The sequence below is a fragment of the Homalodisca vitripennis genome, chromosome 8 (assembly GCF_021130785.1).
Source record: "Homalodisca vitripennis isolate AUS2020 chromosome 8, UT_GWSS_2.1, whole genome shotgun sequence".
In the NCBI taxonomy this organism is placed as follows: Eukaryota; Metazoa; Arthropoda; class Insecta; order Hemiptera; family Cicadellidae; genus Homalodisca; species Homalodisca vitripennis.
In genome coordinates this window covers 58464855-58536943 of record NC_060214.1, presented here as the reverse complement: position 1 = coordinate 58536943, position 72089 = coordinate 58464855, and the positions used below count along the sequence as shown (strand labels likewise).

Genomic DNA, 72089 nt, shown 5'->3' with positions numbered 1-72089 from the left:
AGACCAACCTCCTCGTCACCCCGGCTCTGGAACCGCGAATACAACAGCGCAGGAAGTGCGTCACAACATGTGTTGACCACATATGCTAGTAGAGGCGCCGTTCTGCCACGTATCCCGCTCTCAGTACTGAGTTCGGCTCCGTGCAGAGTGCTACCAATTATTCTTGGTGCGTATCACCTATACTCGTTTCTCGTTGATACGTTTTTAATAATACCACTATCACGATCATCCTCTGCGTCATCCGTGGTCTCCAGTGCTAGTGATTAGTAGTTTTTTGCGGAATTCGCAATCAGGATATTCGGGTGAGGAAGATGAAGAACCAGAATATTTCCGGTGTCGTGGTGATGGTGGATGGAGTACGACTAAAGGGAATACAGTACAGAGGTAAATTTATTCATTATTTTCTCATTTTCGCTCCAAACTCAATTCGACTGTGACAATAGACTCATTACTTGTTAACATAATTCTGTATTGTCAGCATAAGGTACCATCTAACTGGTTTTTGACATTTTACAATAACCATAAGGCAGGGTTCCATACTCACCTTCGCGTCTGCGTTTTGGACCTGTAATTTTGAAAACCTTTGTCTCTTTGACAGTAACTATTTGCCTGGACTTTGTTCTCCTAATTCTGTTTTCTTCAATATCGAGTGTTACCCAGGTTTCACTAAGAACCATTTCTTTAAGTTTTTCAAAATTTAGATTTTTTGAAGTTTTTAGGTTAAGAGTGAGACCCTTGATTTTGCAGACAGATACAAAATCGTTTTTGTTTGTGGAAAAAACGCGATAAGCATACGTCTTTGGACCACCGGAAACAAATTCTACAATATGAGATCCGGGACCGTAGTCTTTAGCCAGCTCGTCTGTCATCTGCCCTAGGTAGTCGCCGGTATTTACTCTGTACAAGCCATTTTTGTATACGTACACAACACTGTCTGTATCGTAGTACAATACTTGTTTAACCAGTGCCTCCAGATGATCATAAAGCTTTAAACGGGCTTGACTTGTAGTGTAGGCAGCTAGGACAACGTTTACAGTGGCTAATGACTCGCCCACTTCTTCTAAATGTTGCCAGCTTACCAGGACAACGTCATCGTTGATTTCCTGTATTCTGTTTACGGCAACGCTAGAATCCATACACAGCTTAAACAGTTCCTCAGGGTCTCTGGTGATGAGCGTTTTTGTCTGGTTTTCTCTCTGCCCAAACTTACCCCAGAACGAGTTAAGCATTAACTTTGCTAGAGAGCGGAGGCCTTCGTTTTTCTCTATCTTTGACGGATCGAGCTTTACTCCCTCGTGGTCGTAATAATCCTGCACATATTTTTCCTTTTCCTCGTCTGACCGACACCATGATGGATAGCCGGACGCCTCTTGTTTTATCTTTAGAAATTTGTCGATAAAGTCTGTAAACAATCCGCCCGTTTCGAAAGTGGCTACGTTGTACTCCCACAGCTCGTACATTTCAACAACTCTATAGCCTTTTTCAACTGCCTTCCGTACTTCATCCATCGTCCATGTGCCAATCAACGCCCTTTCCTCGTCACTGTGTTGACAGTCATCGTTGTTGAGCTCTTCGCCACAGACATTGCACAGTACAAACATTAATTTGTCATTCATTCTAGCTGGAAGCACTGGATGATAAAGATCTTTTGGAGGTAGCATTTTGCACTTTAGCAAGCCCTCAACCTGCATTCCCCTCTCTCTGCACTCTTTGTCACCAATATAGATGGTAGGATGGGATATCGGATATTTACCGTGTTTACAAACGTAGGGATATAGGGAGCATACGTCCACATACTGTATTGTCTCATCTTCCGTACACTTGTAATACGTCATGGCATTTCCGGTTCTTCCTCCGAAAAATGCGTCTCGTGGATTGAGCGGTAAGGTGTTCAACACGGGATGGTTTTCCAAATATGTTAGCTCCTTTTCTGATTTTAGTTTATTAAAGTCACACTGCCACATCTCTACCACCTCATAAGGTGTACGTGACAGCTTCTCGATTTTGGCTCTTGTCCTCTCGTATCTGAGTTCGAGGGTGTCAGAAGGATCTTCTTTCAACGGTTCACCTCTTTTGTACGGGAAACACTTTGGACATCCGTGATAGTAACAACCTTGAAATTCATATATTCTGTCTCCATCAAATCCATCCACCTTCATTCCCTCAATGTTGACCTCTCGCTCTCTTCCTGCGTGCTGTATTCTAACACCTCGCCGCTCTTCTTCCCACGTCAACCATTGTAAAGAAATGCCAGAATGATTGTCCACTAATCTGTATCCTTTCTTTGGCAATATTCCGATTGTTTCAGGCTTTAAGAAATTACGTCTAAACGCTAGGTTACATGCGCTAGCTATGGTGACAGCTTCCAGAAACGGGTCGACATTGCATTCGGCTAAAAATAGGGATCTAAATTTAATACACGCCTTTGCCAGTATGTCAACGTCAGAGATGCAATATTCTATCAATTCCTTCTGAAAGTCAAACACATAGTTATTGCATACCTGTTCATTGTGCCATTTCTCGAAGTCTTTGTAGTTCTTTTCAAACATTGACTCTGGGCAATAGAATACTTTTGCTGGTATCGGTCCCACGTAGTTTTGGTTTGCGATCGTGTTGAACAGATGAGGGAAGTAGCCTTTCTTCATTTCGGGACCAAGATCAAAGGCTTTAGGAAGAGCGGACAGTGACATGGGAAAGTAGTTGAGAGAGTCAATGAAACGTACGTTGTCAAACTCCAGCAAAATTACTTTTGTCCCACGAGTAATGACTTCCGGTGTGAATTTGGTCTCTTCCAGAATATATCTCAAGATGAATTGGAAGTCGAATCCTTGTCCGTTATGAGCTATGACGCACACGTCTTTGTATGGTTTGCGAATTTCCATTACATAGTTCATAAAACTGGATATTGGGTCTTCCTGAAAGATTTTTCTGCGTTGGAGGCAGTTTTCACAAAACTCGTTATTATTTATACATTGGCTACAGAACTGTTCTGAGACGCACAAGTTAGCTTTGTGAACCTTGATGTCAGGCTCGTTCTCTAAACATTCGTCCTGACGAGTCTCCAGGTCAAAGAATATGTACAGAAAGTTATCATTCTTAGTGGGTACTTTGTTTTGGCGCATGTAACATTGATGATTAGCGGGTTTAAATTCTGCGCAAGTGCTACAATATACTTCACCGCATTCATGTTGTGTTTTTCTATGTTTCTTGTATATGTTTTTCTCACAGTCGAGACACTTCTGTACGTTTTTGCAGAGATCACCTTGGTGAGCAGCAAAGCAGCGCTGGTTTTTAAAGTGACGATTACACTCAGGGCAAGTTATTCCTGAATGCTCGAGCTTGCAGGGAGGTGAGATTGTGCTACAAGCAGAGCAGACATTAGAACATCGGTGATCACCTCTGTGGTCATACGGCACATGACAAGCTTCACAATAGAAATGGCAAGCGAAAGCTGCTGTCAAATTAGTTATCACGTTGAAGTGACCTTTGTGAAACAACAAGTTTATTTTGTATGAGGCTTCCGTATTGTTACCACTGAAGTATACGTCCCGCCCTTTTGCATTATAGCTGAATACTGTTATGTTATATTTCTTCAAGTGGTCTTGAAACTTTTCAAGTTCAGCTATACCAGCCCCCTCTTCTGAAATATTAACTCTTGCCTTTGCCATTAGTTTCTGTGCTCTAAATGTTTGTCTCTTAGCCATGTCCTGCCTTATTGCTTTAAGTTGAGGATCTTTTTTGGCATAGGCTTTTGCTACCACTATAGCTCGGGGCAGACACAGATTATCGCTATTCTTAATGACTACGATACCTTTTCGTCCTTTGCACTCTTCGCTGAAGCTATTGTATTTACCGGGCCTATTTCTACCTCTACCTACGGGCAGATTGACAACCGTACAAGACACTTGAAACGTATCACTAGAAGTGACAGATTCAGCGTTACTCTGTACAATACCTCCAAAGATTTTCCATAACACGTCAAGGTTAACTTCATCAGCTGGTCTAAAGGCTACGTATCCCGGATCTTTATTCTTGAAATTTAAACTGTTCAAAGTGAAACCTAGGTAATCTGTATCTGAAGCTTTAGCTTTCATTTGCTCTACAACTTCTCCGAACCCCCGCTTAATCCAATCCAGTTCAGATATTCCTTCAGGAGGACTGTTGAATTTAAACGTTGTCCTCATACCGTAAAGTCTAAACTTTTTGACATACGTTTCACTGGTGTTTACTAAATATACAGGCTCTAGCATATTTACCGACATGATATATGGCTTATTGAGAAATGTAGTTGAGGTTTATGTTAAACAAATATGACAATGTTATTTTAAATTTGTTTAAATGAACGGCTATCGTTGAGATGGTACAATGTAGCTATACACAATGACAATGACAGAATAGTGTTAAGTGAACAAGTAAGAAGCAGGCTTACCACAGTGAAGAGCAGCACGGTTAATGACTGGCCATCGGTCGGCCGCTCTATTTATATAGCGCTCCGGTAATGTTCGGTAACCTGAGCACCTATAAATAGCTGACTCACCGGTATGGACTGAAGACTAATGATCTGCACGTGGCTCACGTAGCTCCCAGGCTGACGCAATATGATTTAATGTTTCATGTTGGTTACTGTGGAATGCACATCTGTGTAGTTATTATTGGAGTCGTTGGAATGTGCACCTGCATCCGTCACCGAGAGAGGGAGAAGAGCCGTTGGAATGCACATCTGTGTAGTTATTATTGGACTCGTTGATCGCCGGGCGCCCCGCGCCGCACGTACAGCCATATCGCGCCGCCACGCACAACTCGTCTCCGTGGTCCAGTGGTCAGCGCGACAGTCTCGCATTCGTAGGGGTCCGGGTTCGGATACCGGCCGCCGGAGACACAAATTTTTGTTCATCCGCCATGACACCGTCCGCCATCGCTCGTCCGCCATCGCTCTCGTAAGGTGGGGGGCTTGCTGCTCTCCCATTGGCTGGGGGGTCGTCGCAGGGGGTCTAGGAGGGGGCGGGGGGTGTGGGAGGGGGGAGGGGAGGGGGGCAGGGGGCGTGGCCTAGCCGCCATTGCTGCTTTCTCATTGGTCCAGAATAACTCCATAAGAGCCCATGTTACGGCCAAAGTGGCGCCCGTTCTACTAATACGTAACAGAAATAAACATCTAACTTACTGTTCAAAAGACAATTAGGTTCATATTAGAGGTTTTAAATATAAAATATTGAAAAAACCACTTTAATTTCCAATTTTATTCACACTTACTTTAAATTTTGAGTATTTCTACCATTCATCAGAAGAATTTATTTTTAATTTTCTCTCACTACAATACAAAAACCATTACATATACAAACAATAAATAGAAAATAACAAACGATAAAGTATTAATGAACTACATAATAATGGACGATATTCAATAAAAGTCCAAGGAGAATATTCGATTCCATGTAAAGTATATTATGTGTATATGTATGTATTTACGTGTGCGTATATATACACCATTTTATATATATATATATATATATGTATTCCTTGGTCACCATTTTTTACACACACACACACACACACACACACACACACACACACACACACACACACACACACATATATATATATATATATATATATATATATATATATATATATATATATATATAATTATCCGTTACAAATTGCAAAAACTCCAGTTTGTCACGTATTGATGGATGGGCTCGTAAAATTAAGTGGTCACGTTTCTGAAGCGATTGAGTTGTTCTACTTAATTTTTACGTGATCACAGAGATGTATGAGATGAATAAAAATTTTACGGAGAATTTGAAACAATTGTAGGCAATTTGAAATTTTCGTAAAACGTGTAACAGATCGTGTTATGACAAAGTATCTATTTTAGTTTGACTTGCAATTTTAGTAATACAACTTCCTCGATTCGGTTAAATTTTAATGTACTTAAATTGTCGAAAAATGTATTAAAGAAATTCAATGTTTCAAAGTTTGTCCATTTCTGAAACTGATAGTTAGGGTATTCAGGGTTTCTAACAGATTCCAGATTCCATGGTTGAAACATGCGTGTACTGCAATACCTCATAAAGCAATCTGCGTGTTTGTTTGAAGTGCCAAGTAAATTTGCTCCTATAACGCTCAATTTATATTTAATTGTTTTTGTCAACCTTGCCAGTCCTTACACTATTTCTGATTTCGGTTCAGAATAGATTTTCTAAGTCATTACGCATATGAAATCATTTCACATGTGTATTAACTTCTACAGGCCTTATTATTTAAGCAATACAATTCAGTTATCAATGCAACTTAATTTTTTTACAAGTAAACTTTATATTTTCATTTCAATATCTGCAAAGATGTAATTAAAAATTGTCTTTACTTTTAAACCATTTCCCAAAACAATACAAAATCAAAGTACTTAGCAGCTGGTGCAACGAACATGATAAAAAATACTTATTTAAAGGTTCATGGAGAATTTGAAATATTTAAGTTAATAAGAAAAGTAAATAATCACACATTTCCTATTTTGGGAAATGTTTAATAATTTACTATTGGTATAAATAATATTTATTTGTTCATTCAAACATGATCTTTAAAATGATTACATAGACCATCTAGTGCACACAAAATTTTCCACAATATCTTAAAAACATTTACACTAATAATACATGTTTGTAAGTATTCAGCTGTTTTAAAACCAGCTGTAAACCATGACCAGACCAATAAAGAAACTAGTAGTATTTTCTAACCCATAAAATTTACACTTATATCTTTCAATTGATATCTGTTCGTGTATAAAATATTATTTTCATATAATTAAAACGACCATAAATAAATAATTCTTTTAACAATATTTGTGACATAAAAAGACCTTAAGTTTTGAAGTGATATTTCATTTTTCTATTTCTTAAACTAATAGTTTATGTAAATATTTTGAGCAATGTAAAGCTCTTAGACTCTAGATTTTGTGCAATGTGTATATTAAATTATCACACCTATATCATACTAACTCTCGGTCTTCCACAGTTCCTATGTTATTCAAAATAAATGTTTTGCTATTTAAAATACCTGATTTCTAGAACAAAAAGTCTCAGACACTCAGAGAATTGCCCTCGATTTATTAAATAAATCAAAAACCTCTGAATTCTTAAAAATCCAAAAGTAAACATAGTTTTGGTTATTTCTTAATAATAGTTTTAAATGCGTATATATTAATGATCACTTGAGGTTAATGATTGCAGGTTGAGGTTGCAATTTTTCAAAAGGTTCTTAAAGCGTGCTATTAGAAAATGTTTAGTGACGTACTATTTAATCTAAACACCGTTTGAGAAATATCTTTCGTAATTTTATAATTTATAACTCCAAGGGATTGGTTAGTGAGGTAAGGTAATGATTGAGTACCTTTACAAAGAAGTTCTACGATGAGACAACTATAGCTGTCACCCATAGAAAATTCTGGAAATTGTGCGAAATATAAAATATTCTGCGATCCAATACTGAACCGTAATATCGAAGCCAGTATAGAGCCATAATGTAAACAGCGGACAGACAGACAGACAGAGGGACGAGGCTTGATATCGTTGATGAGCAAACACACCGTCACACCTGTGGTTCTCTTTATCTCCTTTCTCTCACATATGCGATTGTGGCAATTTAAATACATATTCGTACAGTCAGTTTTAGCTTTTGTTGAAATATTTCAATTCAGCTATGGTTACAAAATATGGTTATTCTATTAAAACGTGACCTGTTAGTACAAAGCAGATCCATAATAACTGTATACATCAGTTAGTGCTTATGTAGGTAAAGTCATTCTTTTCGTAAAGAAGATTATTAAATTAAAAGACATAAAAATAATACTCTAGGATTTACGACCTAATGTGCATTCAATAAGCACAAGAAATTAGATTCCTTGCAATAGGTCTTTTGTTTTCAAAACACCAACACAAGCTTCGGGGTTAACAATATAAATATATTTTTTGCAACTTATTTTTTATATTTTAAAACAATTAAATCAAACAATTTAATACATAAATAATTATATTACCACTAGACAACTAGGAAATAAAACATAAAATCATAAATGTCAGGACTTATAGATGGTTAGATAGATTCTGATTTGATATTTACTTACGTGATTCAATGGATTTACGACCTAATGTGCATTCAGTAAGCACAAGAAATTAGTTTCTTTGCAATAGGTCTTTTGTTTTCAAAGATAGATCTCAAACACCAACACTAGCTTCGGGGTTAGCAATATAAATATATTTTTTGCAACTTATTTTTCATATTTTAAAACAATTGAATCAAACAATTTAATACATAAATAGTTATATTATCACTAGACAACTAGGAAATGAAACAGAAAAATCATAAATTTCAGGACTTATAGATGGTTAGATAGATTCTGATTTTGCATTTACTTACGTGATTCAATGTTGTTTTAATAATGTTAAGGTATAATAACTATAATCTTAATAAATAAAAAAATACCTTTATATTTTTGATTCATTTACTGACCTCAAATTTTAAATTACACAAAAAGAATATCGTGCTTGGTTTACCTGTGAAAAGAAATTTTTCCATCGATATTAAGATATGAAATTATTTGCATTTACACAATGCAAGTTGTTTTAGCTTCTGGGCTGTAAGTATAATTACGTTCGAATTAGGGAAAAATTCTACTTTAATTGCAATAGGTATTGTTCTATAACAAGTAAATCTATGTTATTATACATAGCTAACACTTAAAAAGGTTTTTACATTTTTAAATGCAAAGCAGTTTCAAAAGTGTTGTGAGACCTCATTCTGGACTATTAATTTTATATTTATTTGTTAAAAAGTCCATGTTTTGTTCTGTAATTATAAGTGATAATAGTAGACGTTAGACAAATAGAGTTACACCTAACTAATCACAATATAAAGTTGGAGATTTCTGTATAAACTACTTTAAAAATTAATATAAAGTTTAAATATAATACATTGCTTAGGTCCAGGAAAATATGTACTGCAATGAGTACTGAGTGAATACGTTCTAATTGTAACACAAGTGTTTGTTAATTATGTAAAATATTACATCAGCCATAAATTCAACGTTTTTATCAATGTGCTTAAAAGTTCTACCATATCTGAAATTACAAGGTTTGTGATTCAAAGGTGTGACCCAAAGGAATGCCTTTCAATCCTTTTCTAGACGTAAACAATTTTTCTCTAAATACTATTCAAATATTCCGATCAGTGCTGATAACTTTTGAATATCAGTTTTGCTTTTGTAAGTCTTTACCTACATTATTGGAAATAAGCTATCGGATTCAGTTTAAAGATCAAAGAGATACATTGAAGAGCGCCAAGTGTATTTATAAGCTAAAATTAAGCAATAAAATGTCGTCATTAAGAAACAAATTAATACCATCAATTCGTTTCCATCAGGATAGGACAGAAAATAGGGTTATTTAATTAGGTAACGTAAATGACAATGACGAATTCCTTAAAAACATGGTAGGTTAGAAGAGGTTTAATGTGTAAGGTGCTAGTACGGCAATACAGAAACATCATGAAACATACTTTCCACGTAATTATCTCAGCCGTAGGGAAAAAAGGTTTTACTGTCTACGAGTGTCCGTCTGCCTGCCTTCTCTGTCCATTTTTATAATAACACGAAAGCTAACTGACCTACTAGACTTGCATTCTGCATGAAGCTTCATTTTCATTTCAGGAAAACGGATGTCAGTAATGGTGCAAGTCACTTCATAGAATTTTGCTGATTGTTAGTAAATACATTAGTATTACGGGTCACCATGATTTCAACGGTAAAATACCAGAACAAACTAATTTGTGAACAAGCTAAATACACCTATAAGAAATTTAAACATGTGAAATATGAACATATGTTGCTTAACCATTTCATCATTGCCTAATGACTATATAGAATTTTATTATTTAAACTCTTACATGAAACCCACTTTCGATAACAAAAATGTTTCATGTGGCAAGACATGTCGAAGAATTTTTCATACGTAGTTATAAATTTTACATTACACTTCAATTCTACAGGAACGGGTTACTTTTGCCTATTATTATTATTATTCTATTGCAGAATATCTCAAGAATGAAATGAGTTACATTTGAAAATCTGCGTGCATCCTGAGAGAAGACGGCAGGTGGCGTGGATCACTTTTACTCAAGCATAATGTATAATTTTATTGCTAATATTATTCCCATCAAGAAAATTTTTTAAAATATTGTTTGAAACTGCTTCAAAGTTTGCACATATGTTATTTGTACATATAAATATATCCAAAAAATTAGTAGGAGCTTTAAAAAAGTGTATTGATAATTTTATTGTTGCATAGTTTCGTATTTGTAAACTAGTAGTTACAAATCAATAAACCATTATTTCAGGGCCTAGATATAACCGTAATTTTAGTTAATACTCTATTATTAAATTTTTGTCCTATATTTTGGCGATAGTAATTTTGTGGTATAAAACTACAGCAGAGTATATGTGTTAAAACTTCTACCATGTAAACAGTATTAGGATATACTTGTTTGCTATATTAAATACATCATTTATTACTAATTTTCAATGACCTAGAAACTTTAACCTTGTATCACCTAAAAAAAATACATACAATTTTGTAGAAATGTGTTTGAATCCATTTTTTTTTGTTTTTGTTTTTTTTTTGAGATTGTTGCTATAAAATGAAACTGAGAGGAAGAATTGGTGAATTCTTTGTATTATTAGGTTAGATATACCTCTTATTGTTATAAAAGTTGGATTGTAAGCATAGAAACAATTCATAAGTATTTTTATACAGTTCTTTGGAGTGAAATACTTGATTCTTTATGCATTAACCTATTTATATTACTTCAATATTTTAAGTCAAAACCGGATGGTAAAATTACTAATGGCTCCTCATATAACCGTAGTTAAACGGCTTGTTCCCGATTGTAGTATCCACTGTAACAATCGTAGGTACAATTTCTACCTACGATTCTAGGTAATCGTTTCTGTTGAACCGTTGATTTAGCTAGCCAGCATAGTGTTATAACATTTATGAACTAGTTTATGTAATATTGCAATTAACCGTATATTGCTAACACAATAACGCGATACATTCCAGAAAAACTGTTATTTAATTTAAAAAACACTTAATTTTAAAATATTTATATCTTCAGATAATACTAGAGACAACTAACGCAATTAGACAAGAATATCCTAAATACATTTAGTTTTTTGACGTAATTGTATATATTTTGCCTTGTTCTGAGATTCTACAAAACCTTTCATTCTATATGTCATGAACGGGCTATCACTTTTATTTGAGTATAAAACGTAAATATGACTTTGAAAATAAGCACAAATAAAATAAATATTTAAATGAATACTCCAAAGTAATACACATCAGAAGTTGCACGGAGATGCGATTTTTGTTGTAAAAGGCTAAAGCAGATTTGTGAGGAGTAATAAAGCATAGTTTTGTAATAACATTTCAAAGTAGTCTACATTATTAGTATCTGCTCATACCTAAATTAAATTAGGCATTAAGCCACGTTCTATGGAAAATAACTCTTGTAAACCATCACAAACACTGTACTCATTGCAGGATCGTTTTAAATTTTTCATTTAGGTAATAATATATTTTAACATTAAAGAATATGCCAAAGATATTATTGTGTGGTCTTTATTTCATTTTCACTAGCAGGCAATGAATTTAAATTGTTTTTAGAAAGTTTCTTCTTTCTTTACCATTGTCAGCTACTAAATTAAATGTTGGTTGTGTTGTTATTTTTTATTTAGTTTTAACATTCATCATAACTGGTGTAGAAATTGGACAGACATAGTTGTTGTTAGACAAAAATTACGAGTGATGGAAATGTGGAAGATTAATTATTTCCCGTGCTCAAATCATTTGCCGACTAACGTTATGATCGTGGGAGAAATCATTTATCTTGGAGATAAAAGTTATTTGGCTTATATTAAAATTATTCGGATGACTCATTAATTACCAAGTAATTTTGTGTGCACTGAATTTCATTTTTGTGTAGAGTAAATTGTATCGAAAAAGGGGTGTCTAAGTAAATTTACAATAAAATCACAATAAACAACACTCATTTTATGATAAATTTTTAGATATATGCATGGATGTTTTTATTTAAAACAAAGTTACATATATTAGGTAAAGTATGTTAAAGTGAATTAGAAAGAAACTGAAATAATAGAAAAATTAAATAAGATATATACATTAACCTCTATAAATACTGAAATATGGTTTCCTATTGGTATATATATATACTGGGAATAGATTGGTAAAATAATATATTGATTTATTATTAGTTTAAAATAATTTATTTTTTTACATTTTTATTTACTATTAATTAATTATTTTCCTAAAATACTTTACTCTAAGTATTACCTTTCTGCCAAAACTAATGGTTGCTGCTGGTACTGCACATGACTCAATAAATACTTCTTCAATAATTAGGTCTAAACTGTCTAGTATTTAAATTTTTAAATATCAACATCCGTGCCGGCATATTGAAACATCAGTATTTACAGTTTATGTACTATACTGCAGCCCACTTACTTTAAAATCTGTGAAGGGTTAGATTCTCTGTTGATACATCATTAGTTCTTTAACATTATAATGTACAGTATAAAACAGTTCTTTTTCTAAATATATATCATCAATTAAGAAGGATTCATTTTCATGTGAGAAAATGGTGTTGTTAAGTATTTATTGCATTAAATAACTTGTTTTTTATTGCCTAATATGAAAAGGCTACTTTTATTGAATAATAATTATGTAAATATTTTTTGTGCAACTTATACTCTATATTTGCCTTTATTTACTAAACTGTATATACTACATTCATTCTATATCTCTTTCTACGGCCTAGTGCCTACAATACCATTCCTTACTGGATTGAAATATTCACGTACAGTGACAGACCAATGAACCATTGTTTCACGAATCAGCTGTTTACTGTACACTCACCAACCAATCACAACGGTTGACTTATCAATTGCCTACCTTGCAAGCGTAGGCACGCTTGCTCGTTATACTCTCGGTCCCGCCTGGGGCACTTATGTACTCTCTAGCCACTGCTTACCATACTTACTCTCTCCCCCATGTGTTACTCTCTCATTTAAATACTAGTTTATCTCTATTTGTTGTACATTTACATTAACATTAAAGTCAGTGCTCTGGATTGGCAATCTCTACCAGAACGTCTCTTCTCCCGGACACCCGCGTCTACCGTGCTCTACAGGACTGGCCACAGTGTTATAAACTATTCGTTTGCGGTCGTATTGTGCGTGAGTGAATCCGTGAAGGACATCTTCCGTCTTCACGCCTGTCTACAAGACAGCAGCCTATTTCCACACTTACTGATCACAACCTGGCCCTCCACAACAGCAGACTACGGTTAGGTATCTCTCATGAAAATAAAGGTAACTGTTTATTTTATACACTTTATTTGAATATGCACTGTTCATAAACTCATTATGTGTAACCTAGTGAACGCTTGTTAAAATCAGTGTGTTCGGCGTCTTCACTGCCTAGTGTGAAGTGGTCCTTCTTAATCGAGCCTCTAAAATATTATTTCACGGTTCTATAACCAAAATTTATTCTTTTCATGGTCCTTAGCGAGCCGGATAATAAGAACTTTAGTCCATTGGTGAATATCAGTGCAATCTCAACTCTTATAAGCTATATACAGTGCATATTTCAAAGTGTGGTTTCAGGTTCTTTCACGATTGCAAAGTCCGTGCATATCGATTTTCCAATCCCCTCTCCAGTCATATCAGCTGTGATCATATCAGCTGTGACGTCTGATCATATCAGCTGTGGTGCTCTGTCGACTGCATTGTTTTGTTGACAAAACAAGCTTTCAGACTGTTACAGCACAGGTGAACTGTTTACTGTGTTTAATGGTTACCGCTTCTCAATACTTGTTGGTTATTAGCCCTACTTGTAACACGCATTATTCTAAGCAGGTTAAATATAAACAATCTTGGTTATTGACACTTTACCTTGAGCAGGACTTGCGCCCTTATTGCAAAATTAAATGTTTATTTTGTCAACACTATATTCTAGTCTCAGCTTAAAAAGAAAAAAAAACCTACTTACTGCTCACAATTGTTTATTATAATTTCTATTTGAACATAGCTCACGCATATGTATGCATGGTTTATGGTTACTGTCACAACACTACCATACTTTACCACTGACAGTTTACATGTAGTACGTGCTCATAATGTTTCCAGAGCCTCTGCTACATTATAGCTGAATTTAGCTCAACAATAACCTTAATTGTTGTTTATTATTTAGTAAAAACTTGTCTTGTTTACGTTTTGCCATAATAACAGTGTATTTTATTTTCTCAAAACAAAACTATATTATAGGCCTATACGAGCCTACTCTACTTATTGCATTATTATTGAGTTTTTACCTCAAAAACTAAACAATATTTTTTAAAGTATATTTCATTGTATTATATTGTTTAGATACTTCTTATTTCTTGGGGAAAATACTTCAGAGGAAAATAATTTAGTTTCTATTTTTTATCACTGTCTCAGTTCAAGAGGACAATATTTTGTTTAAATTTCACCTTTGAAGTTTTACTCAAATTGATTAATTTTCTACAAACACTTTCAACATGGCGATGTCTCTTAAAGTGGCCAATGCAAAGCGAGAACACCTCTTTTCTCAGATACAAAGTATCTATGATTTAACTAAGAAGACTTCCGATCCAAATATAATTCAGCAGTTGCTTGTCAGAGCTAAATCTATTCAGAGACTTAGACAGGAATTTTCAGCGATATTAGACTTGTGCCACGAGTTGGAATTAAAAGTGGATGCCGACTATACACCTAACTATTCCGCATTAGCGAGCGTGGACGAGTTAGTTGATTACATTTCTGCTAACGTGCTTATGATTGAGACCAAGAGACAAGCTAAAGCTAATAAAAGCGAAACTATTCCGCCTGCCTCCCCTCAAGTCAACGTCCGGCTACCGAAATTGGAATTAAAAACTTTCGACGGAGCTGCTTTGGACTTCTGTACGTTCATCAACGTTTATGAACAAGCCGTACACAACAATGCGCACTTAAGCGATGTAATGAAATTTCAATATCTCTTGAGCGTGCTTTCAGGCGAACCACTCTCTCTGATAAAGTCGCTAAATATAACTGAGCAAAATTATGCAATCGCTTATCAGCTGCTAAAGGATCGCTACCATAATACTAGGCGTCTACTCACACTACATTTAAATCAAATACTAGACCTTCCTGTCATCTCCAGCACATCTGTGAAGAATATCCGTGCTTTCCTTAATCTTTTTCACGAACATACGCAATCACTTAAAGCATTAAACAATGACATCACCAGTAACAACCCACTTCTCTCAGCCTTGTTATTACGCAAGATTGATAATCGGATGGTCACCCGCCTAGAACAGTTTCGAAAAAAGGAAGAGCTTCATACTTTGCCTCGGTTGAACAAATAATTGAGTTTCTCAACCTGGAATGCAGCCACATTGAGGACAGTAGTCTACATGACAATATTGTGGACCCCAAGAACGCTTCAAGTTCTTATCTTGGGTCAAAACCCAGATTTGATAAGCCCAAATCGTCTCTTAAAAACGTGAGCTTGTTAGCGGCTTCCTCTCCACCCTCCTCGGCCTATAAACAAGGCCCATCATGTTTTTATTGCCATCAGAGCGGTCATAAAATTTATGGCTGTCCCAGCTTCGGCCAAAAGACACCTCAAGAACGGCACGGGATTATTAAACAGCATAACCGCTGTTCTTCTTGTTTGGGGACGCACAGATTAAGTGAATGTCAGTCTAAATTCACGTGTCGAACATGTCGTGGTCGTCATCATACCTTGCTACACTTCACTGATCGGCCAACACGGTCCAGTGTTAGTACGACGGACCGCGTTCGTCCCGTTGTGGAGAACGGCCGTGACGGCGGCCGGCCTGCAACACCTACACCTGCTGTCCGCCCTCCGCCTGCGACCACAGCGCTCTCACCTCCTAGCCCGGCCGAACACACCACACTACACGCTCATGGCACACTGCATCAAGACCTCGCCCCTAGTACCACGGTTTTTCTGGGTACTTCTCTTGTCAAGCTCACCGCCTCTAACGGACAAGCTTATGTCTTTCGTGCCTTAATTGATTCAGGAAGCATGCTAAATTTTATTAGCGAGAAAGCCTCCCAACTGTTGGGTACACAGCGCCGTCCGGCCACTATTAATTTCGCCGGCCTTTCTCAAACCTCTGCTCACACACGCGGATTTTTTAACTCTGGGCGTGGAAACTATTGCTGGCCACCCAGTTGCCGCCCCGCACTTGTTCCACATATTGCCACAAATCACTGTAGACCTCCCACGAGTGCAAATATCTCAGGAGGTCATGAATAAGGTTACAAATATTACACTGGCTGATCCAACCTTCCACCTCCCTGGTGGCATTGACGTGCTTATTGGTGGAGCGCTATTTCCACATATTCTTACTCACGAGACCTACTCTTTGGTCTCAATTTACCTCACGCCCTGGGTACCTGTTTTGGTTTCGTGCTGATGGGGACGGCTCCCTGCACACCACTGACGCAGTCTGTCTCTACTATGGCTGTCTCTTTTCTCTCGACTGCTGAGGTGGACCTCCACGCCTCTCTGCAGCGTTTCTGGACACAAGAGGAACTGCCTGCTCCCAGTAAAAGGTCTGCAGAGGAAACTCAATGCGATGAATATTTTTCTACCACGCACTCCAGGGACCGTGAGGGTCGATATATGGTCCGCCTCCCTTTCAAGAACACCAGTACTCATCTGGGAAGTTCCAAAGTTCATGCTGAAAGTAGACTCTATTCACTCGAGCGCAAGCTCCACGCTCCCACTAATGTGGAGTATTATAATCTATATTCTGATTTTATACATGAATATCTCTCTCTAGGCCATATGCACGGCTGCCCTACTCCTGACTTAAGCACTCCCCACTACTTTCTGCCACACCACGGTGTTTTTAAGGCACAAAGTAGCACCACCAAACTACGCGTCGTTTTTGACGCCAGTGCCAAAACCAGTTCCGGACTCTCTCTCAACGACACTCTGTTGACCGGACCTAAACTGCAAAATAATATTTGTGACATTCTCCTGCGCTTCCGCCTTCAGAACGTAGTGTTCTCTTGTGACATCAGACAGATGTACCGCCAAATCAAGGTGCATCCTGACGATCAACATTTCCAACTGATCTTATGGCGTGATCACCCCACCGACTTGATGTCCACGTTCAAGCGCACGACAGTTACCTACGGCCTGAACTGTTCACCCTACTTGGCCATCAAAACGCTACATCAATTGGCAGAAGACGAAGGTCACCGCTACCCCCCTGCTGCTGAGATTCTCAAGCACCAGAGCTACGTCGACCACCTGATCTGCGGAGCTGAGACTGAAGAACTCGCCGCTGAACTTCAAGATCAACTCATCAAACTCCTTCGGCTGGGTGGCTTTGAGCTCCGGAAGTGGGTCTCGAACTCTCCGAGACTTCTGCAACACCTTCCTGAAGATCATCGGGAAATCCCAGTTTTTCTGCAACCCTCTCAGGAGCCTCATTTCTCTATTTTGGGCCTTAAATGGACCCCTCTGACTGACACTTTTACGTTTAATTTTAATTTTTCTTGTGAAAACCCCACTAAGCGTAAAGTTTTAAGTCTCATTTCTCAAGTCTATGACCCCTGTGGTTTTTTGGCGCCTTGTATAATGCTCGCAAAAAATATCATGCAACTCGTATGGATTTCTGGCATAGATTGGGATGATCCGCTCCCTCCAGAAATATACCAAAAATGGCACGCCTTTTTATTTGAACTTAAGCACGTTGCCACTATTACAATTCCTCGTGCTATCCCCTACTCTGCTGCTACTCACTGGGACTTGCACGGTTTCTCTGACGCCTTAGAACTAGGCTATGCTGCTGTAGTCTACATCCGCTCTACCTCCAATGACATGGTGCACGTAAGCCAAGTTATGGCTAAAACTCGCGTCGCTCCTCTCAAAAGAGTGACGCTGCCCCGACTGGAGCTATGCGCAGCTCATCTCCTGGCCCAACTTGTGAAATATTGTGTTACTCAATTGGCTCCCACCCGCAAGTTTGGTTCTATTGTTTGCTGGTGCGACTCTACTGTGACCCTCGCGTGGATCAAAACACCTTCTTATCGCCTCAAAACCTATGTGGCTAATCGTGTGGCGCAAACTCAAGAGCTTGTGGCTGTGGAGTGCTGGCGCTACATACCCAGTGCTTCCAATCCTGCTGACTGCGCCTCCCGTGGGATCCTTCCCTCTCAATTGGTGGATCATCCCCTTTGGTGGCATGGACCCGACTGGTTACGTCTCCCCTCCTCGGCCTGGCCAGATACTGATTCCAGCCTGGAGCTGAAGCATTCCACTCCTGTCATTGCCTTGGCCACAGCACCGCCTACGTAAGACCTCCTTATCCAGTACTCTTCCTGGAGGAAATTGGTGCACGTGATGGCCTACGTCTTGCGTTTTATCCACAACTGTCGTTCACCAAACCGCCACTTCGGACCTCTCTCCAAGACAGAACGGGACTCCGCCCAGCTGCGAATTTTCAAGACCGTGCAAGAGGAAGCTTTCACTGAAGATCTGGCTCTACTGCGGGACCGAAAGACGTGTTCTACCAGACTTCAACGCCTCGCCCCATTCCAGGGTCCAGATGGACTTCTCCGCGTCGGCGGCAGACTGCGCCACGCTGACCTCCCGCCAAACATGTCTCACCCGTTGTATCCTGCCCAAGAAGCACCCTGTCGTGGACCTCCTCATTGACCATGTCCATGTCAAACATCTCCACGCTGGCGCGCAGCTTACTCTCTCTCTCTGCTCTCCCAGCAAGTCTGGATCCTCTCTGCACGCAGCGTGGTGAGATCTCGCATTTTTAGATGCCTCACATGTTTTAAGAATCGGCCTAAAAATAACGCCCCTCTCATGGGCGACCTCCCCAAAGCTCGCATTACTCCAGCCCGAGCTTTTCTCTCCACCGGCATGGACTATGGTGGCCCCTTTTCGCTCAAGGTCCATAATTTACGCTCTGTCCGCATTATTAAGGCCTATATTTGTATTTTCGTTTGTATGGTTACGAAGGCCGTTCACATTGAGGTGATGACGGACCTATCCACCGAAGCTTTCCTTGGTGCTCTCACTCGCTTCGTTTCTCGTCGTGGCCTGTGCACAGACCTTTATAGTGACTGTGGCACAAAACTTCGTAGGTGATAAAAATGCCCTACACAAAATCCTCACGGCTGACCACCGCAAAGTCCAAGACTTTGCTGCTGACCGTTCAATGCGATTCCACTTCAACCCTCCTGCTTCCCCATCAAGGTGGAATTTGGGAAAGTGCCATCAAGAGTGCTAAACACCATTTAAAACGTGTCATGGGACTCCACATACTAACTTTGTCTCAATTCATGACGCTCACAAGTCAGGTTGAAGCGATGCTAAACTCCCGCCCGCTCACCGCTCTCTTCAGTGATCTCAACGACCTTATCCCACTGACGCCTGGACACTTCTTGATCGGCTCTCCTCTGGTTTCCGTGCCTGAAGAGAACTTACTGGACATACCCACGAACCGCCTTTCTCACTGGCAGCTGGTTCAAGCGCTACACCAACGTATCTGGAAGCGTTGGCAGCGAGAATATCTCCAGACTCTTCAGCAGCGCCTCAAGTGGAGCACTCCTTCCCGCAACCTCCAACCTGTTGGGGGGGGGGGGGGGTGGGGGGGGGGGGGGGTGGGGGGGGGGGGGGGTGGGGGGGGGGGGGGGTGGGGGGGGGGGGGGGTGGGGGGGGGGGGGGGTGGATTAAGATCGATTAATTTCGGATTAACCGTATTCTTAACATAAGTAATAGTTAACTGATTATCAAGTTTTTAAGCCCTAAATAAATTTACACTCGATATCTTTACATTGTCATCCCTTGCGGATGAATTACGAAAACGAACTATGGTAAGTTTGTAATTTTTGCAAATTAAGAACAAAATAAACGAGGACTACAAAACAGCAGCATGGTGTATGGCTTGGAAAGAGCGGGTAAATAATAACAGGCAGGCAAAGTCTTCATAAAAACACTTTTTAGAAACCGTGAACAATGAATCTTGAGTTTAAGTAAGTCCAGGTCATAGCTACACATAAAAATACAATTCCCATGACAATGCTAAATATTTAAAGTGAATTTAATTTAAGTTGTTTTCTGTTATTTTCTTTCCTAGTGTTATATTGGACAATGAAGTTTTAATTAGAATAAAAACTAATCATAAACTTCAGTTTTCCTACTTCCAATCCAGTATCCCACTGTTGCCTGTGCTAGTGTGATGTGAGATTGTGATTCTCGCACTTGCGATTTGTGCTCGGGACTTGCATCCTATGCAGTGACAACGCCTGGACTAGGCTCCAAGGAGGTTTGACCCACTTTCTTTCCCTTTCTTTTCTTCTTTTTTATATCTTCTTTTTTTTTCTTTATTTTTGTGTGTATCAATACTTCCCCCACCTGACGAAGAGAAATTATTGCAATCCTTGAAACGCTTTGTTATATCTTTTGAAAAATATGACCAAAGTCCTGTTATCCTTTTAAACTTTAGTTATTTATACTTTTCAATTGGGTATTGGTTGGAAAAACTATCTCGGTATATTAGGAAACATTTAATTTCAGCTCTTAAATAATTTAAAATAAACCTCTAGTCCTATTATTTTTATTTTTATTCTGTTTAAAGTTCCAGGCTATAAATTGTGTATTTGCCTATATTACTAGAAACCACAGAACAGTAGGCCCACTGGCATTACAAGCCCCTTGACATTAAATCAGCTGACAACCAATTTGACCCTGACAAGGGAGAGACAAAGAATGACAGTAAAAGGTCTTATATTATATTGAATGTTGGAGAGAAAGAGGTTGTATCGCTATAAGAGACAATTGTAACTATATAAGAAAGAAACTGTGTTATTATATTTTTCAAATAATTATTTGTTCTATTATTGCTGATTCCAAAGAGATTTTGCTTTTTAACAACCTAACAACTAAACCAATCATGTTAGAAAACTAGAACTTCATATGTTTTTTTTATTATACGTTACCATAGTTCTGTGTATTTAACACAGACAAGAATGGTTCAAATTACTTGATTTTTTAATTCCGCTCGGGACCTTGCTCTAACCACAGTTCCACCTATCCTTAAAATTGACAGACTTCTGGGATCTGAAGCTACCCATAAGATTCTAGTTAATTACATGTGCTATATTTGACTGGCTGATTTTTTAATGAAAGTTTTGTAATTAATTCGTTATAGACGAAGCTTACTTAAGAACAAATAGTTAGCTAGTAGTTAAGTAGTTAATAGTTACGTAAATATATTGCTATTACAGATCATCTCGGAACTGTAACGACTACTGCTATAGTATTTCCATAACCTATACATAACGGGAAATGTGGTTGTTTCCGTACAATATTGTTACATGGGGTGACCTGTAACAGTGCCAACGTGTATTATAGCGTCTAGCCAAACTGTAATTATCATAACAGTGTTTCCATTTTAATACCTAATTGTTTATTATTTATGTTTTTACGCTGAAAGTTATCTGGAGCAAACAAATACTCGTCAACAAACCAAAAATGAAATAATTATAATAAATTATTATTATAGCATACTTATTGAATTCTATTACTATGCATTAAATCTACAATATTGTGACACAGGTAAACACAATTCCTTTGAAATCTTTATTTAAATTTCAATTAATTACTAGATTTAAAATAAAATACATGTATGAATAGCTAGTTCATTGAAACAAGAGAACTGGGTTTAGCAATCTTTCGCTTATGTATATTTATAAATATATAAGGCCCTCTAGGTGTTTACACAAAACGAGGAAATGTTTTATGCCATAATAGTCATAAGGATAAAGTTAAGTCTTATATTGTAAATAAAACATATTCTTCCAACCTTATATTGTTCCATTATTGTTTAAATGAGCATAATCATTACATCCGAACGAATGTTAATATTTACAGGTATATTTATTAAATAATTTTTTTTACTGTTTTATAAATAAAGAGAGGTCGATCCAAGTATGTTATAGTACTATTAAAACAGTACTGTTAAAGAGTGCAGCGGGTACAGACAAGATTCAAACCTGCGCTATCTCTTATCTCGTGAATCGAAAGCGTAAGCAATCTTTTACACAAATCATTTGAAACTGTTAAGCATGCAAGAATCTACCGCAATGGCAGTAACGTACATTCTTACTGCCATGTACGTTAAGTCCGTACAGGGATAGTTAAGTCCGAAAGAATTGTGGCAACACTTCTGGTAATGTACCATTATTAACACAAATATTACAATAACTTTTATTAAAGGTCAGCATCATAATTAAGTTAAATTCAGTTGTCCCTGAATGGTTTTTTTGACGTAATGATCAAATGGACTTTGATCCTTATTTCAGTATGTCACTAATATTAGTTGCTATAAGTACATGTTTTATAGTAGTGATATAGATATTAGTGAAGAAAAGATTAGGATACACGTTTAATATAGTTACAATATATCCAGTACAGTTTTAGTTGTTAATAATCAGTAGAAGACTCCTTGTTATCTTTAAAACTCATTCCTATGCCAAAATCAGTACTGGTGAGCTTATTTAAGTAACCGATGTACCTATCGTCCGATTTGACGGCCGTTACTCATTAGGGAACACATCGCGTGGTCTGTCTGTCTGTCTGCAGTTCAGGACCGTCCTTTAGACGATTGAACATTGAGTTCTACCTTCAGAACAGTATTGGAGACATGGTCCGGTTGCGGTCGTTCACCCCGTTTGTTCTTGTGATCGTTCCTCTCTAAACTCTAAACCTATTCCTAATTTTAAGAGAACCTATCCTCATCCATGAAAATATATTTTTAGATTCAAGAGATCTATTCTTAAATGCATGAGGTGCTATTCTTACATCCATTCAATCTTATTCTGAAATCCCTGAATCCTATTCCAAAGTCTGTAGTATAATTAATGCTAAAATAGAGAATTTACAGCACTTTATGTAGGTATTTTATACGTAGGTAAGACTAGCTGCAATATAGGTAATAACAAGACTGGCCCATGCACATTCCTACTCTATCATTAGACACAATGAACCTTTATATGACTCCATTGCAATCAGTAAAACACTTATTTATTAATTTATATATATTACTTATACTTCATACATAATATAGATAAACGTGCCTTTGGTCCCCGATAAAATAAAGTTGAACTTAAATGGGAGAAAAACTCTAAGAACCATTAAGGAAATTAAAAATAACTAAAATTTTGATTTATGAAAGCTTTGTTATTGTAAAGGAATTTCAAGAGACCAGTAGAAATATCTAGATTGTCGATAAGTAAAAATATATGCAAGTATGTTTGTACGTGCCAAAATGTCAAAATGTTCACTGCTGAAATGTGGTAAGATGAGAGCAAGTTTCGGAGCAGAGTTGGAATTCTCGCCACCAAGACAATACAATTTGTCACCTCTTCTCTTGTGTTTTCAGACAAGTTTTAGGTCTGAACTCTGACCTTAGTACACTTAGCCTCAATTGATTTTTGATCTTCATATAAATGCCATTAATTTAAATAACTCATACATTCCGACAACCGGAAGTTTGTTGGTAATATAATAATGGTGAAGCTAAATAAATGACGTATTTATTAGAGAATATAAGTCATATACCACGCTAGACTTCCTTTAATAAATGTAATTAATTAAACTCCCACATAATTTTTTCTTATAAAAGATCATATCTTACTTCTTTAATAATTCGAAACATTTGAGTTATTAGAATAAAAATAGAAACCAGCTTTCCTAAATGTGTTATACTCTTAGGGTTAGTAACCTCCATTCCTCCCTTAAAATATGTCGTTGATGCCAACTTGCAGAAAGTACTGAAAAAAATGTTTTTAATGCCTTTAACAATTTTTAATATTTTACAACGCGTTTTACTTTATTGTATTTCTCTGTCAGTACATAAGTGTGCAGTAAATACAGGTATCCTTAACCTAGCCAAGATATGTAATATATAATGTAATCTCATCAAACTTCATAATATAGTATTGATTATCTAAACAAATTCATATTATCAATTGAAGAAAGAAACAAGTGTTTCATTACATATTGCTGAGCCACAATTTGAATTTGGGTAAAATAGAGAGAACACTGGTTTAAATTAAATTGAAAACTTTTTATGAACGAAAATTTGTCAGTAAATACACCGCACCAACTCCACTGTAGGTTTGTAGGATTCTTGTACAGGTACATTACTTGTACAGAATCTGTTCTATTCCTTGTTATTTTTAGTAGGTTTTTCATATTAATATAAATAACGTCTTGCCCTATTTCAGTTCAAAACTCAATGATTCTAATCCTTATTCTCATAGGCTAATCACATAAGTCCATGCGTTATGGTCCGTGACGGAATCACTATTGACAGTTTTGCCACTTCAAACTACATCGATTCCTTGCTCTAATTTTTTTGATCCTTCCACAGATTTTTAACACCGATCCGTGACTGGATCACTGAAGAAATGATACAATTAGTATAAAAAAATATAAGAATTCTTGCATAAGCTTATGATCATTCCCGGGGGCTAGTCACTATTTTTAATACTCACATCTCATCGTATGTGTTATACTTCTTGTTCAGACTTGTAGACTTATTGCGCTTTATTACTTCTACGTGAAGAAATGGCCAACTCTTACCGTTAAACAATTTTTTACCGATTAAATCATAATTCTTCTTATGGTTAGTAGGATCATCTCATGTGACTGCGTGCCTTATCTGTGTCAGTATTACTATTAGCGACAATGGTCACTTTTGTATGACACAATTCTATATTTTCTTCGAAAAATTCTCAAATTGGTCCTAAGCTCCTATGTACGTTCGAATCATTGTTATCAATATCGTTCATTTCTCAGCGGATAAACTCCAGTGCTTGTTATGATTGTAGTATCGTTACACAGGTTAAATAAACTTATTATTTTGTGTTTTTTAAAGATTTAAAATTCTTATTTGGACTTAATTGCTTTATTATTTTATTCCAATTAATTACCAAATGAATTGAAATAATACAGCAATAAATTATTCACCAAATTTATTTTGACTTTTAATTGTAAATTCAGAAATTTAACTTATTTCTGTTTAATAATTTATATGTAGACCGACAAGGTAGTTCCAAAGGACAGAGACTAAAGTCTTGTCAACCTATCCAACATTTTACCTTTATCTTTTATGTCAGACAGACAGAGAGATGACCTTTTGATCTTAAAGTCAGTAATATTCTTACTTGAAGCAATATGAACCGAAGTATTTTGTTTGAGGTCTCTACTACCTTTTTATTAAAGTTATTACATAGGCGCCCATGTGTGTAGACAGACGGACGGACAGCCCTTTGACCTCTTGACCCAACAACGATAGGTAATTAAAAAGCCTATAAACGGTCTTCACTGTATGGACTTATTCGTGGTAAATTCCGTCAGACATTTTCCTGGTTCTGACCTTGTTGCAAACAAAAGCAAAGAATAATGTACTATTGATGATCACGCAGCAAATAAATTTCACTTTCATAGTAATTGCAAAAATTAATGAATATATACATGATTAGTCATGAGGCTTTGCTTTATCCCAAAAGCACAACTGAGAGCAATACAATATTATTGTCAGGCACAACTTTTGATTGATGATCATATGAGACTGCTGATGCTCTCAACTTTACATCTATGCTTCTAAAGGCAAACACGACTGAATTAATTTTGAGGTAAAAATGAAAGAATAGTGAAGATAGTAAATATTCAACAATATTGCATCACAAATAGATACTTCCTTTACACATCTAGTTGTCATCCTGGTAATCTCTATAATATTTTCATTTATATTTATATCCTTATTTCAAAACATTTCCCTTTGTGTTGCTTTGATCATAAAAATCTGTAATTCCAATACATACGGTCAAAATAACCCAGACAATAGATGGGTTTCTTTTGTGATAAAGCAATACGAAGAGATGAAAAAACCCATAATCTACAGCAAGGGAAACAAGGATACATGCAACAAATATTTTGACTTCACTCGAGCTTGCTTCCTTGTATATCCTTTTGGATACATTCCATAAGTGTCCGAATTATCCACACTGTTTAAACTAGATAAATAATTAAAATTTTATCTGTTGTAATACCTAAAGCAATAAATATATTTTTTTTAATTTTTGCACGTTAATAAATACTTATTTATTTTAAAGTACTATAGCTTTCAAGCAAGCAAAAATGTTTACAGATTTGTAAAAAATTCAATAATTGAATTTTTAAACAAAACTTTTTAAACAAAAAAATTAATATATGCAAAAAGATTTAGAGTAACTAATTGAAGAAAATGAGCGAATTGTAATATATACTTAATAATTTGTAAGTGTGATGTTAGTGTTACATGTGTGTGAGTATTAATATTCGTAACAAATGGATTAAACTGATGGAATTAGAGATGTATAAAGTCGTAGTAATAAATATTTGAGATAAAAAGTTTACATGCAAGTTTAATAATATGCAAAATAACATTGAATATCGTTTGTAGATGTTAAAACAAACAATGACTTTGCCATATTGCTACCAAAATAGAGCGATAAATGAGCAACATGATAGTTTGGAGTTGGGTCCCCACGTTCTTTGGAATTTTGCCGATAAAATCTAATTATTTCATAAATCTTTAAAATTTAACGTTGGAGTGGGCTGAAAACCCACGGCTTCAGCATTTCTGGCTTGAAATTCTGCAGGTACTCGCAAAAAAGAAGCAATCAACTTCAATAAAATTATCAACCTCATAAATAGCACTTGATCTTGAACATAAAAAATAAAACTTGCCTAAAACAATAGTGTCGACGAGATTATCCACTTATTGAGAAAGTAATCACGGACAAATAATATACATATATAAATAATTATCGGTACAACGTTTCGTCTTACTTTTGTTATCATGGCGACATACAACTCCTTGTAAAACAAATATTAATAATGGTGTAATTGCTTATAGGTATATTAAATAATACTAAATGTTAATAAAACAATACTTTGCTATGTGGTTTGGTTTTAGGAACAACTCTTTCGAAACCAAAGGTTATATCATCAGGTGACCCCACAAATAAATATTTACATATTTTTATTACAATTAATATTAAAATACCATATGACCTGACGATAAAACCTTTGGTTTCGAAAGGCCTCATCCAAAAAATAAACCACAATGGAAAATATTGTTTTATTAACATTGACTATCTAAAAATTGTTTCCAATTGCTCCATGAGTCTTTAATGGCGTATAAAATAAGTAAGGTATTATTAAAGACCATTTGTTAGAATCATGTTATCCTTTCAACACTCATATCGTCAATTACAACCTTTATACAAAGTATTCGAATCAATCATACTAATTAATATTATTTCCATTTACTGATATGTCTTGTGAGGAACACAATAAAACCAGGGAAAACATTGGAATTATAGTCAGAACATTGGGAAAACTTTGTGATCTTTTATTTCTTTTTGAGTAAAATAGTCCTTATATGAATAATAGCCTCTGTATCAAAACTGTGACGGTGAAGTCCCCAAACTAAATTAAATATCATCATTGTTACCCAGTTACATGGAGTAATCCCATAGAAGTAAAGTACCGTAGGTCCTTTACTTTTATTAAGGCACTACGTTCTGACAGCAAGTGTTTTATCCACAAGAATGTTTTATAAAAAAGCTTTATAGGAGTATAATCCTTTGTAGAGTTTACTCTCTTGAAAGTCAATCCTTGTTATATTGGACTCAAAGAACACTCCGTTGTAATATGTTGTAGTGTATGTGGTTGTCATATTCAATTACAATTTTCCAAGTAAACAATTTGCCATTTATGTTCGTAATAGTCGTTTGTTTAAAAACGTATTAACAACTGCTACTGTTACCTCTCTATGTAATAGAACTATTGATTACTATCATAAGAACTATCAGGATTCATCGAATTGAAAATATAATTGTCTAGAATATCTAAATTATTACTCTTTTTAGCAATGAAGGAGAACCAAACAAATATAATCCTCAAAAGTCAACTATATTTGCTGTAACCTGACTAAGACCTTTTACAGATATGAGCCATTTTTAAGTATCTGTATTATCAATTCTATATAATTTTTTACATATATTCGTGTCACCCTTTTGGTAATTACTAAACTATCTTTGCTTTCTGAAATTTCTTAAGCTGGTTTTTGAGAAGTTCCATCAACTTTTATCAAGAATATTAGGGATACAATCTGAACAGGGTTCTATAAGGATGGATGCCTTTGTGCTATTACACTGAATTTTATGAAAACATTTTCCAACAGTTAGTAATATATATATTTATAAGTTTATCTAAGCACGCCATAGCTTTGAGCAGCGAGAACAATTAATCTTAAAGTATCCCATTGTTACTACCAATGCCAGATAATACTTATGTAGTAATCTTGTTAACAGCCAGGAGACTAATTGTTAGTAATCCCACTGCATTGAGGGATCGGATCGTGTTCCGCTGCATTAAGTCTGACTCCAGTTGTAATTACATTCCTTTATCCAATTATCATATTAATTGTTATAGTATGATTGATGATCAAGCGTAAGATGTTTCAAAGTTAATAAAATTTGCTTGCTTTTAGCCAGTTTGTTTTTTAATGATTTTATTCTTACTTAAACCTCTAAGACTTATCCTTTTTGAATTGTATCGCTAACTATTTAGCGCCAATCAACCTATTATATCCCAATGTTTTTAATAAATTTGTTTAATTGTTTATTTGAACTCCTAATAGTTGCTTTGAAAATGAAAAATTAAATATATCGTGCTGATTGGCCAAAATAGGGTGTGACCAAGGTAACGCTAGGACATTCCGAAAAGATTTGACTGTTATATATTTAAATCAAGGAAGATGGACAAAACTAGTTTTTATAGGAGAAATACATTTATTGTTACGTGTACACTTGTGACACTAATATAGTGAGTATGAAAAATTTAAAAACACTTTTTGCACGATTCATAACAATAAAGTATTCGTTTGTAAGCACAGAAAGGGAAACTATTTTATCATAACAAAACCAAAGTATCAAGTAAGTAATACTAATTTAATTTCATTTACAGCCATTTAGGCTTGTCTACATTCAAATATTATAGGTTTAGTACTCACTCAATTGAATTGAAATGGTGATTCAAACCCATTGTTTGTTGTTCATAACTAGAGGCACTAATAAAGCACTTTTACACAGCTCTGATTACAATTAACCGTTTTAGGATGTAAACTGAACCTTTTTCTTTTGACTGATCAGTGTCACCAACCGAAATAAAACATAATCTAAAATTCTCACCTCCTTTTCTAGAGCGTGTTCACTGTGATCATATGGTAACACTAGGATAAATTGGGTTAAAATTTCTTACCACTATTATATTGTTATACTTATTTAACATACTATTTTGAAATAAAGCAAATTGTTTAAATTATAAAGCTTTAATGTCATGTTTGAAAATTATAAGTTATATTATTTCCTCCACCATCATTATTCTGCGATTCCTCTTTTAGAAAATACTATTGTTTGTACGACTGTACAGATAAGACAACTATGGAATACATATGTATTCAAGCACGATTCACATATAAGTCATACTTAATTGCGGTTTTTTAATAAGTAAAAAATATAAAATTTATTTATCTTTTCACTTGGGACAAAAAGAAAAGAAACCTCACTTTGCAATTTGTCCTTAAACGACATTTGCGCTTATTTCCAGGGTGATAGAATATTCAGGACGGCTAAGGGTGGAGGTAAGAACAGTACCCTGCCATGGGCATGTAAATAGGGAAGTTCAGCTCTGTTTCAGTTAGTCAAAGTGAGCAGAGGTAGCAATCCCTGATGTCTAGGCTGCCTTAAACACTTAGATAACACTTCCAAATCCATTATTCATCCCCCGCAGTCGACTAGAACTATCGATCAACCCTTCCACTTCAATATCTGGACATTTACAGTTAGTGATTTACCAATCCTAGACATACATAGGGTTGCCCACATACAAGTAACACATCGGTGTTCGCTGTTTTCACTGTAGGTTCAACTGAAATGTATAGAAAAACCAAAAGTGAATCCTCGTGATGGTAAAATTAATGTTGAGCGTTTTCTTAGAGTTTTTAATATTCGTATCTATTTAAACTCGGAAGATACATACGCTATTCATTACCCTTTTTGTGTGTATAAAATGATTCATTATACGTGTGACATACACATAGAGTGGGATGTCTTATATATATATATATATATATATATATATATATATATATATATATATATATATATATATATATATATATATATATATGTGGCACAATATCTACAAGTTGCGTAATATAGGTAAAGGGCAATAGCAGAAAGTTATATCACAACAATGTACCCTTTATGTGTAAAATATGCCTAGAATCTCGTTCACTTCAATATGAGCATTAATAGGTTTCCTTATCTAGGGAGCTAGTGTAATTCGAACACTCCTTTGTATCAATTATATGATAACGTTTAACTAGTCATATAATTAAAATAAATATTAGTATTAAAACCATTACAATGATTGTTTACTTTACGTTGTAAAATAGTCGTATTTAGAATAATAATGACCTATAGTATATATGAATCAAAATGTAAATTATATAGTTAAAAATGAATGGCCCATTGCAGCTCTTACGTAAGCAGGAAAACTAGAAGCTACTTATTTTGTTGTTATTTTATTATAATTAAACTGATACACTTTTTTTTATTTTAGGCTTAAAGAAAGTGAACTTTCTAAAGATATATTTATAATCAGGTTTGGCTAAAATAAAGAAAAGAGTGGCAAATAATATAAATTATTATAAAGAATGAATAAATCGTACACTATAAAGTTAGGGCTAAAAAGCCTTATCTCACATTTAACCTGAGGACCAACGACTTAAAGGTGACTTCCGATCCAACACCATCGGCCGGGCAGGCGGGCTGCTTGCAGGGACAGGATCGCTCAGCGGTCACCCATCCAACAGTTCGATGCTGCTTGATCCGGTTGTCTTTCGATAACCACTGTTACCGCTACACTGCGCCAGTGACCACTGTATGATGCGGGAATGACGAGCTATGATTTTATGACTCGAAATGGCTCTTTCAATTACTTCAAATCCACTTTGATGGGGTTATTCCACTTGAAATAAACAAATGATATTTATTTAGTTTGGAGTTTTAATTTTCTGTTGTCTCTACAAAATATTAAATTTCTTTTAAAATTTTTAAATTGCCAGAATTTATTACTTCGTTAACACAATCATGCCAAACCATTTGCAATATACATTTATATACTGAATATTAGGAAAAATTCCTAACAATGTTTTTTAACTTGAACATTTTTTAGATTTCATTACTTTAAATTTAAAGTAAATATTCTTAAAATAAGTAAGTTCCATAGAGGGTATAAAATAATAAACAAGTTGATGTTCATGGCTCGATGAATCAACTGGATTAGAACACTAAACCATTATTACCATTTAAATATATACCTTTATACTACATAGTCTCTATAGGGATCCTTGGATAGACGCATAAATATCCCATATAACATTTTGGAAAACAAATTTATGTTTTCTTTCCAAATTGTTAAATACGAGAGCACTTGAACTCATGGTTTTAAAAAGGTCACAATCAGAAACCTTCATCTGTTCTGTGAGATGTCAATCACCCTCGATCTCAGGTCTGTTACTGCAAGGGATTTCTGTACTTGATATTTTTACTCGCGAAACATTTATATATCTGAGAATTAAATTGATTCAAAACTACACCAAGTCTTATCTCAAGATCATGATGTTTTCTGTTGAAGTGATGTAAAAAGTTGTATTTGTACTAAATATGGCTTGTTATTTAACATCGATAGATTTGATAATCATTGATTCAATTCACACTACAATTTCCACTTGTAGGGTTATGAAATACCAAATTTTTAAACTTGGCGGCAAGTGCCCTATTTATGATCTGTTTGCCTTTCACGCCAAGTAGAATCATAGCTAACGCAATTACATTTTTGGAATATATCAACCCCTTTGAAGAAAGCCATTTTATATTAACAGAAATATTTTGTATTCCTATAATTTTTAATCAAAGCAAATATTGGGTAAAACCAGCGGAAAATGTAGATGTTAAAACTAAGAATAAAATTAGTACACCACATTTCCTTAATTTTATCCGCTTTGATTACCACGCATAAATACCAATATATTATTCTAATTTTATGTCATTAGAACAGAAATACTTTTAGAATATAACAGTAAAATCTGCCCAACACTTGTTTACTCTTTTATCGAAAAAATATATGAAACATAGTAAACGTATACAAGCTTACATCAGGTGCGGAAGCTACCAAAAAGCTACAAAATGTTTAACTCTGGAATAACTTAATAAACTCTTCTGAATTAAAGACAATGACACTTCTACATGTTGTAAATCAGATTATACAAGAGACTTTGTTCCATATCCATTCATATGGATGATAAAGGGTGCAGGTAAAATGGGTTATGTGTTTTCATTTCAAACTAGTGACAATTCCCGTGATTTGTCGTTAAGATTTGTGCTTAAAGTGCAGTGGAATAGTCTAATAAGTCATTGATAAAATTATAGTCTAAGAAATAATTTGCAGTGTATAATAACACAATATAATTGAAAGTATTTTCAAACTAATAATTCAAAAGAAATAAACATTCTTGAAAAACGTATATATATACTAGTATATATATTTATTTTGGTATATTTAACATTCTGTTTACCATTGAGTGAAATGCTGCTTTGAGTGAAATATATATAAACAATTCAAATCCTAAAAGATAATCTAATAAAATACAGTAAACTAGATATGAATGAAATTGACGATATCTTATCATTGACAAAATCAACTGTTAATCAAAATTATTTTCAATACAATAAGGACTTTTAAAAACAAGAAGATGGATTGGGAATGGGATCTCCTCTTTCAGGCCTTCTTGCAAATATATAATATATATATATGCAACATTTAGAAAAGAACAAAATAATGAGTGACACTAATCCATTTAGAGACAAAATAATTTATTGGTTTAGATATGTGGATGATATATTATGTCTTTTCAATGGAGATGAGAACCAGGCAGAACACTTTTTAACATTTCTCAATTCTATATCACCAACAATTAAGTTTTCTAAAGAAATCCAAAAAGTCAAAATTAGTGATAATGATATAAGTATTTCTAATCTTAATGGAAATCACTCATTTGAAATTTATAGAAAAACAACCCAAACAGATCTTCTAATACCATCATCCTCTAACCATCCTTGGAAATACAAATTAGCAGCATTTCACTCAATGGTAAACAGAATGTTAAATATACAAATGAGTGATGAGAATAAAAATAAAGAAATTAAAATAATAAAATACCTAGCTGTCAAAAAATGCATATCAACCCCAAATTGTAGACAAAATGATTAAGAAGAAAACAAGAAAAATTAATAAAACCAACAAAATTCTACCTAATCATAATACTACAGAAATTCAGAAATATATATGTGTACCATTCAATACTAAATTAAATAAAGCTGTTCGAAAAACCTTTCAAAATTCAAAATCCTCCATCAGTCACCAAACAATAAATAATACATTTAAACTTATTGAAAAGTGAACACAAAGTGAACCAAAATGATGACAAACAGGAATTATACAAACAATCTGGAGTATAAAAAATTAACTGTAGTGACTGTGAAAGCTATTATATTGGGCAAACTGGAAGAAATTTTAATAAAAGGTTTAAAGAACACGTACAAGCTTTGAAAACAAATAACATGTCTACAATAAAATCAAATTTTGCTGAACACTTATTGGAGACTGACCATAACTACACAAATATTGAAAAGAACATGGAAATTTTAGATATCGAAAGGAAAGGAGAGAAATTAAACACAAAAGAAGAATTACATATTTATCTAAATTATAATAAAGATTCTCATAACATTTTAAATAGTAATATGAAAAATAAGACAAATCCAATTAAAAAAAAAAAATTCAAATATTAAATACAGATTACTAAGAAGAAAATTACAATTGTGTCATTTAAATTTAACATATGTTTAAAAGGTCCACATGTGTATATCTAATTGTTTATTATTTATTTGTTTATTTAGAGGTTTTAATGTACACTGATGATGGTTAAAAACCGAAAGACGTGTATGTAATAAAAAGTTTTTTAAAAGGGTTTTAGTTACTTTCATTACATTAATATACATAGATAACCCTATAAGTGGAGTTAATAACATATACTAGTATGTTTATAATTGATTGTTCCGAAAAAAAAACTTTCTTGCAGCTTTAACTCTTTTTATGGAAAAAACTGACTCAACCCTTAGAGGGATCACTGGTCATTTCCGGAGTGTTCTATGTAATCCTTAGATTGGTTTGGGTTTAATACTTCAATCAAAATTATATCAATACGAAAAAGAGGTTTCTCTCCGGTGGTTTCTTTCCTTCACAATAAGGACAACGGAATGTATTTTATATTTATGATAGTTAATTTTACTATAGCTTTAAGGAAAAACACTTTTTCATTTATGACTTAAATAAATTCTATTTTTAACCAAGCATATTTTAAAAATAAATTTTTTAACTTTTTCAATAAGGAAATCAAACTATTTTATAAAAAAAAAATTACGTGTGGCATAATAAATTAAAACTTGTAAGAATGCATTAGTTATTTCATCATTTACTTTAGTGAACTTGAATACGTAAAAAGCACTGTCGAATATTGAAACAAAACTCGTCCTCCCTGAGGGTACATGGACGGAATGTTACTCCATTCTGCCAATCTAACAGACAATGATTTTCCTTGGCGACATCATCCATCTTGTTTAACACACCCCGACATTAGACGTTGACACTATTTCTTTTATTTGACGCCGTCTTACAGTGGATTCTAGACCGTAAAAACAAATTTTAAAACTCAAAGATTTATTTTATTTTATATCCTTTCAACGGTCAACGACCACTTTATAACAATACACATAGTGCAAGGTAGCTAATTACCATTATAGTGCCCAGACATAACAGGGACAAGCCAAACATGCGATTGGACTCTATACTCCTAGATATGATTGACAGTGTACATAATAAGTATAAATTATAATAAATATAACAGTAATGATAATAATTGTTGAGCAGATAAGCAGCCTAGAAAAAATAACAGTGCAAAAACAAACTATCCATAAAAAGTAACAATGCAGAAAACTATAAATGGATAAAAAGAACAAAAAAAAAAGAAATATATAAATGAACAACAATGTTAGTAAAATAGTTTTAAATAAGTGACAATGCAAAAAAAAACTAAGAATGAATAACAAGTAACAAGATCCATAACACCAACAAAGTAAAAAAAATTTGTTTTTATGATGAGCTTAGTTCGCATCCATGCACATGTTTTATTGTACAAAAAAATCTTTTTTATTACTAAATGAAATCATAAATCATCATTTTAAAAGGTTTTGCACACATCCTCTTGTTTCTTACTTACGATTGCCTTTATATCATTCGCAATTTACTTCATACTCGATTGATACTAAAAACTCAATATAAAGTTTTAAAAGATAAAATTTTTACCACTAATTTTTTATCGGATATATTTAAAGTCATAATATAAGGTCATACTTTCATAATGTTTTCCGAAATAGTGAGGCTCTAAGGTACACGGAGCATTTTAGTTAATTCCATGCTGTATTTTTTTCTGTTAATTTATTGAGATATCTTGTAATTTATTCGTTACAGCTCAAGCTTACTTGAGCACAAGTAAATCTATTGATATTACACAGAATCTAGCGGAACTGTAATGGCCGCAAATATAACTTTCATAAACTGTACATAACAGTGAAATGCACCATCCATATTGGTACATCCGTATTGTTACACTTGGCTAGCTGTAACAAAGCCAATTTTTATAATAGCGTCTGGCCAATATGTAATAATAATAACATTGTTATACTTTAAATAATAATTCGTTGTATTCATTCGCCCTGTTTGTGATGAAATTTATCCGAATTAAAAACTATTTATGTGCAGGTTTAAAATATATAAATTATTTTCAAATAATGTACTTATTCCATGAAATGTACTTTTTTTATTAATCAGAAAAACAAAGTTCCCTAAATAGCTATCCATATAAATATCTTTTAGGTATTAAGATTATTTACTAGATTGGAAATCCTTATGCTTATATCCGTCACTGGTTCAGTGGAACACGATAAGAGTGTTTTAACAAATATATAATTAATAAAATAATTAAAAATTTACAAACACAATGATAAATTAAATTATTATTTTGCTTATATCAAAATATTATATAGAAGCAAATATTGAGATATACAGGCATATTATGGGATATGGTATTTTTTTCATATGTTTAGAAAAATAGAGGACGATTCAAGGATCATATCAAACACAAAAAGGGGGTTGATTGAGTACAAGGAACAGTACTGACAAAAGGTGGAATGGCCTGAGACAGGATTCGAACCCGCGCTATCTTTACCAGGCGAATCGAAAGCGTAAGCAGTCTTTAATAACTCGTCTGGGTCTGTTACTAATGCAAATTGTACCGAAAATGACAATCATATTTTTTGAATTTTCTGTAAACTCGGGATTGATAAAATTCAAAAGAAAAGAAGCAACGCTTCTGTTAATGTATTGTTAAATACCTGTAGATAGATTGTAATTAAGTTTGCATATACATTTAATTAAATAAGAAATTGAGGCAAAATAAAATATTTTAGTAAAGCCAAATCTGTAAATGAATGCACTTGTTCATTAAAATTCGAACGGTTAAAGAAAATATTGAAATCTGAGTTAAAAGAACGTTACTAAATAGCAATATACTTAGTGACTGACGAATTTGATATTTGATTTATATCTGTTTGACTCAGAAATGCAATCAATTTAAGATTAGTTGGCGTGGTGGAGTGTCTACATAGATGTTTCAAATATAGAAAGCTTGGACAGACTAGTTGAACTAAATAATTATTTGGGTAAATAGAAACATGGAATATTAAACGATTTGGTGACATGGTGGATTGATGAGATAAGGATCTAATACTACAATGATATATCGTCATATACATGAACAGGATCAATAGCAAACGTAACTTTGGAATAAATGTAATGACTCCAAAAGAATTAAACATACTATATGATATTATATAGATAAATATGGGGAGAACACGCTGCTGAATAAATGAAAAAGAACGAAAAGATTCCTTGAATATTATCAAGCCTACTACAAGAGCTTAGTTTGTAACAACACATAGAAGATATGAACAGTTTTAAACATTACACTTTCTGGTACATTAATTTTCCACTCTCGCTCTTGGAAATAAAGTAATAACAGACTAATATACGTAACAAGACTTTTTAATTTGTTAAGGTAATTAGTGATTAAAAAAGATTCCGCTAAATTTTCTAATTTAAAAAATATCTATAAAAATGTAATGTCTAAAAATGTGAAGCCAATGTTTAATTTAGCAAAAATATTTATAACCAAATTGTATAAACAAATTTTTATAAAGAATCTGTGTTTATAAAAATTTATAAATTTATAAACACAGATAGACGGAGAAAGTTTATCTTATAAGTATTTCTCTATATTAAATTTACATCTCGAATACAAGCAAAGTCGGAATGGTGCCAGTCTAACTCAAAGTACATTATCTAGGCCATCACGTTCCACATTCTTTTAACACATTTCTATCAATTACTATATAATCTTAAATGAGATTGACTGCAAAATGAGTATGCTTATTCAACTTTTTGTTTTTCTTAATAAATATCTTCTAGATTATTTGACACGTTACTAAATTAGAGGTTAGTTTAGAGAGCACTCGTTTTGCCACAGTTTTGAATCAAATTTAACAAAAATCGGAATCATAACTAAACACAAACCATCCCAATAAGTTACCCAACATTCATAATCAGAAGAGTAAGAGGAACTCTCGGCGCGACATGGTGGGAAGCATTCCTCGGCGGTAATTAAGTAATCTCCCGCCAAAAGCTCCCTCCAAATATTCCTCAACATTAATCTATGTCAATATTTCTTAATGGTTTTAATATAATAGATTAAATATTGTAACAAAATAAAAGTAAATTTAAGAGCGTGTTTCTTTGTCTTGCCTTATTCCAACCTCTATTAATACTTCTTCCTTAAATAGCACTGGCATTTAAAATCATGCCAAGAAACTGTACCGTTATCAGCTATTTGTGACACATCAGTTTACCATCGTGGATTACTATAACAATAAATACGTAGCGATTAGTCTGAAACAATTTGTGACGCATGGATTTACAATCATGGATTACATATGATAAGATTCCTCTCAAGAACCTCCACCTCCACTAATAGCTATAGGCTAGTAAAACAACAACAAAGGCCACATTAGTTTTTAATTTGAGCCAGTATTTTGAAATAAATTTCACCAATATTTAGTCTTATTGACAACAGTCTCTCCTTCCATCTGGCATCACTTGCCATCCTATATACCCGGAAGGCTCACATTACATTATTTGCACTGTAATGGCTCTTACACCAAACCATTATTTCCGAATGCATTGCAGATCAATTCCTTTTCAGCTTCCTCTGTAATGCCATCTTTTCTCTAACCTTTCAACTCTCTCTCCTAAGCTAAAACGATATTCAATAGGCCAAGCCCAAATGTTTCTTAAACAAATAATGTTTTGTCAACGTAAACACTGTAATCTTCACTAAGTACCCACCTTCTCTATCTTCAATTAAATTTCCCCTTGTCCATCTCCTATCCACTGCCCCCCTCCTGTTTTCTCCTATCTCTTATAACTCTCCTCTATTACATGCTTATATTTTCCAAAATAAATATAATAGTCCACAAATAATCTAAGTTAAGTTGCTGCCTGTAGAAATATGCAATTGGATAGCTAACGAATTAATGGTTAAGCAACAGTGTACCGTACAATTTCATATTAAAAACTAATAGTTCAATAGCCGTATTGGGCGTTGTTTCAGAATAAAGCGTTCGTACTGATGTACGAAGTGTAACCCATTGATATGCGACTGAGACTCATTTTTATATTAACGACAACATTTTATATTGATCCTCAATTTTAGACATGAATCGTTTAACAGAATATTTGGCACTGATGTCCATCGAATAACTAAAAGAAACTCGAATATTTTAATGTAAACATGGTAAAGAAAGGATTATTCCTTTTTTAGCTAAGAGTACTTAGGGTATACCCCAATTTTAGAAATATACTGTCCATGTAATGGTTCATCTCTTTCTGGTAGGCTAAACCCACCAGATGGGATGGTATATTGCGTTAAGTGTTTCTAACCTTTTTTGGGAATTCATCATCATCGACACAAAGTATTACCAACGAAGATTTTACTTACTTATTCATAATAAAATATTTAATATGTTTTAAATACAATATACATGCAGCTCCTGAGCAATATATGAAAATCAAAAGGATGCCAAATGTCTCTCAATAAATCTTCCAAAACCTAAGTTTTGTAACAATATTTGTTATAAATTAAATAATTTGAATTAAAAATGTTCAGATCTGTGATGCCTGTTTTGAAATGCTTTATGAAAATTTATATGCAATTATGTTATAAAACTATGCAACAGAAAAACTATCAAATTTGTTTCAACTTACTGAATTTCTCATCTTAGCGTTACATTGTACTACAGTTAAAACTACATATATGATGAGCATTCCAAGTTGCTAGCAATTAAGAACATCAGTTGCAAAATAGCATCGGATGTAGGTCAGTCGGAACATAAATCATACTAGTGCATTTGCGTTCAGCTGTTACTGAAATGTAAACATTATCTAATGTAATAATTACTTAAAAATCTTGTTTACGTAGTAAAACTATGCTATGTCGTAATAAAAAAAAAATATTATCTTAAAGCATATACTGACTATTAGCTTAATTTTGAATTTCTAATAATAATACTTAAGCTTAAAGATTTAAATATATATTATTAAATTATTATATATTTTTCTCCAAAAACGAAATCTGCGTGAAATTGAAGAATTGTTTTGAATTTTCACTTTTATTTTATTAAATATTAAAAGTAAATGAATAATTTAACTAGCGAAACAAGCACTTATGTTTTCAAGATTTACTTTTAAGCGTTTTATTGGGGGCTTTCCCCTCGTTATTATGGTAAAATGTTCTTTTATTAACAAACCTGGACCTTAATAACAGAGAGTCACAGCCCATAACATAATGGCCAATATAACAAAGTTATACACTATTACGATGTAAAAAGATTTTAGTATAAAATATGGGTTACGACTATTTAACAGGAAAGTAGTAAATGACAAATTATAAATCATTGCTCGTTGTATTAGTACGAGGTGAGTGTACGCCACACAACTCATCGTGAAAATGGCTTTGAGGTTTCATGCAAAAATTTAAAGCCTATAGCTCATTTAATTCTCTACATATTCTACAGACAGACAGACAACTATACAGAAAATATGTTTTATATTACCTGATAAACAAAAGAGAAATTGTACTGGACTTCAATTAAACCCAGAAAAATTGCATGAATGGACTCACAATGTATTGAAATAAATCTTTACTATGTGGAAATAAAGCTACGTGCAAAATTTAAGTTTAATATTACATTTTCATTGATATAGCTTACACCTAATTAGGTTAAATGTATTAAAATTTCATATCAATGTCCTAAATTAAGTTACAACATTTATTCATTTTGTGATTTTCTAATTGTCATAATTATTAACAATTCCATTACTACAGATTATGTTTGCTTAGCCAAATCTAATAGAGTTAGATGCACGATCATGAAATTCGATGTTTTCTATAGAAAAATAAATATGCATAAATTTAAAGTTTTTCATCAGTTTGTTTCTAAGACATCTTTCAGAAAAAAAAACAGAGACTTATATCATTGCTAAAGCTAGCCAACTAGGTTATGGTTGTGTACTACAAGACTAAATATAACATTAAAACTTGGCAAGTTAAATTACAGTCATATTATTGTAAAATGTATCTATTTTTTCATTGACATCCACCAGGCTGTAATATTTTGTTGAAGACCCCAGTAAATTTTACATATTACACTTATTTCGTGATAAATAGTTAATCACGTATTTTTATTTATCACTGTGTCTATATTGCGATTATTGAAAAAGCAAGTTAAAAAAGAGTAAGATAATTACGCAATATATGAATATTTGATACTAATATGTAATAAATTATATTACTATCCATTATAAAATTGGTTTATAGTAATAAAATTATTTAACTATTCCAGGTGAATACAGTTTGGTGCGACAGGGGATTATAAGTTCCATCGACTTGGCAAGTGAGATTGGTTTTGTTTGATATCGTTACAATTAAAAAATACCGTAAATAATGATTACCGTAAAAGGGGTTTTTTAATTTTACCTAGTATTTTTGCCTGATGCAATGGAATGAAAGCTAATCTGGTATATTTTTTTGAGTGTTCCAATGAATGCTGCAATGTTCATAAATAGTAAGTGGAAGCTAATCAGTTAAATACATTACTATTCGATACAGGCTTCAAGATTCATAATATTATTTAAATATTCTCGTTAATATATTCATAAAAATATTCAATTTAATCATGTTGACGTCTACATAAAGAATATTACTAAATAATTATATTCTCTAACTATTAAAATTATAATTTTCTCTTACAGTTTAAATTTTGTGTTTCATGTAACGTATTTCTTAAATAAGTATAAAATTAGTATAAAAATTACTGGAAGATTACTATTTATCTAATAAAAAATTAATTACTAAAAGCTCTAGTTCATTTTGAAATAGAAATAATTTTACCTCAAATAAATATATTATACTGTAATAATAATAATATTTATAATAATTAATAACAAAACAAACTCAGTCCTATGCATGGTTTTATACGTTACATATATATATATATATATATATATATATATATATATATATATATATATATATATATATATATATATATAGCGTTATACTCATTACATTAATTTAAGAACTATAGTAAAAAATTACAAAATTGGTTGTTTTAACAGTTTATCTAAACATAGGGTTTCTTACAGGCTTTCCACCAGATGGAGATATTGACCATCAATAAATTACAATAAGTTATCTCAGCTATTCTTCTGGTTCAGGAAATAAATTATAACTTTCTGGAACGATAAAAGAACTTAGGTGTGTCGTGTTAAAGACCATTCTCTATATTATTCACTATAAATTTTATCGAATTCCAGTGTTATTTCTGCCCACAGATATTAACGCCTACTTACTTTTGTGACTGCAATTGTTAAATGTTGCATGTAAAGAACGAAAATCTATGGAAAATGTGTCACCTTGATTTTTTGCATTCATGCTATCATTATGTTCAGGCCTTCTTCAAAGCTATCCATAGCAGTTATTTTATATAAGTGAAATAAATATACCCTGAATGCTCGTTGTTTTTCTTAAGGTAGAGTAATTTTTGAAATATTGTATCTTTATTCTCATGGCTTCTAGAGAACTATCCATTACAATGATGATATTATCAGCAAAATGCCCCAAACATTATAAAGGTAAATAATATTCAACTAAAAAACCGCTGAAAGGGTCAACAAGAGAGTGAATTGAGCTTGTAAAAATTAACAAGAGAAATAACTGTCGCTGTCAAGGTCATCAAAAAAGCACAGAAGTTTTCATGATCAACAAGAGAAATCACTGACGCTGTCAAGATCATAAAAAGAGCGCAGAAATTGTCAGGTCAGGAAGAGAAATCCTAATCACTTCCTATATTAAAGTTCTGGCAATATTTTCAAAACTTCGGTAAGGGAATTCCTCCTGAAATCCAAGGGATAAAATAAAAAAAAAATTTCTTGCATCAAATATCTATGGTAATTGGAAGGATATCCCAAATGATTTGGTTTCCAACAAGTGGAAACATCTGCACCTGTGACGCGAATAGCAAATTTGTTCTGGATTCACTGGGATCAATAATACTCAATTAAAAAACCCACCAATTGTACTATATTAGGTCACAATTCTCTTCAAAAAGCAAGCTTAAAAAGAGCAATTTTATTGTGTAAAAAGACTGCTAATTGTGTGTTTTATGAGATCTAATCTGATCAGAATATGACATATATCCGTATGAGGTCTTAAGAGAGCAAGTCCGTATAGATATTTATTCAATCTGAGTGATTGCAATTGTTTTCGTGTGATTATAGAAAGAAGTCATTACGTTATACGGGGTAAGAAAGTGTTTTACTTTATTTGTTTTAAATTTTATCTAATGCATACAGAAATTTAGGTAATATATACTTTATACTAATATTCTTTACCGAGATAAAAAAGTAATGGGTTACAAAATTAGAATTTAAACTGTAGGCCTAGATTTTAAAAGTAAACAATAGTCTAGTTCTTCAGTTGTAGCTCCCTAAATTGCGCTAGACGAGAATAATCCATTTTTTATAATTACCTATGGAGAAACAAGCAAATCATAAAATAGATACATTTAAACAAAAATGTGACATAGTAATACATGTATCCTATGACCTCTAGATTTCCGCTAATATCAGCGGAGCTTGTTCAGTTACACGTTCTTATACCTTATTTTACGAAGAAAATATTAAGTTTGACTCCAAAATCAGCTTCTTATGTTACAGTAAACTTAATATAATATCTAAGAAAGTTCATATGTATAAATTGATAAACATAACAGAGGTAAAGAAAACAGGATTTTTCCGGACATTTGCCATCGTTCAGTGAAACAAGAAATCAGTAACACTACGTTTCGAGATCTGCAATCTGATCTCTTCTTCAGGTAAAGAACTAACCTAATACGTAAGGTTCATCATCATCGTGAAAGATGCCTCCTCCAAAATAGTATTGAGTGTAAAAAACTGAATTAAAAACACTGATCGGTACAGAATTTGACAACATTCTCGAAAGCATGCAAAATAGATGTAAAAAAGTTTCTGAAACAGACAAGAAAAAGAAAATCTCCAAACTTGAAAAAAAATAGGCCAAAAAAAGTGATTTGCCTAAAAATGGCAAAGTGAATATGGATGCAAATAATAAAAATGTAATCAGCCTCTCTTAAAAAATCCTCAATGAAGCGGAAATACCAGTCTTATCCAAGGGTTTAAAATTTTCTGTCTTACAAAAATCGGTAAAGGCACTGGATTTCGTAACTGGAATCGAGTCGGCTGTTTCACAGTTATCTGAGGAACAGGGTGACCGGTTTCGTTGTGAGGCCAGTCTTTTACTCAGAAAAACTCCTCCCATAAAATCCAATTTGACAATAGAGGAGATAAGGCCATGTCGATCCTTGGGAAAGACGACACGGTCAAAAATCTTACCATTGATAAAGGCAACGCTACTGTTGTACTTGACTCAGTAGTGTATAACGAAAAGATTGCGGAAACTTTAAATACTAGCAAATATACAGTTTTAAATAAAGATCCGTCTGATTTATTTGACCGCAAAGTAGCAAACACCTTAATAAAACACAAAGAATTTTTTTTAGATAAATTTAGATCTAAATTAACTCCACACCACTCCAAAAATCCCCCATACTTATGGCCTTCCCAAAATCCACAAACCTACCATCCCTCTCCTGCCCATCGTTAGTTGCCGTGATTCACCCTGCAGGGAATTGTCTAAAGTCCTCTTTGGCATCTTAACGCCATTCACCATTGGTAGGAAAAGCTGACTCTTTCATCCAAAATTCCAGGGATTTTGTAGAGAAGTCAAAATCCCTAAATTTGACTGAAACTGACAAACTGGTAAGTTTTGACATTAAAAGTCTATTTACAAATGTGCCAGTTCCAGAAACTCTCGGAATTATTAAATCACGTCTCAAAGAAGACCAAACATTAAAGGATAGAACTAAACATCCCGTGCCAGTAATTATGGAACTGTTATAACTATGCACTCAATGCCATTATTTTGAGTTAGAGGGTAAAATTTACCGTCAAGATGAGGGAATGGCAATGGGTTCTCCACTGTCTCCTATTTTCGCCAATATCTTTATGGAGGAATTTGAGCGAAAAGCTTTGGCTTCAGCTCAGTTCAAACTGAAGATTTGGTGGAGGTATGTGGATGATACCTTTGTTATTTTTTCTCATGGAGACATCGAATTAAATACTTTTTTGAATCACATTAATAGTATTTCTCCTTCCATCCGCCCCACAATGGAAGTGGAACTCCAAAACAAGCTTCCCTTTTTGGATGTGTGTGTATTAAGAGATAGGGATGTACTTAAGACAACTGTTTTTCGAAAGATAACACAAACAGGAAAATATTTAAATTATCAATCCAACCATCAAAATTCTCTCAAAGAAGGAATAGCATACTCGTAGTTTGATACAGCACAGAACTTGTGCTCAAATAAAGATGGATTAAAAGAGGAATTTACGAAAGTTGAATCGGATCTCAGAAGCAATGGATACCCACAATTAGTAATAAATAAGTGCAAACGAACCAGAAGAATCATTCCTGAGTTAGAAAAACAGAATTGTGATAAATTTGCGTTTATGTCAATCCTTAAGGATTATCGGAGAAAATTGGAAGAGTAAGTATAAAGTAAATCATTAGAACCGCGTTTAAAACACAACACTCTTAGACAAAGTCTCGTAAAAAACAAAACCAAAAATGGCACACAGGATTCCAAACAACTGTGTTTACAGTATAAAATGTAGTTGCAATAGGGAATACATAGGCGAGACAAAAAAAAACCACTAAACTTAAGACTCAAAGAGCACAAAGAAAACACCAGAAAGGGTCTCACAGAGAAGTAAAAAATTGCACACCAATGTTGGTCCGAAGACCATCATATGAATTGGGATGAAGCCAACATAATACATCGGGAACCACATTTCTTCAAAAGGGAATTAATTGAGGCAACATACATTAAATTGGTAGACCAACCAATCAGTCAACAACCATCAGTTGAGATTAGGCCGCTTCGGTAGCCAATTCCAAAAATTGAACTAAAGAGAAAACCAAAAGTATCAAACGGATCAGATATTTGTAATACACCAATGTGGAGTCACAATATGGTTTTAAGAAGTTCATCTCGCAATAACGGAAAGGCCCATTCCTGTCCCCCTCCCTTTTTATTTCCGCCATCTTGTTCTTGTCTGCCGTGACGATTACCATTGGCTAGTCCCTCTGGTCAGTCGTAGGTGGTTATTAGACGAATGAAGACGTATTGTGACCTGTATTCCGTAGTTCAGTATTAATGATTAGTGTGGTGTATGTTTATTATTAAGTGCATGGTTATAGAGTTAGTGAAGTTGACAAATAACATAGTGGTTGTGATTCCTGACCTAGGCGTGCCACAACGCTTTGGTAAGATTTGTTTAATTTAACCTAGTTTGTAATTATGTATTAAGTTAGTTGTTTACCTGAAGAAGAGATCAGATTGCAGATCTCGAAACGTAGTGTTACTGATTTCTTATTTTACATAGGCTTTTCTATTTTCTCAAAAACATTTATTCCATCGTCGAAAACAACCTTCAAACAAAGAATAAAAAGAGGTAAACCTCTCATGGAGATTGTACGAAAGAAGTCAACGTACGAGCAAACTTCGAAACTACAAGTACGGATTTTCAGCTGAAAGAAATTTTAAACTAAAAAATAGATTAATTGGATTCCCGCTAACAGAAACGTTCCGGCAGCCTTTAAATCAACAGTTTACAGTTGAGAGCTCTGAACAGTTTACAGTTGGATAGTGGTCAAGCGTTAAGACCACAGAGTAATAAGGATAAGGAGTTGGGAGTTATTACTCTGTGGTTCAGACACTTCAGTACAGATCGGATCACTGACTTGTAAGTGGAAAGTTTGTAGTTACGGGCTTCCTTTTTTTTAAATTTACTTAAATGATAAAGGCTTTTTGAACTCCGTATGTTCAATCACGATGAGGAGGAAAACACATTGATATATTACAGGTACACAACAAGGTAGGAATACGCCAAACGTGTGGCGTAACAGGAATCGCTGAGGTTGTATACAAAGTAACAATTTTATAGCTGCATGTGTTACTAGAAGCGTTCAATAATTTACAGATAATAACTTACTATCTTACGGATAGTACCACTACATTTGTTACTACATCACATATTAAATGTCATATTATTGAGTTAAAATTGTTTAAAAAAATATTTATTCTGCGACGGTCTCCTTGCTATCTATTCTTTTTGCTCTCTTAGGACAAGAAGCTTATAAATTGCACTTAGTCCTGTACGAACCTTTGCGCTGCATCCGGAGAGACAGGACATTCAGGATAGGTAAGGTTAGGGAGTTGGGGCCGCCTCCTATCGAGATCCGTGAGGAAGAATTAGGGCACTACATCTCAAAGTCATGTCTCCATGGAAGAAGGGAAGGCCAGCTCTAAACCAGCCTCTCCACTCATGGTTTTTGCTACAATTTAAAATTCATAAACTAATCATTGTTTGTAATTGAACATATAAATATTAATAAAATCTATTGGACACGTCCGCAGCCAGACTTTTTTTCTTCCTATACTTTATATTCGTATAAAAAGATACAATTCAGTGATCGCTTAACTACGGCTTCTATCATAACTTGTTAAAATGTGAGCAGATGCAATAACTTTACTGTATAAATTAGTTAGTTAATCCATTACCTAGAAAAGCAACCAATATTACTATAGACTAGAGTATTAATTTTCTTTTGTAACTAAGATTAAACACTCAAATACTGTTTTTGCTAGCAGGAGGACAACCCGTAAACAAGTTCATTCTTCAATTGACTTTATTAAAACATTTAAAAATTAATTAAATTTTTACAAATAGCTTAGTGTAATTAAAATAAAGAGGATTTTCATCCCTATGTGATCAAATAATGTATAATTCATCGTTAACGATAAATAGTTGTAATTTATGTAATGAACAAGCTGAAGTAAGTACGCCCATAATTCTCTAAGGGTACTAATTGATAATACCCCTTATCAAGTCGTTTAGTAGCACCCAGGCTAAAGTAACAAGTATTAATTAACGTGGAAGCATTAAAGCATCCTGTTCCATCATTATTACAACACTAGAACAATAGAAATGAGGTAACGCTACAAATATACCTTGTATTAATATTATCTCACTGTTTGTGAGGTATTCTGTTTCTTGAACGTTTCACATCTACTCTTGTATTGTATGCAAATTAATACATCTCTAGGTGTTTATGTTCATTTATCTTACATCTCCATGTATCAACCTGTTACATAATGGTAAATGTAACAATTTTTTTTACGATTTCATTTTTATATACCTTATAAAAAGAACTCTAAATTTTGAGGATTAGAATCCATCCATTTATTTGAGTGTCAAAATACATGATTGTTTATTTAAAAAAATCAAGTACAAAAGAGAAATGTTCCAAGATTTGGTCGCACACAACATAATTAAACAATAAGAGTTTCTAATAAAGCTACACAACAAGTGATTGATCTCTCTCCTTCATATTTTATGTGTTGTTCACGGAGATCATTATGCGGTAACATGATTTATGATTATTGTAACCACTCTGGACTCTCAGATACGAATGCTTGGATGTTTTAAAAATAAGGACATTGGAAATAATTTAACGTAGTCATAGCTCAATATGTACATAATTTAAAAGTGCTATATACGATTTATATGAATTCAAGTACAAATTCCAACCTAAAATACGAACTTTTTATTGTAATAAATGATATATGGGTTTTCCCTGTATGATTAATCACTGTGCGAGACTTTATATATATTTAATTACATATATAGTACAAATGTTTTACCATAAACGCCAACAGAAGTTTAAGAGTGGTGTACGTCATTTGCAACCAACTATTTCTATATTTTTTTATCTTTATTCTCGAGAATATGAAAGCTAATGTGCTTTGTTTTATTTATTAATATCTATTTGAAAAAAATCCTAGTATTTATTAGGTCAGTAATAGACCAAAATCAACAATAAGATTTGATTTACAAACTTGGAAAGGGAAATTGAAACTTGTATCTAATGTAACAAATAAAAAACAAGAATACCGCCAAAAAGAGTGAAGCTATCTCAGAGAATATTATCATTACCTCCGCAAGTACTGAGGAAGAGTGAAGTAGTACAATTGTGGCGTGAGACACCCTCCTGTAAGAGTAGTTGGGGGAGAGAAGGGATGAAGTACGTCGTTCCCAGACCTGAGTTCATATTACGCTCAATTAACCCACGAATATTCGTTATTGTGAGAAGGAAAAGGTTTTGATTCAAATAATTCAACTTCCCTTGCCATTATACATGTTTCTTTTACATTTAATACAAGGTTCAATTTAACACACATCCAATGGGATTTTTCGTTGGTAGTTTTAGAGTAATATATATATATATATATATATATATATATATATATATATATACGTCATCAAGATGGCTACCATGGTGTAATTGGGTGTATTGGCTCCTTACAGTATTAGTATTTTTCACGGGTATTTCTTACAATATTTTGTTAAAGTGTTTATTATCGTGCCGTGGTAAATATAACATTTTTAGTTAATAAAGGTTTATTGAGGACCAGCACTATTTCTCCCCAGAAATAATTGATTTTAAGTTGTACGCTGTGAACCCCCATTTCTCCATATTGCGCTATCATGCCTGATAAAACTGAGAAGACATCAAATGTGAAAACTAGAAATATGTCCAAGTCCAGTGAAGATAACGAACCAACTTTACAATCACTTGATAAGAAACTCAATATGATAATTAGTGCTATTGAGGCAAACAGTACTGTTATCAAGGTTATTCAGCAGGAACAAGTTGATTTGGCCACGTCAGTTGAGCTCTGTCATAATAATATTAAGGATGTATCGTAGTCTATTAAGAAGCAAGACGCGAGAGTCGATATGTGTGTTAGTGAGTTTGATGTTGTTAAAAACGAGAACATTAAATTAAAGTGTAAGGTTCGTGATTTAGAACGGAAGTTAAATGATCTTGAACAATACTCACACCGGAACAATTTAGTAGTGTACGGTATACCAGAAGTAAAAAACGAAGTGGTATTAAATGTGATTAAACGATTGGCGATGGCAATAAACTTCAAGGACTGGTCCACAAATTTTGTGGATGCTGCTCATCGGATGGGTACAGTAGGCGAAGATGGTGAAAGGCCTATTATAATTAAATTTATCAGCCGACTGGACAAAGATGAATTTTTACAGAAGAGAAAGGCTAAGAAGCACTTACGTGCGGCTGACTTGGGTTATGCCAGTGAATCTAGTATCTATGTTAATGAATCACTCACATTACCAAATAGGAAGCTACTGCAGAAAACTAGAGAAGCTGCTGGGAAGAAAGGCTACCAATATGTATGGACCCTTAATTGTTCCATCTACGTGAGAAAGGCTACTAACGATAAGGCTGTGAAAATTCTTACTGAAGCCAGCCTAGATGGGCTTTGAGTGGAGGACCCTAGTGTTGGTGTCATGTCATTTTGGTTTAGTGTGTATTGTTTATTTTTATATCGAGAGTGAAATATGTTATTACCAAAAAGGTAGGCCTGCTTATTTGTTTTATTCACTGCATGGAGCTAGTTATATTTATACTAGGTTTGTTTACAAAGCTATTAGGTTGGACACTTTAAGCTTAAGCTTGGACCATATATTTAGAAGCTTGAACAATGCTAGTTGTAATGTTTATTATTATTATTTATGTACGCCTATCATGAGCAGTATTATATTAATGTACAATATTTATACTGAAGTTAGTTGCCTGGTTGATATAGGCCTAGTAGGCCTGTTATATGGTAGTATTATGTGGTTATTACTGAGTGAGCCTTATTCTTTTAAATTATATTTTCTATTTATTTTCTCCAAATGTGCTCTATGTCTAACATGAATAAGTATAATAAAGTACTTAATATATACTACCAGAATTTAAGAGGGCTTAGGTCAAAAACTACTACTTTCAGAACTAATGTTTGGCTTGTGATTATCACATAATTGCATTGACAGAAACCTGGTTACTTCCTGAAATAAATAATCGAGAAATGTTTAATACTGAGTTTAGTATTTGTCGTAGAGATAGGGATAGGTTAGTGAGTGGAATGGGCAAGGGGGGAGGAGTTTTATTAGCTGTTAGGAATAATTGTTTACAGTCTGAGCATGTGTTAGTTGATAGTTCAGAAGAGATGATATGGGTTAAAGTTAGGGATGGAAAGGGGTTTACTTTATTGATTAGAGTAGTATACTTTAGGTGTAATTCTAATTTAGATGCTTATATTAGGTTTTTTGAATTTGTAGAAAGGTTATGTAGTACCCATAAATGTAAAATTTGCATTCTTGGGGATTTTAATTTAAGAATACTTCCTCATGAAGATTTAGAAAAAGGTGACAGAATTTTTAATGAGTTAAGTAATTTTATAAATTTGGGTAATTTGTCTATGCATAATTTTATACCTAATCACCAGGGCAGAACATTGAATCCTGTTATTTCAAATTGGCTGGAACTGGGTTTGGCCTATCATTGTGGTGGTAATGAGGACAATTACCACGCTGCTTTATGTTTGGAAGCTATAAAGGTGCATTATGGTTGGAATAAGTCAGGAAATAGTAATAACAGCAGCATTAGTAGTTATAATTTTAAGAAATTAAATTTTGTAGAGTTGTATCATGGTCTTAGGAACATTGATTGGTCCTTTTTGTATAATATTAATGATCCTAATTTGGCTGTGGACTTATTTTACAAAGCAATTTATTAAGTTTTTGATAACTGTTGTCCAAAGGGGAACAAAGTGAAACGTGGATATCCAGTATGGTATAGTAACGAACTAATAAATATTATTAAATTAAAAATAAGAATTAGAAGGAAGTTAACACGAAACTTTAATGAGATAGATTTAAGAGAGTTCAAAAGATTAAGGAAAGATATTTAATGTAGAATAAAATTGGATTATTATATTTATTTAAATAGTGTTGAAAGTAGCATCAATAAAGATGTGAGAAAATTCTGGGATTTTATAAAGAATTCAAGGAATCATAAGAATGCTAATAATCATATGTCAGATGGATGTCAGATTATTAAAGGGGATAGCAACATAGCGGAAGCATTTGCTACATACTTTAAATCTACTTTCACTACATTCTCTTTAACTGGAAAGTTCACTGACCCTGGAACTTGTCTATCCTCCCTAGCCTCAGTTATTGATAAGATATTTGAGGGTGATGTAAGTGATGCTATTAAATACCTTAGTTGTAAACGATCTGCTGGCCCTGATAAAATCCCATCATATATTTATAAGGGTTGTAGTGAAATATTTGTGCAACCACTTTGTGTAATTTTTAACATTTGTTTAATTAATTTTTGTTTTCCTGATTTGTTTAAATTGACTCGAGTAACACCTATTTTTAAAAGTGGAAATTCTAAGCTTGTACAGAGTTATCACCCAGTTGCAATTTTATCAACTCCTGCAAAAATATTTGAGATTATTATTTGTAAAAAAATTGATAATTTTATGACACCATTGATGTCTGATAGGCAGCATGGGTTTCAAGCTAAAAAATCAATTGTTGCAAATTTGTTGAATTTTACGGAATATGTCTTATTTCAAATGGGTAATAACTCTCAGGTAGATGTAATATTTACAGATTTAACTAAGGCGTTTGATAGAGTAGATCACAGTTTAATTTTAAGTAACTTGCATAATTTAGGTTTCTCGTCTAAGTTGGTACATTCTTTTCTTTTTACTTTTCTAATAGGTTACAATATGTTTCTTATATGGGGCACAATTCTAGTCAATATTTAGTAACTTCAGGGGTTCCTCAGGGGTCAAACTTGGGCCCAGTACTTTTTAATTTGTTTATCAATGATATTGTTAACTGCACAAAAAATTCACAAATTTTACTGTACGCAGATGACCTTAAACTTTATAAAGTAGTCAATAGCCCTCAGGATTCCAATGCATTACAGGGGGATTTGGATGCAATTGTAGATTGGACTAGTAAATATAAGATCTTTTTTAATATTAGTAAGTGCAAAGTAATGTCATTCACAAGGAAAAATATATCAATTTCGAATAACTATGCCATAAATGGTATTAATCTTGAAAGGGTATTTGAATTTAAGGATTTAGGCGTAATTTTGGATTATACTTTAACTTTCAATCCTCATATCTCATCTATTGTAAATAAGGCCAACAAAAATTTGGGATTTATTATTAGACAGTCTTCAAATTTTCATTCAATTTCAACATTAAAAACATTGTATATATTACTTGTCCGATCAAATTTAGAATTTGCCAATATAGTATGGAATTCTTATTTTGCTAATCGCTTTAATTTAATTGAAAAGGTACAAAAAAGGTTTTTACGATATTTATATTTAAAAAAAACGAGTCAATTTACCTTCGATATTTCATATAATCAACTTTTAAGCATTTTTGAAATGGAAAGTCTTCAAAAACGTAGAAAATTAGCGAATTTACTTTTACTTTTTAAATTGCTGAGAGGTGAAGTAATGGATTCATTTTGATTGTCAAAAATTAATTTTTACACTCCATCATTTTATAATAGATCCCAAAATTTGTTTCACATTAATTTTTGCTCGTACAATGGCACATTTTTCATTACCTTTGAATACAATGATGAGATTACATAATTCTTTGCCTGGGGAGGTTGATATATTTTTACATAGTATTAATCAATACAAAAGACTTTGTCAGAGGGATATAAACTGAGCTAGACTATCTAATACCTTACATATACATATTTAACAAATATACTACACTACAATATTTTTATTAAGATGTTTATACTTTTAATTACACACGCACACACACACACACACACACGCGCGCATTCTTTTTGTTATGGCTTATCTTGACTTTGTTAATATTTATGATTATTTATTATTGTTGTTATTTTGTTTATAATTTTATCATAGTTACGTTGTTTTATATATATATATATATATATATATATATATATATATATATATATATATATATATATATCTGTTATATATCTTTAGGCTTAATTATCTATTTTATGGGAACTATTTTGGTGGAACACTGGACTGGACTGGATTATATTTGATTGTGTGGATATTATTGCATGTCATCTTGATTTAAACATGCACAATGTAATTAGGTGTGTAACCTGTATTGTTGCATGTAAATAAAATAAATAAATATGTATGTATATATATATGTATATATATAAGGAATACTATCTCTTTATTAGTACTTTATTTGCTGCTGGCTATTTTCAACGAATGATTTCATTTAATAGAATATTTTTATTTAGCAGTGTTTTTTTTTAATGTAATAATAAGTTTCCTAAACTCAACTACATTGTTATGGTGGTAAGTTTTTATTCAACACAATGTGTTTATAAACATGTGTACTTGCAAAAATCAATGAATTAAAAAAAATAACACTTTATTTAGAAGAAGGGCCTGATATTGTATCATAAGTAAAATCAGAGTACCTAATATTATCTAAAAAGTGGCAAAAAGATAAGCTTATGACTAATAGTAAATATCCAATTATTTCCGCCTTTCTGGATAACTGCAACAAAGCATTTTCCCCATATATCCATAATTTTATTATGACCTTGCCAACAGTTCCATGTACATAAGTTTAATTAATACTTATTTTTATACCAACCTACTTACCTACCTACACACTGATTTACCGGTACAATTTATGGCATAAATCTCCATTTTTCATTTATTATGCTTTTTTAACTTTAGTTACCTTTATTGCTCGTATTTATTTATACATTTGTCTAAGAGAGACTCAAACTCTTATTAGTTAAATACCCATTAATTTTATGTTCTACTATTAATTAAAAAAAATATTAATTTTAAGAAGCCTAACCTGAAGTGCTTATTACGTAATGATTCAGTTTGTTTTCAGCTTCAACGTGCACAGCTGAACAATAATTTTCGACAAAGGAAAGAATGAAAAAGTGTTTAATAAACAAGATAAATAATAAATGATTAACTGATTTGCACTCTTGACGGGAATTTCAATGTTTCAACAGTAGTGCTGGATGTAATGGCAAGCATCCCTAGGAAGCTGGTTCTCTTGTAGTTTAGAAATCTTTCACTATGTAAAAGATTAATTATATTGCAAAAGGCTTTCTGTTCCACTTCGTAGCAATAATAAAACTATAGCTTTTGTATATTTTTTCTGCGCTTTTATTTTTTTTTGGCAGGTGTCCCCTCCCTCAGAAACAAGTCCTGACTGTATCACTGTTCAGCAACACCCTCAAAAAAGGCTGGTGTTTGCCCACGAATTTGCATGAAATAACAAACTACAGTAGAACCCCTCATATCCGGCCACCACGGGACCGAGCCCCTGGCCGGATAACGATTCGGCCAGATAAACCAACCTACAGTACACAACACTTGACGAAACAAAACAATTGTACTGTACTAACCGCACTGGAAATAATCAACGAACTGTTTACAGGTTAAACCTACTAGCTCAACTGAGGACAACACAGGAAAATGTAAACAAATAGATACACCAAAATAGTCGTGGGAGACTAGTGCGTGCAACTGCGCGTCCGCAAGCCGTGGTAAATAAATTTCGATATTGGCTTCCGGGAAGTGGCCGGATAAACCGAGGTGCGGTAAAACCGAGGCCGGATATGAGGGGTTCTACTGTAAATAGTATTCAATAGCCATATACTTATTAAATGGTATACTCCTGAACAAAACAATGTCACTGGAAGGAATTTTAGTCTCATGATCCTTTACGGAATAATTTATTTAGGATTAAAGAGCTATTTTCTGTAGTCCTGTAGTAGGAGAGTGGAACACTTTTGTAAGTACCAACAAAAAACATATTTTCTCTGCAATAAGGAATAATATTTAAATAAATAGTAGGTTGTTCGGTAGGTTTTTATGATATCTAGGAGTTGAAAAACAATTATTGCTTTTCTAGGGCCTGCAACAACTTTGCAATATATCAAACAGAATAACTGATACAATTCTGCCGAGGCATTGGCTACTGTTAAAGTACTAGGCATTGTTTATGTCGAAGTGAATTGGTGCCATAATGGTACGATGTGGTCTCTGGCCCTCATCCAACTGGCTTAGCGACCGCCAACTTTGATGTATTTAATGTCGGCCCACCAACTTGGAACATTACTTTATCATCTAATGCCTTATCCAATATCAGTGCATTCATTCATGTACATCTGAAATTGTGCTTGGCTATCCGTTGCAATAATAATACATGTACTATTGAATAAATTGGTTTTAAAACTCTATAAAATAAGTAATTCTTATGATATGTTAAAATATTTCTATTACCTTGTTTACTGTAACAAGCTGAGAATTAGGAAATTAAACATACTTAAATAAATATGCATTCTTTTTAAAGCGTTCTAAATAAAAATTTTTCGCCATAATTCACAAACTATAAAACTAATAATTTTATAAACTCGTTATTAATTGAACGTGTTCAAATAACAGTTTATGGTACGCAGTTTATAAATGAATTAAGTGGATTTCTGAAGTAAAAGAACAATGCCTTCATTAATTAGTACCAGATAAACTTTCACTGTGCAATAAAAGTTGCTAGAGTGAACCGTCCATCACTGACCATAATTGTCACTGGATTTCATACCGAAGAAAGTCTTCCTGTGAGAAGAACTTTAGGTGAATTAATATATCATGGATTTACATCACATGTACAATAATTAGCTTAGCTTTTCAGTACCACTAATAAATCTTTATTCTATTACTTATTTATTATCTGCAGAACATTGTTTTTAACAATTGAAAATAGATGCATGTTTTATTAGTTTAAAATTTCATAGTATACCATTTCAATTCAACAAGCTATTGTATCATTTGTATTTTAACACAGTTACAAGATGAAAGAGTAAGAGTGATATAAAATCCCAATGCTTTGTTAATTAAAAATACAATAGACTTGTTATTAAAATACATACATGATCAGATACTCTTGTTTAACAATATCACTGAGCTATGGGAATTATGTATAGAGCCTTATAGGAATAGCTGATTTTTAATAAACTATAGAATATACAAGAAGATCTGGTTGTATACCCATTTCAAAATGAAGGAGATAAGATTTTTGAATTCCGATGGCTTCAATAAATGTAAACTTTAAAATATATATTTAAATTAAGTTTAATTTATTCACTTAAACCAGACAACAAACGGGTACATTTAGCTTTCCTTTTTTGAAGGGACTGAGTGTTACAAACCAAAATAATTCCTTTATGTTAGGACTAGGTAGTAATAATTGTTATTTAAAATTACCAGTACGTAAAACATTTTACATAGTTCCTTGTTTGAAGGTTATTTTTGACGATGGGAGGATTGTGAAGGAAACAAGATTTTTCCGGACATTTTCCATCGTTCAGTGAAACAAGAAATCAGTAACACTACGTTTCGAGATTTCCAATCTGATCTCTTCTTCAGGTAAAGAACTAACCTAATACATAATTACAAACTAGGTTAAAATAAACAAATCTTACCAAAGCGTTGTGGCACGCCTAATTCAGGAATCACAACCTACATGTTGTTTGTCAACTTCACTAACTCTAAAAACATGCACTTAATAAAAAACTATACAAAACAACAATCATTAAAACTTAACTACGGAATACAGGTCACAATACGTCTTCATTCGTCCACTAACCACCTACGACTGACCAGAGGGACTAGCCAATGGTAATCGTCACGGCAGACTAAAACAAGATGGCGGAAATAAAAAGGAAGGGGGACCGGAATGGGCCCTTTCGTTATTATTGGTTCATGTGAGATGAACTTCTTAAAAACCATATTGTGACTCTGCATTGGTTTATTACAAATATCTAAACCGTTTGATACTTTTGGTTTTTCTCTTTAGTTCATTTTTTAGAATTGGCAACCAAAGCGGCCTAATCTCGACTTATGGTTGACTAATTGGTTGATCTGCCAATTTAATGTATGTTGCCTCAATTAATTTCCTTTTGAAGAAATGTGGTTCCCCGATGTATTATGTTGGCTTCTTCCCAATTCATATGATGGTCTTCGGACCAACAATGGTGTGCAATTTTTAACTTTTCTGTGAGACCCTTTCTCGTGTTTTCTTTGTGCTCTTTTATCCATACATTTAGTGGTCTTTTTGTCTCGCCTATGTATTCCTTAATGCAACTACATTTTACACTGTAAACACACAGTTTTTTGGAATCATGTGTGCCATTTTTTTGTTTTGTTTTTTACGAGACTTTGTCTAAGAGTGTTGTGTGTGTTTTAAACGCGGGTCTAATGTTGTCTTTCTACTTACTCTTCTAATTTTCTCCGATAATCCCGGCACATAAGGGATGGGCATAAACGCAACTTTATCACAATTGTGTTTTTTCCGACTCAGGAATGATTCTTCTCGGTCGTTTGCACTTATTTATTTATTACAACATTGCCAATTCCAAAAAATAAACTAAAGATAAAACAAAAAGTATCAAACGGATCAGATATTTGTAATAAACCAAAGCGGAGTCACAATATGGTTTTAAGAAGTTCATCTCGCATGAACCAATAATAACGAAAGGGCCCATTCCTGTCCCCCTTCCTTTTTACTTCCGCCATCTTTTTTAGTCTGCCGTGACGATTACCATTGGCTAGTCCCTCTGGTTAGTCGTAGGTGATTAGTAGACGAATGAAGACGTGTTGTGACTTGTATTCCGTAGTTCAGTATTAATGATTAGTGTTTTGTATAGATTTTTATTCAGTGCATGTTTTTAGAGTTAGTGAAGTTGACAAACAACATTTAGGTTGTGATTCCTGAATTAGGCGTGCCCCAACGCTTTGGTAAGATTTAATTATATATTAGGTTAGTCCTTTACCTGAAGAAGAGATCAGATTGGAGATCTCGAAACGTAGTGTTACTGATTTCTTATTTTACATAGGTTTTTCTCTTTTCTCAAAAACATTTCTTTTCCTTATATGCAAACTCTTGTGTTTTTGTACTTAGTGGTATATTTCAAATCTAGGCTCTAAAAACATTTCAAATAAAAGTTAAACGATGCATCCAGAAAGGCTATTAGAGATGATTAAACTTTTCAAGTAAATTTTAGCATTATAAATTTTGCGAAATAAAAAAAGAAATGTTTATCGTTTACTTGTTTCAATTAAGAAATTTGGCTTTGCTACTTTTATTATAATGATATATTGTAAATAAGATAAACATATTAATAAAATGTCTATATACCTTTTAACAAAGTAAAAATTGTCAGTTAGAAATAATTTGTTAAATTCAATTTTGAAAATTTAAATTTTCGTCAAAAAAATAACTTAGAGCATGATGTATTAAAAATAAGCTTAGCCACAAGTACATTTTTCACTCTTCTGACCTCTCCTTTTATATGAATTCCAAAATATTTAACAATCTTGCAGGTAAAAAACTGTCTTTAAATTCTTCTACCTTGACCATATTGATCAATAGACTATAAACTTGCTGTTTTGAGTGACTTGCGTGAATGGTGACAATTTCTTTAGAGAAGCTGTGTTTAATAAATTGGCTTAGCTCAGAAAAACTTAAAAACAAATTTTATTAATTGAAAATTGAAATGTATATAGTTTGAATTCTCTAAAAATTTTTCTAATTAAAACTTTTGGGATTGTTCATTACCTATAGCAAAATTTAAGTACATTGGAGTCCCGTTCAACCACCCTCGAGTCAAGAGCCTGTTGGATAACCCAACATTTTCCAGCAATACCTAATTAAACTTAACTTATTTTGAAAAAGGCTCTCTGTTTTACACGTGGTATTATTTTTATACTACCTTTTACAAATTTTAGTAACATATGTATAACGTAGCCGAGTAGTTGATTATTATTATATTACATTTAATTGACTAAGAATTAATGAAGGTATAATACTTGATATTTAATCATCGTTTAATTAAATAAATTACAGCAATCGTTATACTTTAATATTGCATGATTGGTGAAGGTGGCGGCTACAGTAACAAATTAATATGTAATTTATCTTTGCTAAACCTGAAAAGTTTCGTTTTTGAAAAACTGAACAACTATGATTCATTGATCAATATCTTACAAATATTTTATATGACACATTTAGGTTTTCTTATAATTAATTTATCAGAACAGATAACTTTCTTTTTGTTGATAAATTGGTTCTAATACAATGAATTGCCTCTAAGGAGTCTCGTCTCGCTTCCTTTAACTGGCTAATTACCCTACTTCGATTGAAACAGAAGTGGGTATAATTGAGTCTCTTCGTCTGAACTGGTGAATGTGCAATTAATCAGGTGTCTTCTCGTCGATAATTGCCTCGTGTTCCAGCAGTTGCGTTAAAGAAGAAAGTTTAATTCCACGATATTGCCCCTTAGTTTAGATAATATATTTCATATTTATTGTACATCAAATTGTAAAAATTTACATTTATATGATTTATAAACAAATTCTTGCAACTGAACCTAATGTAGGAAATAGAATATTCAGTATCCTTTTCCACCTCAGATTTTCCTTGTCCATTTATATTACGTATTTCATATTTTTTGAACATAATTTATAATACATTAATTTTCAAAATTAGATTAAAAAAACACCATTTATTTTAACAAAAATAATTATTGAAAATAAAATTTATGTGAGTGAAGAGTTTCGATTAAATTTAGATTGCCACACGGGTAATTTAGACACGAAATAATCTATATTTTGAATAGTGCTATATGAAATAATGACTCCATAATAGAGTGTAACACCTCTGTCATTAACCGTACAAGTTAATAAATTTAAAAAGTAATCACGAAGCAGTCAAGCGTAATTAAAATCCTGGTTGATTAAAATACCGGGTAGCTGGTTATTTAGTAAGCAATTTAAATTTTTTCGTGGTTGGATAAGTTGTCGCAAAGTGGTAATCTGATAAAAAAAACTGCCGCAATTATTTGCATAGGAAATGTATTTTGTACAAAAATTAAAACTTTCTTTAGTGTCACTTTGCTTTTGAGTTGTTGTAACAATGGGTAATCCTGTTCCTGACTGAGTCCGCTTGTCTGTCGGTTTTTTTATATTTCATATCATCTAACAGTTCGTCGTTTATTCTTCTTTTTATGACCTACATTCCCTGATAAGTATGTTTGCTATTGCGTCTCTTTTGCAACCTCATATTGCTTTTACTTATATACCACTATGAGCGTTATCTGTACGCTAATTAGTGTACCGATAATTATTAAATAAATTGTTGAAATAATTATTAAATAATTGTTAGTAAATTGTTGTTAAATAATTGTTATTAATAATTATTAAATAAATGATTTTTCAAAAATGTTTTAGAAAAAAACATTTTTAAACATCTTGTTTCCCTAAGGAACTATTTTTTAATTAATGGGACTTATTCTCTCACGCACAGATGCTATGCACCTATATGAGGAAATATTGTAACAAAAATTAGAGTAGTATATACATAAGTATTTAACTTTTCTTTACAATGTTATGTTTTAGTGTTAATTACTAAAGTAATTTTATATTATACCTGTAAATGTAAAATTGTGCTCCTGCGATTTCTAATTTTTGTACCATAAAGGAAATAAAATGTTTTAATTGATTGATTGAGTTTTTTTACAGTTAGCAATAGTTTCAACTAGGGCTATTTTTGATTATATGTAATTATACACAATAAATATTTTGTAGCGATGTATTTGAGGTGTTGCTGATTTGAAAAATTAAGAATTTTGTAGAAAACTAACTTAAAAAAAAGGATGAACTGTAAATACTGTATTCCATGTTAAACCTTTAAACTGATTAACCAATGGTTCAGTCAATATTTTCACATTTATAACGCATTTGACTAAATGTATTTGAATTAATTTACTGGAGGATATCCCATCAATTTTTATTTTTGGTTTAGTGTATATAAATATTCCGGCACCTTATATTAGGTTGGGTGGTGAGTTACTTCCAGACGCCTTTAATATTTCCGATTCATTGCTGATACTCGAAAATTGTACTTTAGCCACAATATAGGTTAGAATATTCCAAAAAATATGCCAGAAATAAGTTTTTAAATGGATGTTGTGCATTTTGGTAATGTACATGGTACGTTTTGGTGTCTGTCTGACATGCCAGAAATTTATATAGCTTTCCTGAGTATGTTTATATTTACGACAGTTTAAAAGTTTCCGTATGCTGTGTCTTTTCTTTTAAAAATTCATTTTTAAAGAACTTGATTTTAGTTTCAAAAAGCTTTAGTACAGTGGGTTATCCACCTAAAGAATTGACTTACCTTACGCCGAGGCACTGTTTATTGGCTGAGTAATAGTGAAGCCCCTTATTTGAGCGGATAGAAAAATCTAATTTCCATTCGTCTATCTGTCTCTTTCTACGTCATTAAAAGAGCTTAATGACTTGAAATATTGCATTAAGTTTCATTTCCATGTTGGCAGCATCGATTTCGAAGTTGGTGCATATCAATCCGTGGGATTTGGCTAATAATGTTTACAATGTATTGAGTAACCCTGGTAACAAAAAAATGCTTTGTAAACAAATTTTGGAACGGAAAATCATGTAAAATTTTACAATGTGATATAGTAACACCTTATCATAGTAAATTGAGTTTTAGATGAAAGTCTTGCATGCACTCTCAGAGTGGTCTGTTGTGCAACATGTGATATGGCGTACTTCTCCTTTGTTGTTTCGTTTAATCTAGCTGGAAGCGTTTTTTTAATAAATAATATTTATGTATTACAATTTAACATCATTTATAATATTAAATATAGTAATGTTTTATTGACTTGATTCAATTCAAAAATAATGATGTGAATGGTTTTCAAATGTATGTAATTATTATTACAACTGGTTATTATTATCTTGCTGTAACAGTATTATACTACTGAAAATAATGAAATTATATTAATTACCATATTTAGAGAATTTCAAAATGTATACGTGTTTATTCTCCTAATCCGAACCTCAACATAATCAACCTCTTACAGCTGTTATATTTATCATGCAATCTTAAGAACCTTTTATTATTAACAAGTTAATAAGGTGAGACCAAGTCAGTAAATTTATAATACAATAGCCAAAATTTAATTCTATACTGCAACTATAATGAAACCCTTTCTATACCAATGTTCACACAACTAAGCCCCTTACATGTAAACGCCTACCTACCTTAAAATGCCTTTGATATTGATTATTATTATTTTAATGTATGAGTGTGTCATTTTTTTAATACTAAACATTCTCTGTGTTTCATAAAAATAATAGCATGTAATTAGCGACCATACAATTATGATAGCATTGAGAACCTGGTTTTCATGTAACAGTCTGCTTCAGACGTGGTATTGTGAATTAACAGTGTAAAGCCTTGACGTTATCGCTTTAAAAAATAAATACCGTTTAATTCCTAATATTTATATTTCTACGTCTTTTATATGTTCTAAAATTCTTTTAAAATTATGTTTCGGTAATAATTTTTCGAAACGTTTTAAATTAAATTTACCCTGCTTTAAAATCTAAAGTATCTGTTTGTTTGATATAGTTTTCGGTAAAACACACATGATACTTAGCGAAAACAAATAAGCATTGACACTATTTCTTAAGAACTTTATTAATATAATTCATTCTTTTTTTATAAAGTAATATAATTTCATTCATAAATGAAAGCAAAGCATATCATTCATACTGAATATTACTATTTATTTTTAATACAATACTCAAAACAAGATAAAACATTAAAACTGAAGGCGGAGACTGGGAACAATTCTAGCCTTTTATTTTTAGACTCCAGTTTCAGCTATAAACAACTTTATTCTCTGTAACAACACTGCTACGGTAGGGTTCCCAGACTTATTACAAAGCCCACATCGTCACTTAATTAAACTACCCCAAAGTGTAATCCCATAGCTGTAAAGTACCGTTGACCATTTACTTTTATTAAGCTACTACTTTCTGAGAACGGGTGATACTATCCACAAAAGTGTTTTATAACACTTTATTTTAATTCTTATGTATATAGTTTACTATTTTGTAACTTAATTCGTTTTTATTTCGATACGATCGTACATATTCCGTGAAAAAAAGTAAAAAAATAAAAAGGTTTCCCTTATACATATTAGACATTTTAATTCATGTTTTGCCAAAGTGTACTGAAAGTTCCAGATACGTACATAATAAGTTTCCCTTGGTTTCTAACGCTCGTAAGAAAAGGATTGTACCAAATGACTTTTTCTAAAGAGCATATTTGTGCTAATTTGGTTATTCATCCCGATGTTTTATGGTCATGCTTTCATAGGCATAACTTCTACAAAAATGAAGATGTATCAAAAAGGTTTCATGTTTGTGTTCATGAGAAAGAGGACAGTCCAAAGATGTTTACAATATGAGCCTCTCACCATTAGAAAAGTTTAACTAAATCCATGATGACGGGTTCCAGTACGGAAGCCCCTGAGGGGTTTCAATACAAATTGCCCCTGTCACAGTGTTTTTAAGATCCACTTCCATTTAAAAACACCCCAGACCAGACGCCATTATGATTTTTTACACCGCGTTAAACAGATTTTTAAAGATGAATCCATACTTTTTTATTACAGGGCATATACAAATTACACATGGCTTAGAAAATACAGATGTCATAAAAAGTATGATAACTACATGAAATATTGGTAATTTGTTCTAAGATAGAAACAAACTCTGGAATACGAAGATAAGTATCGTGACTTTAACCCTTTAATGCATGATTTTTTTATTTTAAATAAAAAAAATATTTTCATGTACAAACAACTTACGTATCAACGGAAAATGTTAAAAAAATTGTTTTTATAATTTTTTTGATTTTTATTTGATTTTTTATGTGTTTTGCTCCTGAGCTACACCATGCGTAAATGATAAATTTGCTTTTTTACATATGTTGCTTATAGGCTACACCATGCGTAAACGGCTCACAGGATCTAATACAATAATTGGTGGCAGATAAGTAAAAGGCAATTGTTTGATTTTAAAATTCAGATTTATTACATTCTTGTCATATATAAAACATGTTTAAAGATCAAGAGAATAAAACAAACAATGTTGCAAATATTCTAGTTATGAAAAGTTTTAAAACAATTTTTTTTAGCGTGAAAACAAAGATTGATGTCACACTTAGTACATTTCACAAAGGTGAATCCTTTGCATCCCTCTGTCTTACATCTATTTTTTCTTCTCATCCCAAATAGGCCAGTGGTTAGTTTTGTCTCTTATTACATCCTTTGGAGGTCGGGAAATAGCAGTAAGCGTTCTTTTCTTCAAACAAGATGGTGAATCATTGGAAAGGTCTTCCTCGCTTAGGGGTGTTCACAGATCCTATTTTACAGAGTGTCACCCCCAAATCAGTTCTGAACTCTTTTTGAGTCATTCCCTTAGTCTCGGAAAGAGTCGAATGCAATATCCATGCATTTACTACAGCCATATCCACCATATGGTAGAACATTCGGAAATACCACTTTCTACTCCTAAGTCGAATATGGTGTCGTCCTATGTGAGAGTCCATGAGGTCCACTCCTCCCATGTGCTTATTGTATACCTTGACAATTTGTGGGCATGGAACATCAATGTACTTTTTGGCTTTTCGATCGTATCGCTTGATACTTTCCATTGGGACTACACCACACAGAGTTGATCCTAACATCACTGAATCATTGTCCCTCCATGAAAACCATGGACAATTTGGTGTCGTTGACATTAGTAGTGAACTCCACTGAAGTTCCTCTTGACTCTTTTCTTCCTTCTTTTTTATCAGTAAATGGAATATTGGGGATCCTATCCCTCCTAAAAGTTCCCAAAGCAAAAATACCTTGAGTTCTCAAGTAAGAAAACAGGAGAAGGCTAGAATAAAAATTATCACAATATATTGTGTAATTCACATTTCTGGGAACCTTTCTGCAGAGCCTCACCACTATATTTCCCGTCTCTCCCAAATCTGGCTCACTGGCAAGTCTAGACTGAGTTTGGCCTGAATAAATCTCAAATTGGTGGGAGAAACCTTTGTCATCGCAAAGAACATACAGCTTATATCCCCACTTATGTGGTTTGCGAGGGTTGTACTGCCTCATGTAGTGGTGCGTTTTTGTGGCACATATCTGCTCATCCACAGACAAAGAAGGTCTCATTGGGACTGAAGAGAACTTCTCATTTAGATGTTCAACTATGGGTCTTATTTTGAAAAGTCGGTCTCGATCGGGGTCATCAAGGGGCTTCATGTTTGTGTTGTCATTGAAATGCAAAATGGACCTCATTGACTCAAAAGCATTTACACTCATGCTATTTTTGACAACATCATTCCCGATAAGTGAACTCCACATGTCCCTTACGCTAGTGTAGTTCACAACTGAGGACATTATAACTATCCCTAAAAATCTTTCCAGCTCTGTGGTGGTTAAACTTTTAGTTTTTTGTGGATCTTTCTGCGAAGAGTAAAGTGAACTTTCAAAACAAATTTTGTCAAGAATAGAGTCATCAAAGAAATATTTAAAATATTGATAAGGAGTCTCTAAGTCTGAAACTCTCTCCGGCATAACTAAGTTTTCAATTTTGAAAACTTTTTCATCACTGTCTAGTTCTAAATTCTCATTTTTCCATACCGGTTTTAATTTTTGCTCAGGTGGTTTCTTTAGCGTTTTTTTCTGTAGTAAATTTTCTTTATTGTTTGTTTTTGTAATTTTTTTTTCTCGAACCTTATACTTATTTGAAGTTGAAATGTCCACAGTTGTGCCTGTCTGCACTATTTCAATTGAAGCCTCTTCTTCCTGGGGTAATATTACGCTAGTCTCACCTATTGATCTTTGTTGCTGAAGTTCATCATTACGGTCATCGAGAATCTCATCCAACCGAGCGAAGATCTGGTCATCTGTAATATTGTCTTCATCGATAAACCTCATCACACTCAATCATCACTGCCGTAGGGAATGTCGAGAAGGTGAACAATTTCATCATTTCTCAGCGAGGTCGATGGTTGTGGTCGATCTGGATCCTCATTCATAGTTCCTAAAATAATACCGCTAACATTAGGTTTTTGTAAGGGTTTTTATATTAATTTATAAGGTATGATTATCCTTACAAAGAAATATGATTACCTTTTATCTTTATCGTTTTGTCTGTATTAGTGTATCCTAATTTTAGCTTGCATATTTAGGCTATTACAGTTTTTGTAAAATAACGTGACTTAAGAATGAGTCTAATTATATTAAGTATCTGCCTTTTTTAGTTGTTTGTAGCATGTATTGAGGAAACTGGTTTGTCTAATGTCCTCACCAAACATTTTATATAGGCATGGCTTCAAGTTACATAAACTTTTATTTTAATTTCATTAATGTTTTAGTTTTTCTTTTTGGATGAATTTCTTTGTAGAGCTTCGTACAGTACAAGGTTTATAATTGAGTTTTCAGTTTGTCGCGTTATTTTAATGATTCCGTTAGCAATCTTAATAAATATAACATTGCTGATGTTTCGAAAGTAATATTTTAAAGGTGCCGCTGAGCTTCAGAAGTAGGCTCAACGCTTGCTCGGTCGAATTTTAAAAATCTAGTCCTTCCATAATTGTGTGCAATTTTTCGCTTCTGGCCAGGTCCAAGCTATGTAGGAATCTATCAGTAACTTTGTTTTTGTGGACTGTTTTTCTTTGCGATGGCTAGTATAATACCCAGAAGTAGTTATAGCTATTGTGTGAGGCATCAGTTTAATGGGATAGTACAACTCTTCAGCAAATTACCCCATTTATCTTTGACGAAGTTCCATCTAGAATTATTATCACGTCTAGAATCTTTGTACCGAATTGCAGTATAACTGACCTTGGAGAACGTCCGGAAGAGTTTATTTACTACTGGGTAGAGGTAAGTTGTTGGCGTTATTAGAGGAAAAACTTAGGTAAAAGTAATAATCTCTTTCCCATCATGCCAATTGGAAGATGGCGCATGGTTTTGCATCCTATACCAAATATATATATATATATATAGTCCCGAGTTAGCGAAACTAGACTTCACCGGAAGTCTCCTCAACCGCAACAGGAGGTCTCGGAAGCGCGCCCCTCCCAAAACTCGGAGCAAAGTATAAAAAGAAACAACAACATGCCACTAGTGGGAAGAGAGACAGAGACAAAATCTCCAGTACATAATATAATTAATTAGGTGGCAAACATTTTCACATAAAATACAATTAACTGCAAGCACCATGGTGCACCGAGTAACTTACAAACTAAATAACAAAAATAAATAGAATTTCAGTATTGACAATAACATAATAAATATAAATTTGACATATAAATAACATAGTTTCAGGTACGGCATGTAGTAAATATAAAATTTTGAACTGGTAATATTTATTGAACTGAGGGGAGGGAAAAGATTGTAGAATTTCTAGGCCCACTATTTTTAAAAAGTATATTTGTTTCAAGTTTGTAGCTAAAAAATAAAAAAAAATTTAAAGCCGATTTTTAAAGGAGGCGGGGGCTTAGTTTTCCTCCACAAATCCGAATTAAAGATGAAATCCTCCCCTACAAGATCATGTCACTAAACTAAATAAATACTAGTTTACTTAACACTGGCCCTCCTCCAGATATAATATCTGGCAGCGCTCCATAAAACCCAATCCTTTCAAGTCCAGTCAAAAGAAGAAGAAAAAACATTTTAGCTCCAACCTTGTTTAAGATGAATTGAAGCCCAGACAGTCCAGTTGGAAGACGGTACAGTAGCGCTGGCAGGGCGCGGGCATTCAATTTTTAGTTTACCAGTGCTGTTTCCATTGGGCAGACTCGCCGCACCAGTCATGTCGACGGCACTCACGGGGACCCTATTGAATCCCAACATAACCAGTACATATTCAGAAGAATTTTACTATAACCCGAGAAATAATGAAAACTTAATTATGTTTGGCACAAAGTAAATATAAAATATCCAAATTTAAACAATTACAAAATAACCATCTGTAGATAAACAGTACCTTTTAAATATCGAAAAACTGTTTCCCAAAATAACTCAAAACACCAAGTATTATAAGATACACTACTTGGTGACAATATTAAATACTACATAAAAAAAAGTTTTTCAAATATTTAAGCATTTACTTATAGGCTAGAACAGCCATACTAAATTATTCAGCTTGGTAACATTTACTTGTAAAAATAATTCACGGTATTTTGTTCATTCTGTAATATTAGTTGTAATGTATATTATGTAATTTACAAATAATAACAGTACATTATTTCTCAAATAACAATAATTTAATTATAATCCATAACTAAGCCGTTCACGCTACTATAAAGCAAATAATTAATTAAACAATAAAATAGAAATCATGAATGTTTCCACCCAATTTTGGCACGCAACACAAAAACACGCGGAAAAAAAATTTGCCAAAGTCTGTACCGTCTCGCTTACTCTAAATAAAGACAAAGTGAATACTAAATTAATACTTTCCGTTCGCCGAACGAATCAATTAGAAAGCACTAGCGCAAAATATAATAAATTAACTGGCATAGTTAAATAATAAACAATTTAGAAAGTTACGAAATGACAGGATAGAAAACTTTGCGACAAGAAAACGTACACAAGGAACACAAATTACAAAATAATAAATAAACTACTTTTAACTGATGAACGAAAATATATGCGTGGGAGAGAAAAACCACCAACTAAGTTAATCGAGAGAATAAGCAAAAAACAATTACCTGCCGAAAGTCCGAGAACTAGCCAGCCATGGGCATCAGGACGAGCAGTTAACAGTCAGAGATACACGTCGCCTCTGCCGAACGTGTCCGACCGCTCCGATCAGTAGCCGCTGCTGGTAATCAGCTGGTCGGTAATCAGTCAAGGTCAACCACCTGACCTCTGACCAATCAGTCCAATCCAGCCAGAAAATAATCAATACGGTGACGGAACCCACCGTCCACCCTACCGACTGACCAAAGTGGCCGAGGTTGGGGAAAAATAATAGACAAAATTATCCAAACTGAGCCCCGGCTCAATATATATATATATATATATATATATATATATATAATTTCAATACACATTTAATCGCAAAAAGTACTTGCTCTCCGCCGGGAGTCGAACCCGGATCTCTCACTTGCCGGGTGAATGTGCTACCATTACACCACAGAGCGCTTAACTTTTTCCGATTCAATTTTTTGTATTTGGCCGTATCTGTCACATATGCGTTTTAAATAAGCAAACTAACATATGATCGGAAGAACCAAATACCTGTCAAACTACTTTTATTTACAAGAGACAGACAAAAGTTAATTGTAACTCCTCAAGCAATAAGATCACTTACACTACTTTGTTGCCTTTACATAAAATTTTGGTAATGTCTGAAAGATTATTTTTTATATTTAGTGTGGACATAATAATAAAAAAGGATGTGGAATCGTGTTACATTATAATAGGTCGTAACTTACCGTATATACTCTAAAGATTTTTTTAACCAGTCAGTGATACTGTGATTTTAAAATTACCTAATTTACAATCATGTAGATTGGAATTACTTTGTTCATAAGCTAACAAGGCCGATGCTATAATCAATTATCATGTACGATTTCCATTTCACATTGCGTGGAAGCATTGTTTACACAATTTCATTCTTGAAATATTTAAACATCAGTCTAAAGAACTATTTCCAAGTCAACAGAAACCAAACCTAAATTTCAAATAATAAGCAGAAAAACTATAACTGGCAGTTTAAGCTTAAAATCTATAGATGGAATATAAATTTTCAAAGGAACAAACACTGCAATAATTTAAATGTGGAAACTATATATCGTGAGGTAGACCTTGTATGTTATTATTATGAATAAATTCCATAATTTAACCCGTATTACAATGAGGGAAAGATTACATACTACTCTATTGCTCTATTTGTCTTATTAGAAATGCAAGATTTTTAGTACGTTCAGGTAAAGTCAGACCAATATATTGTATTTCTTCCCTCAATTAATCCCGTCTGAAACATATGTGAAGTATATGTGAAGTTAGATCGCAAACTCTTTAGGGATCGCATCAAATTAGCTACAGAGTTTTAGTTGTTGAATAATACTGAATAAGAAGTTCAATAACGGCTTTGTATAGAACTTTCAGACAATGACACATTTACATGTAGTAAATCAGTTTTGACAAGAACCGTTGCTCCATATCCATTCACACGGATGATAAACGGGACAGGTGAAATGAGTTATGTGTTTTCATAACAAACTCGTGACAATTCCAATGATTTGTCTTGTATAACAGATTTGTGTTAAACTTACAATCGAATATATTATAGTCTAGGAGCCGAAAACCAATTTACCCCGTATAAGCACGCAACTTGGTTTTCCTTTAAATGGATGCATGAATATTTTCTATATAAATCAATTGTCAGCCATATAGATTTGGCCGAGGTCAAAATGGAAGGGTATCGAAACGGTTATTAATATGAAACTATCGTGTTTGTCATATTATATTTATTTGTGTTTATACACTTAAAACTTATTGCCTATAAGTAATAGTTATGTGAGTTAGATAACTTGATAAATTACCACTCTCAGGATCTGTACATTTTTAGCTTACGGTGACTTAACATTTATTTACAATATAATGGTTGTTTTATGTGGCAATCTAATACAATAGTCCAAGATATTCGGTATGGGTAGCTTGATTTAAATCTGTCTAAAATCACCCAATTAAATTTAAAATTACAAAAATAATTCCTAGCCATAATTATCTAGTCGAATAACAATAAAATATACACTTTCTTACATAGATATGAAATCAAAGTCTGCTATGTTGGATAATATTGTTTATTTGCTCATGCACTTTTTGTCTAAAATCATAGAACACAAGCTAGGTTCTTGTCTCCGAAATTAATGATCTACCTTTTTTTAACAGGAATATTTAACGTTTAAAACAATTGAATAATATTTTAATAGTGCAGCACGAATAATAGTACAGTTGTGG

At 33.2% G+C, this 72089-nt stretch overlaps 1 protein-coding gene across 1 annotated transcript; it reads right to left on the bottom strand.

The window, feature by feature from the left end:
* Window positions 1–65804: 65804 nt before the first annotated feature.
* Window positions 65805–67046, bottom strand: LOC124368178 (piggyBac transposable element-derived protein 3-like). The gene has a single exon (XM_046825455.1). The coding sequence runs from the start codon at window positions 67044–67046 to the stop codon at window positions 65805–65807; it is 1242 nt and encodes a 413-aa protein (XP_046681411.1).
* Window positions 67047–72089: the final 5043 nt, after the last annotated feature.

What these genes read in the sequence shown, in the direction of transcription:
- LOC124368178 (XM_046825455.1), bottom strand. Translation starts at nt 67,046, where the DNA reads ATGAGGTTTATCGATGAAGACAATATTACAGATGACCAGATCTTCGCT.